A 72,089-nucleotide genomic window follows, 5' to 3' on the forward strand; every position below is an offset into this window, starting at 1 on the left:
ACAGTCCAGTATCAGCTCTTATCAGTATATTAACAACTGCTACTGTAAAAAAAGTATGTTGATTAATTTGAGCTATTCTGTGAATGCCTTGTGTTGACATATATCTATTCACCTAATTGACAAAAACAAAATCAGGAAGAGCTGTTGGTTGTGAAAGTATTTTTCCTCACTGCAACTTCACATTTAAAAGTTTTCTTTTTATCACATCCTCAATGTTCGAAACACTAAATAATCTACTGTAGGTATATGTTATGGTCATCAGTTCTGATGATCTCAGCTTGGTGCTAAGAAGTCATGTTTATTATAGCTCTAAACACCACAATACCCATGAGCCTCAGCTGCTGTTTCTTATGCGAGGAAACAAATCAGAGTTGTAAACTGGTGAATATTTGATCATGTTTCTACCTTTCATATCACCCGACACTGCAGTTCCCCTCAGCTCTATGGAGCATTTTCCACCTCCTTGTTCAACACATTCTCAGTCCCAACTCGTCAAATCAGGGACGGTGAGTCAATAAAGGCTCGTTATGTGCATAGTGTCCTTTCAAAAGAAACTTCCGTTTTCACGGGAAGTTAGGTTTAGGCAACACAAACACTTAGTTGGGGATAGGAAACGGTTGTGATTGATGTTAACTTCACTGACGACTCACGTGACTCACGGGATTGACGATATACCGACGAGTCACATGACTAAACACTGACGTGACAAAATAAGTCAACGTAACTTTTAGTTTCACACGGGACACGAACAGCGGTCTCCTGGGTTGAAAGTCTTGTGTTGGTTTGAGTTTTGAGTTTTGAGTTGTATTTGTAACAAACATAGTTATTTTTACCTAAACCACGATCTTTTCCTAAACCTAACCAAGTAGTTTTGTTGCTTAAACAGCAGGTTCTGCACTGCAGGGACTTGATCTGACAGGCGCACTGATCACTCGTGTTGCTGGACTTTTGCAAGAGAATGCACAGAAAATCAGAAATAACCTTTCTTAAGATATCTTACGAACTATTGTATGAGGATACGTTGAACATGTTAACAATCAGATTTTTAAGGCCATAATACGTCAGATGTGTGTGTGTAATGATCAGCTCGTTGTGGAGAAAAACTGATTAGTGCTGCTTTAAATGTAAAGCTGAGTGGATTTTACACATGAAGTCTGTTTACAGGTGTTGTGGAGTACGACTGCATATGTGAAAAAGTTGTACGAATCCTTTTGTGGCTCCAGAGGGAGTTGCCCGAAATCTGATAAATTGCCTCAACTGATATCACTTGAGTCAGTGTTGATTGGGGATGAAGACTAGAAGTCTGAAAATGAAAAAATTCCATTCTCCCACAAATGGAAAAAAAGTGGCGCTCGGGAACGCATTATTTCCAATGGCTAGCGCAGCACAACGGCTTTTCACTGCGCCGAGCAAAGCGCAAGCGGGAAAGGCTCATAAGAAAGAATTGAGCTTCCCAGACCGAACTGTCAGTAGTCGGGTTGCATTTTGGGTAATGTAGGTACCAGATTTTGACATGAAGAAGAATGTGTAGCATAAAAAAATCTTGTTCTGCTGCAACGATTTTTTATCTTTTTTTTTTTTTTTAAATCTGTCCATCGTGCGGCTGACAATCAATGTTATATGAATGCAATGTTAAATTGATGGAGTACTGTTATAAATAGATAACTAAATCTAAATCTAAATCTCAAAATGGTAACATAACTAGACTAGAAGTGCAGACCTCCGCCAAGGCAGGTTTCATGTACGTCCCCCCCGCCCCCCGCCATTCAGCTTACGCTTTCATCCACATGTGTTTTTGTTTATGTTGCGATGAGCTGTACATCGCTGCCGCCCCCGCTCAGTAACACTGCGCATGTTTTAAAGCATGTGGTGTTAATGCACAGGCTGAGCGGAGTTATTAAAAAAAATTCCCAAAGCCGGATCATGATCCGGATCACCACCAAAATCTCCAAAATCGAATGGATTGTTCATTGTGCCACACCCCACCCCTCCAAACAATTTCATTCAAATCCATAGCAGACTTTTGGAGTTATCGTCCAAACGGACAAACCAACAAACAAACCAACGCCGGTGAAAACATAACCTCTTTCCCAGGCCTTTGGCCTTGGCGGAGGTAATCATCGAAAAAGTTAAATTAATGTTTGTGGAGCTCACCAAACTGACAATTTACAGTTAATGAAAGAAAGTTTTGGAGACTTTTTGATCGCCCAAAGCTGTTTTTGGCAGTTCAATGTTCACACCTGCTTGATTCTTAGAAATAGTTTTTTAACGTTGATTTTATCTGGATTGTTTTCTTGAACGTGTGCATTGAACAAACCCCCCCGATTCAGATCCCCATCAGGTATCACGACATCTCAACACCGATTCAACTCAAAAAAAACATTTGCAACATCAGAAATGAACAGAAATGACAAAAGGATAAAGCTGTGGCGGTTACAAACATGCAGAGCAGGTTTGCGAGCCTCGCCGCTGTAGCTCGCTATTGTCCTGGATGAAGAGGTTTGTCTGAAGGTTTGGATACATGTGTTGTTGACTGTCTCGCCCCTCGGCTAAAACTACAGGGCCTCCTCTCCCCCCTGTGCAGGGCCCCTCAGCCTCTCTCTCTCTCTCTTTCTCTTATTCTCAGCCATTCACTCTATCCTCCCTGTCGATCTTCTGCTTTCTCGCTTTCCTTCTCTTCCCCTGCTCGTCCAAACACAGACACACAGACACACGCACGCACACGCACACGCACACGCACACGCACACGCACACACACACCCTCCTTCCATCCTTTTGCCTGTGCTCACTGCCCATATCTTTCTCCTTTCTCTCTTCACCCCCCCTCCTTCCTCTCGTTCCCTCCCCTCCCCCTCCGCCTTCCTTACACCCCCCCCCCCCCCCCCCCACTCCCTCCCCCAAACCCCCATCCTTCTGAAACAGAGTGTATGTTCTGCTACGCACACACACACACACACACACACACACTCACAATCACACGCACACTCACACTCACACTCACACAAACTGGTGCTTTACCTCCCCTAGGAGTTGTTCTTAACTCGCTGACTGAGGCACGCTCTGTGTTGCGTATTTGTGTGCATTTGTGTGTGTGTGCGTGCACATGCGTGTTAATGCGGACCGTGCATGGAGGGTGGGGGTTAGCATGTTTTTGTGTGTCTGCGCTGCTGACTCCACACATGATCCCCATTAGAGGCTGGCGGGAGTAGACACACACATTCATGCTCACACACACACACACACACACACTCTCATGGACGTGCACACATGTAGATGCAGGTATACATGCATCACACACTCACACATGCACAGTGGGGTTCTGTGGGGCCTGATCCCATTTCCCCCCTGAGGCTTTTCCACCGACAAGGGACCGGTGTTGAACTGGTTTCTTAACTAAAATTTTGAGCATTTTCATCGCAAAAAATACTGGTTCTCAGACGTTCAAATTGACCCTGTTCCGGCCACTTAAACCTGCTTTTCTAGAGCCGCGGCGAGAATCGGGGGTAGGGTGATGTCATCACCATGTAAAACCTAACATCATTCCTAGGCAACCACAAGTGTCCTAGGAAACCAGATGTGTCGAGAGCAAGACGGAGAGTTTCGAGGCTCGGTTTGGTGAAAAATGATCGTCAGTAGAGGAAGATGCTTTTACTCACAACATGTTGAGAAGACTGAAAAGTTTGAAAAGACATGCAAGCTTCATGTGCCAAGCCAAAATGTGGAAGGAGATAGACAAATCCAGATTCCCCAGAACAATGGGATAAATCAATCACAAAGGACTACAAAAAAGTCAACAAGTGGCCACAGAAATAACAATGGAGGGAATTTGTATTTGCTCAATTCTGTGGTCAGACTCATAGACTGGCAGATAAAGTGGAAATGAATGTAGCGGCGGCCATGTTTGAGACACTGTTGCCACTGACTACCTCAGATACATGTTGTTGGAACATGTTTTTTTTAAGTTGCTGTGTTTTTTTCTTCTCCAACCAGAGGAATCATACAGGTAAAACAAGTCTTGCCCTTGATTGCACTTGAATGGTTGACGTGTGACAAGAGCTGAAAATGAATGGTCATGTTTGGGGTGACGTTGAGGGTCAGATTCAGGGTCTGTCCAATCAGGTTCTTCGTGGGCGTCACAATATAACAACTGCCTTATTATCAGACTGGAAGTGTGTGGGGGAAAGATGGCTATAATGATTGCGTCAATTATGCTTGTATTTTGTGCATATTGCTGCATCGTGCAATGATTGTAATTCTACTCCAAAGAGATTTATCTATCTCAGTCGGTCAACAACAACTACTGGACAACCGCCTGACTTTTTATCCCAATCTGAATGCATACATGCATAGCTTGTCCAAAACGCAACACAAAGCTGCAGTGGGTAGAAATGGAACAAATATGATTAAAAAAGTAATTTTTATTAAACAGTCACTATATCCTGACAGTAGTGCATGAGACAGGCAATCTGAAAAAAAACATGTTCCTCTGAGGTGCTCCTAACGGCATATACAAGAATTCACAGAGCGGAGGAAAACAACCAATCAGAGCCGAGCTGGAGTCTGCCGTCACTGAGCAGCTGTCGATCACTTGCGAACTCTGATCAAATGTTCAAACTAGGCAGCTCTGATCAAATATGAATCAATATTCTGCTACTGTAATGCCTATTTCTCGCCTCAAATGTTTTCAGAAACATCTTGTAGTGTACTGTTTAGCTTTAAAATGAGAACGTTTGTGACCCAGCAGCCAAGTTGAGATCAGTTGAGGAAACACCAAGCACCGCCCACAAGTCGGAGCACAGCCAATAGGAACGCTCTCTCTCTGAAATGACCTGTGATTGGCCGAAGTCTCCCATCACGGGTAAAAAAATGTAAAGCCTGAAAACAGAGCCATGAGGAGGTGCAGAAGTCTAGTTTTCTCTCAGAACACCTGAATTACATATGCTGGAATGTTATTATGGATTTTTTGTCCAATGATGTCAAAAACGTTCTGCCTACTGCACGTTTAACTTGTCCAACATTTGTTGCAATTTATGCTTAAGGTACGATGACCAGACATTTCAATTCGTCCCGGTCTCAAGCTGGGTGTCCCGAGTCCCAACAAATAACTGTAAAACACTAATATGTCCCAGTTTTCAACATTCACTACCAAATTGTCCTGTTTTCACCACAATTAAAATAATAATGATAAAAAATATATTACTTGTTTTCAGCGCTTACAAAGACGTTTATCATGTTCTGTCCCTCTCATTGTTACCTAACCCAATATAAAAACATAAACAATGCACCACACGTCTGAATTCAACAGTGATTTGTCTGTATGTGTGTCAAACAATCAATGTGTCGTTGGGTTATTAGGGTTATTTTATTTTGTAATACTGTATGCACAGCAACATTTGAACCCAATAAGAAGATAGAGAACTGTCAAATTAATTCACTACAGTTTTCAGATTTTGGCTTTTTTAGGCCACAAAGTAACAAAAACAAAGGAAATGCATCAGTGGTAAAACTAAGTATCCAGTCAGATTAGTAGAGCACGTCGCCTTCTGTATGCCAAAGACATTGTTATCTTGTTGGCTGGGAGCGCCACTGTTTGACTGTCATTACTTCCTTAAACATTAATTTTATAGCATTTCTGCTTCATTGGGTTGTGGACAGTAACACCGAAGGAGGGAGGGACAGAGACGGAGCAGATAATGTGATTTCAGAAGCCAGATCCACACCCAAAGCATCACGACTACAGTGTGGGTGTGACTTCATTTATATACTGTTGTTGTCATTACTTTTGAAAACCTACTGTGATGCTCACTTAATACAACAACAGCCGACATGTGTGCAAGTGGAAAAAAGACTGGATCATTTAATTTGTTTCATTGGTTCCAAGCCTCATAAATCCTAATAAGATTATAGAGGTTATGAAGATCATACGGGGTCACACAAAGGGAAAACAACCACTGAATTCACAACAATATATTGCTTAACACAAACATTAGATGTCTGATGTATTGCATTTTCGAACTTAATCCTAATTATGGTATGCTAACTAGGGCTGTCAATCGATTAAAAGTATTTAATGGCGATTAATCACACATTTTTTTTATCTGTAACTATAACTTGAAGGGAGATTTAGCAAGTATTTAATACTCTTATCAACATGGGAGTGGACAAATATGCTGCTTTATGCAAATGTATGTATATATTTGTTACTGGAAATCAATTAACAACAAAAAACAATGGCAAATATTATCCAGAAACCCTCACAGGTACTGCATTTAGCATAAAAAATAAGCTCAAATCATAACATGGCAAACTGCAGCCCAACAGGCAACAACAGCTGTCAGTGTGTCAGTGTGCTGACTTGACTATGACTTGCCCCAAACTGCATGTGATTATCATAAAGTGGGCATGTCTGTAAAGGGGAGACTCGTGGGTACCCATAGAACCCATTTACATTCACATATCTTGAGGTCAGAGGTCAAGGAACCCCTTTGAAAATGGCCATGCCAGTTTTTCCTCGCCAAAATTTTGCGTAAGTTTGGAGCGTTATTTAGCCTCCTTTGCTACAAGCTAGTATGACATGATTGGCACCAAAGGATTCCTTAGGTTTTTCTAGTTTCACTTAATACCAACATCTTCACTGTGTGAAATTAGTGGCGTTAAAACAAATTTGTGTTAACGCGTTATTATCACGTTACATTTGACAGCCCTAATGCTAACCCAATGAACTCGGTCTTTTGGCTTTAAATGAGAAACATAATGAGTTAAACTTCTTATTTATACAAGACATTAGGGCAGCTTTAGACTAAAGTACGCCGGTTAATACGATTTTTGTAGTATGAGACATCGAAATCAGAAGTGGAATCAGTGTCAGAGTCAGACTTGCAACAACTGGAGCACAGAAATATTGACCTGGTTAATTGGTGCTGACACATTGCAAGAAGTATGGGAGTGACACACACTGGGTCCAGGGGAAACCATAACAGGAGCTCACATATTATAGCGTAGATAAGACAGGCTGCGTGACGGCAGACTAAACATAAACACTCTGCAGGTATACACATCCAGAGCGGAGGAATCTTTCCACTGCGACAAAGTTGGTAATGTTCAAAAGTGGAGCTGCTCGGCAAAAGATTCAACACAGATGGTAAAAAACTACACAAGCAATTTGCGGACTGACTAGCTAATACCTGTCTCTCTCTTAATATGTCCATGTAGAGTACAGTATTACCAATATACGCAACAGTAGCAGCAAAAACAAAGGCAGCATGAGAGATAATCAGTCTTAAGTCCTCATCTAAACTACACCCAGTCTGTCCAATGCCTGCTGGCCCTGGGGATTGTGCTGGAGTTTTAATCCACTTAAAAGCAGAGGACCTCTGCTGCTGTTTCCAAGGGGCTTGACCCGCGTTGCATGCGCACACGCATGCACAAAAAACAATCACGCATGCAGCACCATGCACAGATTCAGTCACTCCTCATAGACACGTTTTTTTTTTTAAGGTAAATGGATGCATTCCATACGTTTATCAATGCACAAATCAAAAGGGCGGTTCGTATTGATCATGGAATTTATAATAAGCAGGTTGAGTAGCCAAGTCCGGACAGATCTTTGATTTTATCACCTTTTATCACAGGGGCCAGGATGAAAATATAAACCTATATAGGAGGCGGGTGGATTGCCGAGGCACAAGCGAACGTTGACTGGATTTATTGAAGAGGGGTCAACTGTAATTCCACCATTGTTCAACTCCACTTTCTACTCTATGTGTGTGTGTGTATGTGAGAGTTTTCAATCTTTAATATCACAAGAATTTATTTATTCACAAAAATATAAACAACAGTGCTCATATTAATGTGTTGAAAAATCAACTGATAATTTAAGGTTTTTTTGTTTAAAATATTTTTTTTTGCATCATGTTTAAATGCTTTATATTGTGCCATGGACACAATGTCATATTTTTTTTTTTTTTTTTCTCTTCTTGCACCAACGTTTGTCGTTATCTAATTTGAAATGTACTAATTCCTTATTCTTGCAGAGGGAGGGCGAACCACTGACTTGAACAGCTGCTTCATGACCCAAAAAACTGTCAGTCTTTCCCTGGAATAAATTGTGGAATATACCATGTTTGGGTACAGGGGGGGAGCTGGAAACGTGCATTTCAAGGAAACCTGGGGGGGATAGCTAATGCATACGTTTTAGCTGCACCACAAATTGCATGCTAACATTTTAAACTTATATTCTTTAAACGTAGTGTGTTTAAAGTGTCAAAATAAGCACATGTAAGGGATAGTTTGAAACTGAGCTCACCCGTGTTTCTGCGCCGTGTTTCTGGAGGACCCATAGTAGAATCAATTCAGCGAGAGGGGAGCTTGAAACCGTCCACTCATGCTTTCCTCCGAGTCTGAGAGAAACACAGTTGAAGTGAACACACAGACCAGTCGGCCGCACTACATGCTCACAACAGGCAGGCTCCGATCACTAACGAAGAAACAGCAGAAAGTCTGCATATAATTACACAAAATAACCCTACAAGACACTATGCAAAGATGTCAGGAAACTATATGTCCCTGCAGGAATGATGCATAAGGATGCTAGATAATCATTAAAAGTAGAAGCCACCATGAACTCACCACAGAGTGCCACAAAACACATTGTAAATGCACCTAAGAAACATGACATTTTAAATATATATGTATTTTATATTTTTAATATAATATGTAAAAATATATTGCATGATTGTCCATAGTTAATTGCAAATAATCACACATTTTTTATCTGTTCAAAAATGTACCTTAAAGGGAGATTTGTCAAGTATTTAAACCTGCAGTAGGCAGAATATTTTTGGCATCATTGGGCAGAGATTCCATAATAACCTTTCAGCATGTTGTAATTCAAGTGTTCTGAGAGAAAACTAGACTTCTGCACGGCTTCATGGCTCTGTTTTCAGGCTTTAAAAAATCTAGCATGTGACGGGAGACTTTGACCAATCCCAGGTCATTTCAGAGAGACAGCGTTCCTATTGGCTGTGCTCCAGCTGGTGGGCGGTGCTTGCTATTTTCTCAACTGATCTCAACATGGCTGCCGGGTCACAAACTTTCTCATTTTACAGGCTCCGATCACTAACGAATAAACAACAGAAAGTCTGCATATAATTACAAAAAATAACCCTACTAAACACTATGCAAAGATGTCAGGAAACTATATGTCCCTGCAGGAATGATGCATAAGGATGCTAGATAATCATTAAAAGTAGAAGCCACCATGAACTCACCATAGAGTGCCACAAAGAAATATATATGTTATGAAAAGGGTTGTCAATCGATTAAAACATTTAATCGTGATTATTGCGTGATTGTCCATAGTTAAATGCGATTAATCGCAAATTAATCACATTGTTTTATCTGTTCAAAATGTACCTTAAAGGGAGAATTTGTCAAGTATTTAAATGTGCAGTAGGCAGTTTATGTTTTTATTTTGGGTTAGGTAACATGAGAGGAACATGATAAACGTCTATGTAAAAGCTGAAAACAGGTAAAATATTTTTTATCATTATTATTTAATTATGGTGAAAACCGGGACAGTTTGGTAGTGAATGTTGAAAGCTGGGACATTTTATTGTTTTACAGATATTTGTCGGGACTCTGGACACCCAGCTTGAAACTGGGACGAACCGGAACGTCTGGTCATCGTACCTTAAGCATAAATTGCAACAAATGTTGGACAAGTTAAAGCTGCAGTAGGCAGAACGTTTTTTACATCATTGGCGGAAAATTCAATAATAACCTTTAAGCATATTGTAATTCAGGTGGTCTGAGGGCAAACTATACTTCTGCTCCTCATCGTGGCTCTGTTTTAAGGCTTTAAAAAATTCTAGCCTGTGATGGGAGACTTTGACCAATCACAGGTCATTTCAGAGAGACAGCGTTCCTATTGGCTGTGCTCCAGCTGGTGGGCGGTGCTTGGTATTTCCTCAACTAATCTCAACATGGCTGCCGTGTCACAAACTTTCTCATTTAACTGTACACTACAAGATGTTTCTGAAGACATTTGAGGAGACAAATAGGCATTACAGTAACAGAATATTGATTCATATTTGATCAGCGCTGCCTAGTTTGACCGTTTGATCGGAGTTTGCGAGTGATTGACAGCTGCTCAGAGACGGCAAGGCTCCAGCTCGGCTCTGATTGGTTGTTTTCCTCCGGTCTGTGAAATCTTGCAGGTGCTTTTAGGAGCACCGGAGGACACAGAGGCACATGATTTTTTTCCAGATTACCTGTCTCATGCTCTACTGTCAGGATATAGTGACCGTTTTATAAAAATAACTTTTTTTAATCATATCTGCTCCAATTCTACCCACTGCAGGAAAAACTGGCATGGCCATTTTCAAAGGGGTCCCTTCACCTCTGACCTCAAGATATGTGAATGAAAATGGGTTCTATGGGTACCCACGAGTCTCCCCTTTACAGACATGCCCACTTTATGATAATCACATGCAATTTTGGGGCAAGTCATAGTCAAGTCAGAACACTGACACACTGACAGCTGTTGTTACCTGTTGGGCTGCAGTTTGCCATGTTATGATTTGAGCATATTTGTTTATGCTAAATGCAGTACCTGTGAGGGTTTCTGGACAATATCTGTCATTGTTTTGTGTTATTAATTGATTTCCAATAATAAACATATACATACATTTGCATAAAGCAAGCATATTTGCCCACTCCCATGTTGATAAGAGTATCAAATACTTGACAAATCTCCCTTAAAGGTACATTTTGAACAGATAAAGAATGTGCGACTAATTTGCATTAATCACGAGTAACTATGGACAATCATGAGATTAATTGTGATTAAATATTTGAATCGATTGACAGCCCTAAAATAAATAAATCAGGTGTAAACTCAGCCAATGTAACATAACTGTTTAGTTTAAATAGTGTGTAGGCTACAACTGCTTCTAAAACTTATGCAACTGGCTGAATATATGCACATTATGCTCTGCTTCCTACTCATTTTACTCACACCCGTCTGTCTCTTGCTGCTCTTCTTCACCGATCAGCTCCACTGCATCGGTTGGACGTGCCTTGCTCAAGGGCATCTGTTGACAGAGAGGAAGGCAAGGCTAGTCATGCACACACTATAAACTGAAACCACAAACACAAAACAATGATACATATTGTCCAGAAACCCTCACAGGTACTGTATTTAGCATGAAAAATATGCTCAAATCATAACATGACTTCTTCTTCTTCACTGATCGGCTCCCCTGCATCAGCTGGACGCGCCTTGCTCAAGGGCATCTGTTGACAGAGAGGAGGGCGAGGCATAGTCATGCAACACACTGTATAAACTGAAACCGTCATACACGTTAGCATCATTGGTAACAGTTAATCCAGGGCAGCAGCAACAGCTCTGAGGGGGAGCAAAGTCGTGTAACCCGCACCTGCTGGGTGCTGTGCAACATATACTGTATGAGTGAAACTAGTGCATATGGATGAGAAAGAAGAGAAGAAAGAAGTTCAACATTTCCTAGAAAATAAAAGGTAGAAAACGTGTGCCTCGTGTGTTGGCCACAGAGCAGAAATCCGGCATTATTTAGGGTCAGATTAGAGAAAGCAGTCTGACCTTTTAACCACCATCATGCTGCAACACCTGCTGCAGGCATCTGGGTGATCAGCTGATGTAAACCAAGGGGGTTTTACATAAAGTTTCATGTAGTTAGAGCGTGACAGTGTGCACGAATCTTTCTGTCAAATGACTAATATGGGCACATGTATTTGCATGCATGTACAGTACTCACATGCATCCTCATTTGAATGCCTCGTCGAGGGCTGCGCCTCCACGCCACCAGCCCCTCTCACCAATGTCACCTTCATGGGTGGCTCCATCGGTAGGAGCATCCTTCAGAATGTAACAGATTAGCTTTGCAGGCAGGGATGTTGATGAGGTCATCACTATCCCAAGGTCACACCTACACAAACCCAGCTATATAGGCCCAGTGGCGTTAAAGCCCCCCACCTCTTCATAGCCTATAGAGGCTCAACTCTACCTCCTGCTTGCTTGCAGATCTGAATAAGGGTGGAATAAGCCATATCCAACGGGATAAGCCTTATTGTAATATTCACGCTGCTTCGGCCCCTTTAGGCTTCCTTCGCCCTGCGAAGACGTGAAAAAGGCCGGACAGCTCCGTGTTGCAACACACCGCATGTGTCACTTATAGTATTTCTAAGCTCCTATAGACTTTTTAATCCCTATACAAGCACATTTCAGCAGGTTGCGAGCTCTGTTATGCAATGATTGATGATCAGATCAGCTCTTTTGGATTCTATCACTTCCTGTGTTAACACTAGGGCTGTCAATTGATTAAAATATTTAATCACGATTAATCCCATGATTGTCCATAGTTAATCGCGATTAATCAAACATTTTGTATCTGTTCAAAATGTACCTTTAAGGGAGATTTGTCAAGTATTTAATACTCTTATCAACGTGGGATTGGACAAACATGCTTGCTTTACGCAAATATGTCTATATATATTATTGTAAATCAATTAACAACACAAAACAATGACAGATATTGTCCAGAAACCCTCACAGGTACTGTATTTAGCATAAAAAATATGCTCAAATCATAACATGGCAAACTGCAGCCCAACAGGCAACAACAGCTGTCAGTGTGTCAGTGCGCTGACTTGACTATGACTTGCCCCAAACTGCATGTGATTATCATAAAGTGGGCATGTCTGTAAAGGGGAGACTCGTGGATACCCATAGAACCCATTTTCATTCACATATGTTGAGGTCAGAGGTCAAGGGACCCCTTTGAAAATGGCCATGACAGTTTTCCTTGCCAAAATTAAGCATAAGTTTGGAGCGTTATTTAACCTCCTTTGCGACAAACTATGACATGGTTGGTAACAATGGATTCATTAGGTTTTCTAGTTTCATATGATGCCAATATCTTCACTAGCTTTAAACCCGAGCCGGCAATAACCTCCGAAAGATCGAATAGCGGCCGGGCACAACGGCAGCCTGGGGGATTTATAAGAAGTTCATTAAAAATCGCAAGTTGCATTAACGTGTTAACTGTGACAGCCCTAGTTAATACATTTGAATATGACATCCAAGGAATAAAGTATGTAAGAAGAACACTTGCTGAGCTCGTATAGCACTTTCTGGTGCTGCTAACTGTACAAACACTATGCACAATAAATAATGACTTTGTTCACACTATAAACATGAAGAATTAGTGATTCCGGTTCTTATAGATGGCATCAGCCTTTCTCCGTCCCTCTATCAGAGGGAGACTCTCTCCTCCAACAGTTCCTCTTGGGGTTGTGCAACTGCTCAGCATTAGTGCAGCGAGCATGCAAAAGACGGACTTGTACCACGGTTACATCTGTATGTGTACTAATTTTACTCCTCAGATTCTCTACGGAAGGCCAACCTCCCTGCCGTACATCTCTTTCTGTATTCCTCTCCCCCTCACGAGACAATGAAAGCATTGAGGCAAATCTGTTTCCACAGCCTGTGAATAAGAGCCAGCCAGCTTTGTTTTGCACTCACACACATATGCGTGTGACAGATAAAGAACAAATGTGTTTGTGTACGGACATATTTGTGTATGCATGTGTGTGAGAGATGCCTGCGTCATGCCTTCGCCATGTGATTCACTTGCTCTTGTGCAGGGGCTTTAAGTAGTGAGTAAGAGCCCTCCGCTCCCTTGTCTGTCTCCGCTCTCGCTCTCCGGAGGCCCCGAATGCACCACCGGAGCTCTGCTGCTGCTGCCACTTCCTCCTCCTCCACCACTGCTTCATCTCTGCTCGTCGTCCAACAGGTTGCTCTGTCAATAAATGAATGCTCACAATGCAATGTTCAAGAGTTTGAAATTGGAGATGCAAATGGAGACAAACCACAATCACCATTATTCCAGAATAGCAATGAAACATACATGAACATTTTTTTTCTCTGTCAGAAATCTTGACATGTATTTGAATAATTGCTCCGTCCAGAACTGTCTTATTTGGTGGCCTGCTGGGATAATTGCAGGTGAGCCATGGAGGAGATGGAGAGCAGCAGCGCAGAGAGAGATAAGTAAACACACAAGTGACGTCTGCGGTTGATGACTAACGCCGGAGTGACTCCAGTACCCTTCGTCTTTCTCCAGGACGGCTGGAAAAAAGGTTACTGTGGAGGCTCTGCTGGCTAATTATTCTCTCTGAGCCATTTAACATGGACAAACACTCTTTATCCAAACAGGACATCACTGCTCATAAGTGTGCAAATATCATATTTATATTATTTTGGCAATGTGTCATTGTTTGTCAAGATGTGAACAGATTTGGAGCCCTTATTCTATTGCTTTATTTTTAAACTAGGTGCTTTTACATTGCAAAAAAACAAAGCAGAAACAACATATTTATGTTGCAGCTGTTTTTGGACTTAGCCCACCATCTAGTGGTAGTGCATATGTGGTGACATCTTTGGGCTACACACCTAATAATTGAGATCACAAGAGGTCAGTAAAAACACATTTGTCTTTACCAACATCAGTGAATTACAATGATGAGCATGTGGTGCAGAAATACACATTTGATTAGCTTTATTTTCAGAAATAAAATATGGTGAATGCGCACAAAATGGCAGTTTTGGGTGAGACAATATTGTCACAAAATAAAGAATAACACATAAGAAAAGTGCTCATTTAGACACAGACACAGGTAGAGATACAACACAAGAGTGAGGAATTAGAAATCAGGACACTGAAGGTCGTTTCACTTTGTAAATTTACAAATAAAATGTAACACTAAGAGATTAAAAACAGCCGAGGGGATACAAATAGTACCATTATTTGAGATTATCTCTAGCACCTTGTTCATTGCGAGGTCACCGTCATGCTACCAGTGTCTCTGTGTCACTTGTCCCCCCTAGCAGATGTAGAAACTTCCTCTTCAGCGTTTCCATACCTGCAGTACTCCACGGGGCGATAATAATGGGATCCATGAGAGCGGCGATGTACGAGGAGTTTTCATATTGGAATGTCTTTTTATTTATTGAACCCACTTAACCCCTCTCTTGAAAAGCAGCACCACTTGGAACCGTACTCAACGCTTGAGACTTAGTCCTCATCCTCATGGGACTCCATCCTCGTCCTCCTCTTGCTCTGGCAGGCTGCCGGGACAGGGCTCCATGGTAACGGCGACACCCATGCCGCTGCGTCCAACGGGCATGTCGGTGACGCACGTCCATTCGTTTCTGTCTGGACAGTAACACTCGACGCTGGACAGGAAGCCGTGCTGGTTGAAGCCTCCTGGATGGACACACAACATGTTCATTGGAGCTGTTAATAAACCAATTAGGGAGCTGTTCAATTATTCTTATCTACTTTTTTAATTCATAAATGTGTTAGTGAAATGATTTATAAAAAGGCCAATTTAACTTTTTGATTTTCAATTGATTTTATTTACTAATGCGGTTTGTTATTCCTTCCCGACCCGACATTTCATTTGCCTGCTGCTCATCTGTTTACTGTTAACATTTGAACCGTGCTTTACTCTATTTAATTAAACAACACTCAGTCACTGAGCCACAATGAGCCTCCTGACCCAACTGTCTACTAATTAATCAGAATTATCTAATTACTTAACAAGTCGGTATTATTATTGCTTCTACATGCATAAGCGTCTTCATGTACTCACCAGCAGCAGAACTGCAAGTCTTGTGACATATACCGGAGATATTAAAGTTTTTCTTGGGGTTGTCAGAGTTAACGTGATAATAATGCATTAACGCAAATTCTTTAACGCATTAACGCAACTTGCGATTTTTAGATTATAGCGGGCTCAGTTTTAAAGAGTGAAGATACTGGTATCATATGAAACTAGAAAACCTAAGGAATCCATGTCATACTTGCTTGTCGAGAAGGAGGTTAAATAACGCTCCAAAGTTACGCTACATTTTGGCGAGTAAAAACTGGCCATTTTTTAAAGGGGTCCCTTGACCTCTGACCTCAAGATCGAAATGAAAATGGGTTCTATGGGTACCAACGACTCTCCCCTTTACAGACATGCCCACTTTATGATAATCACATGCAGTTTGCGGCAAGTCATAGTCAAGTCAGCACACTGACACACTGACAGCTGTTGTTGCCTGTTGGGCTGCAGTTTGCCATGTTATGATATGAGCATATTTTTAATGCTGAATGTAGTACCTGTGAGGGTTTCTGGACAATATTTGTCATTGTTTTGTGTTGTTAATTGATTTCCAATAATAAATATATACAAACATTAGCATAAAGCAGCATATTTGTCCACTCACATGTTGATACGAGTATTAAATACTTGACAAATCTCCCTTTAAGGTACATTTTGAACAGATAAAATTTTTTTGCAATAAACGCGATTAACTATGGACATTCATGCGATTAATCTTGATTGAATATTTTAATCTAACGACAGCCCTAGTTTTTCTAGTATAGACTGATAACCAAGTGAAACTTCTTTTAAGGCGAGAAACCCCAGGTGAATAGGGTAAAAAATGTAACTAGATATTACCATGAAATTTCCCCAGTTGATTACTTATATTAAGAATTATTTTTTGTATTACAAGTTTTCTGAAATGTTATGCTTATACAGTATATGCTAATGAGGCATTATCTAATGCTAACTCTTTGTGAATTTAGGAGAAATCTTAAGACGCAAATAGACAAAGTAGTAAAATAAACACCTAAATGTATATTTTGGATGTTTTCTTTCCACTAGTATGAAAGAAGACATGTTATGAAACAAAACAGCCCCGAATCTCAAAATTGACCAGTGCATCAAAAACAATGTTTTTGCCTGGATTGTTTCCCCTTGATAAGAATAAAACATAAATGTTTGTGGTAGTGACTGCACACTCGGTCCACAAAAACGAGAAGGTACAATGGGCTTAGATACATGAAACAGTTTGTGTACTAATTAGTGATGGCACACAAAACAGGCCTGACTTCAGGCAATCAATAGTAATCAATACAAGCTTCATCAAGAAAGGTATACTAAAATACCCGGGAGCAACACACACAAAAAAGAAATAATTAGGAAAAAAGATAAAATAGTTAAAGAAATATTATAAAATTAAATAACATTTATAAAATAAAATTGAATAAGAAGAAAAAGAAAAAAATAGGAAAAAGTAAATAATAAAAAATATAAGATAAAAAAATTACATTGAAAAAAAAACACGATAAACCCATTGATACAAAACACGTTGACCTTATTAGTGTTAATAAAAGATCATTGATCATATGTTTTGTGAGTATGTGAACACTACCACAAACACTTTTTACCTGACCTCATGTCCGTTTCAAAACTTTCTTTTATAAATTTATATTTATCTCTGTGTGAATTTTATTTCATTGCAATTTATATACTTAAATTGAATTGAATTTATTTATTTATTATATTGTATTTTATTTGTATTTAATTATTATTGTTTTATTATATTACGTAACGTTGTTTAGAAAAGTGCTATACAAATAAAGTTTATTATTATTATTATTATTATTATTATTATTATCAGCTCTAGCCTCTAGCTCTGCAGTACATGCAGTGTGAAAAGCTCACTCATGTATGAACTTTCTTGTATTTTGATTAGTGATGTAACTGACCGAGGACAAAGATGCGTCCCTGGTGGACTGTGACTCCGTGTGCACTGCGGCAGTACTGCATGGAGGCCCTGGGCTCCCATTGGTTCCTGGCTATATTGTAACGCTCCACAGAACACAGCTGGCTCCGCCCATCGTACCCTCCTATTGCGTACAGGTGAGAGTTCAGACACACCAGTCCTGCAAAGACACACAGAGAGGGAACTTAAAGGAATAGTTGGTAAAAATGGCTTTTCCCGCTTTCTTGCTGAGAGTTAAATGAGAAGATCTATACCGCTCTGTACAATAAACATGCAGCTGGAACCAGCAGTATCAGACTCATAAAAACAGACACACTCACCCAGTCCGCTGCGTATAGTGTTCATGGGTGCCAGCTGCTGCCAGGTGTTGGTGTCAGGCTGGTATTTCTCAGCAGTGTTCCAGCGGTTGGTCCCATCATATCCCCCCACCACATACAGAACCCCCCCACACGCCGCCACTCCAGCGCCCAGACGAGCCACCGACATCGGGCAAACAAAGGACCAGCGATTAGACTCCGGATCCCACCTGCAAACCAAACAGCAGTTGTTCAGTGCATGCAGTCAGTGTGATAATCTGTTGACAATTCCTAATGTCGTTAGTCAATTACAATAATCAAATAAGTGTATCAGCGCTGCAGAACTTTAAATGTTTCGGAGGGCAGAAGCTGTGGGAAGCAACCTTCTCAATCTACATGAGCCAGTCAACTTTAAATGGATTAGGTTAAGCTGGCAGACATGTTTGGCGACTATTGACAAGCTTTACTTGAAGCCAAAGAGGATGTAACAGCACAGAGAGCAGACAGAGACAAGAAAGTCCACATGATTCTGTAATTCAACAGACGTCTCTCAATACATACATTTAGAGACAGCGTGATAGCATCACAACCGTGCAAGAAGCAGTCACAAAAACTTCACAGGTCTGTAGTAGAGATCAAAATGAAGGTTGAGTTTGAAGATGGGTGTGGTCCGAGCACGTAGGGGGGTAGGAAATGGGAAATGTTATGCCTCTGGTCCGATTTGGAGTTGTAGCTGGTGTGATCCCATCACAAGATGGTCTCTAGTTTAAAGGTCCAGTGTGTAGGGTCTGGCGGTATCTAGTGGCGAGGTGAGGAGACTGCAACCAACTGAAGCCTCTCCCGTGTGCAAAGCAGGTCGGAGAGCTACAGCGGCAGACGCAAAAATGCGAATGGCCCTCTCTAGAGTCAGTTGTTGTAAGAGTAGCGTAGGTCATTTGGAGCCGGTGCGTAGAATTTGTGTTTATGTGAGCAGTGAGGGGTGAAGCAAAAGAGAGAGAGGTGGCGACGGGAGCGAGTAACGTTATCGACTCTGGCCCAAGCAGGAAAAATTAACAGAGTTTGATTTGTCCGTTCTGAGCTATTGTAGAAACATGGTGGTGCAACGTGGCGGATGCGCTCCCTATGTAGATATAAAGGGCTCATTCTAAGGTAACGAAAAGACAATGATTCTTATCATCAGGTGAGTATACACTAAAGAAAACATACTCATGTTGTAATATTAATTCATTTAATTTTCCAAATACGCTTATTTGCTTTCTTGCTGAGAGTTAGATGAGAAGATTGATACCACATTCACATCTGTCTGTTACATACAGTCAGGAGACAGTTAGCTTAGCTTAGCATAAAGACTGGATGGAGGGGGAAACAGCTAGCTTGGCTATGTCCAAAGGCAAAAAAAAACCCCACCTCTAAAGCTCATGAATTAACACTACCGTACTTGTTAAATCCATACAAATACTGAACTGCAAAAATGATAAATTGTGGTTTTATGGGGGGTTATGTGCTGGACTATTTCTTATTGGCAGGGTTCAGTGACTTACCCGCTGTGAAACCACAACATGACATTTTTACTTAACACAAATAAACAAAATATAAGGTGCTAGCAGGTAAATTTTTCACCTTTGGACTGAGCCAGGTGAGCTGTTTTGGCTTTTGTTTTTATGCTGAGCTATACTAACCCCCCTCCCTAGCTGTAGCTTCATATTTAAACAGACAGATAAAACAGAGATAAGCCGTAAGCTTAAGCAAATAAGCCTATTTCCCACAATGTTGAACTATTCTCTAAATACTGGAAACGTTGCAAAAGCAAATAATGTGAGGTATAACAACGACAACAAATGACTGAGTCATGATGAGGCAGGTTGGACTGCATGTTAATGATTAAATCAGTTCTCGGCACTGGGTGTATTCCAGCTGTAAACGGCTGATTGGACGGTGGCTGATATTACATCACCTGCCCTCAAACATTGGCAAAGTGCCCTTGAGAAAAAGCACTAAATGCAAGTCACTTCTTGAGCTGACACTGACCCTGTGCTCTGAACCCTGAAATTACTACATGCAGCGAGGCAAATTTCAATGATAAATGTCGATGCAGAATCTCAATTTAGCACTCTTGAACAAGGAGGTATAGCTCCCTGTTGAATCTCTTACATGTTGCTTGGATTCACTTGGGAAGCATCCTCAAGAGCAGAGCCTTTACTGCCAACCATTGTTACTATAAATGCTCCTTTGATGCGTTTCACATTGAATTTTCATTTGAATAGTTTTATCAGCTTTCATTATATTTAGCAGCTTCTCATGAAAAGACTTCGGCGTCTGATGAGTTCTAATAATTCTCTTGTGACCAGCATCTTTTAGAAATATATACCCTTCGATATAAAAAAAGGGATCGAGGTTACATTTGAAGCACACTTTGCTAATAGTATCAAAAGAATCATTATCATTTGGCTTGACTTAAGTTTTTTTTTTTGCTGTTACTGCACTGTAATTGATTGAAAATGATTTATAACTGCATTAAAACTCCTCCCTGCTCGGCGGTGGCAGCAACAAAGATGTAAAGCATTCCCGACCAGATCGACATTCCTGGATAGTGTGTCTCAACTTGTTTTGAAAGAGCCCGTGCTGTAATTAGGCTAAGAGGAATACCTGCGAACTTCTCGACTGCTTTTTAGGTTGAATAGCAGCTATTCATTTCATCTCTCTCATGCCATTATCCATACTTACACTGGGCTAAATGCGCTAAGAATGTGTGCATAGGGGGGAGGAAATCCACGCTCATTACATTCATCTTAGTAAATAAGATGTCATTAAAAGCGAATTACTTCTCGAGTGCCTAGTTAAATAAATAAAGCCTCCTCACACACGTCTCACCTCTCCGCCGTGTTGTGATGCGTGGAGCCCTGGGAGCCTCCGACGGCATAGATGCAGCCGTCCACCACGCCCACCCCGACCCTGTTCCTGGGGATGTTGAGGGAGGCTCGCTGGCTCCACTGGTTGGTCATCGGGTTGTAGCAGCACAGGGCGCTGGACTCGGTGTTGTTTTGAAGCGACAGGTTCCTGCCTCCAACCTGAACAGAGATTATGTTGATGTCTTAAACTTGTCAAAACAAACATTAATCCGTTCATGACTCACAGACAGAGGAAGAGAAGTGAGAAAAAGAAAGTGGGTAAAATAATTACAGTATTAAATATCAAATGTACACAGACTAAAACTTTAGTTTCCCAGTTTTGTATTTTTCATATCATATTGTATCATAACTAGGGCTGTCAAAGCTAATGAGACAACACAAATTTGTTTTAATGGCACTAATTTCACACAACTTGCGAGTTTTGAAGCTAGAGTGAAGATACTGGCATCATATGAAACTAGAAAACCCTAAGGAATCCATTGGTACCAACCATGTCATACTACCTTGTCGTGAAGGAGGTTAAATAACACTCCAAACTGGCATGGCCATTTACAAAGGGGTCCCTTGACCTCTGACCTCAAGATATGTGAATGAAAATGTGTTCTATGGGTACCCACGAATCTCCCCTTTACAGACATGCCCACTTTATGATAATCAAATGCAGTTTGGGGCAAGTCATAGTCAAGTCAGCACACTGACACACTGACAGCTGTTGTTGCCTGTTGGGCTGCAGTTTGCCATGTTATGATTTAAGCATATTTTTTATGCTAAATGCAGTACCTGTGAGGGTTTCTGGACAATATTTGTCATTGTTTTGTGTTGTTAATTGATTTCCAATAATAAATATATATATATACATTTGCATAAAGCAAGCATGTTTGTCCACTCCCATGTTGATAAGTGTACTTGACAAATTTACACAGGTACATTTTGAACAGATAAAAAAATGTGTCATGTGATTAATTGTGATTAAATACTTTAATTGATTGCCAACCCTAAATCATAACATATAACGTGGCTTTGAGTGTCATTCAGAAACTAAAACTCAATGCTGAATGACATTTATGACACAACTGGTGCAACTTACAGTGTAGAGCAGTCCAAACAGCGCACAAGCCCCCAGACCACTACATGCAGCCCCCATGTCAGCCAGTTTTAGCCACACGTTCCTCCTGGGATCATAAGCCTCCATGGAGGCCAGTGAATGCTGCCGGTATCTGAAAAGAGACAAGGTCACTCAAAATGTTCTCTTGATTTTAGATGCATTCTTAAATATAAGTACACAGCAGAGAAATACCTACAAGAAAAGGCCAGTGGCTTCATATGGTGATACATGTATGCATGGTGGGGTTTGAAATTTAGTGGTGGTACTCAAAGAAACATATAAATTAAAAAAAAACATCTTAAATGGTAGTTTTAAGCTTATAGCTACTTGGGTTAAAACCCCAACTGTGCTTTATGACAGAGGAAAAATAGTTCAACATGCAGTTTGCCACTATAATGTATACTTTATGAAGGGTTTACAAACATAGGAGGGTGCATTCATAACCTCCAAATAGCCACTGGGTGGCAGACTGAGACACTTTCTGGATCCATATTTTGCATCTAACATTAAAAAAACACACATGGCCTGCTACTGCCAAATGTTTGTTTTGAGGAAAGTGCACACGAGTTGTGTATTATAAACTGACATCTATGCTGTGAACACAGCTCACTCATTAACATATATGGTATGATATAAAGTGCGAGCAATAAACACAAACTGTTGTCTCAATCAGTCTCTGATGATCAGAAATATGTCCCAAAATGTGTGTTATGGCCCACAGAGTGTCTTACAATAAGTGTTCAACCAAAGCAATGCTGTTGAGGAAACTATATGAGATAAGTACCCGCCAGCCACGTAGATGAGTTGAGTTCCCCGGTTCGGTGCAGGAGGCAGCTTCCTCAATGTCATATCCTGGAAGATTTTAGACAGGAAGTCCTTACAGGAATTGGCCTGGAGATAAAAGAAAAAGGAGATGGTAACGGAGTGAAAATTCTCATCGGTCATGCCAAGGAAACATAAAGCAAGGCTGTAGTTTACCTTGCTGAGGATGGGGCAGGACAGGAGCTGGTTCTTTAGGAACTTAGGTGGCAGGGCGTAGATATGAACCGCATTCAGGAGGGCATGCAGGTACTGGGCTCTGCCCTCCATATCCCAGCGGACCCAGTCTGTGCAGGCCTTATACACCTGACAGGGATTTATTTAGACATGTCAGTATGTGGTTTATGTACATCAAGATACACTCTTGTCAGAACTTGGACTAAAAGCATTTGTGCTATGTTTAACCTTTTTAGCATGATATGACTCTTGACTCTGACTTTACAGACCAAATTTACAATTTGAATGTCAATTACTGTAAGTTTCCTTGACTTCTAGGTTTTCTGTGGCTGTGGTAAAACCTCATGTAGGTCAAAAAACTAGACCATGGTGTCTCTAATTAATGGTTCCGATGTTGATCACAACAACAGGCATGCACAATCAAATTATCTTACAATATACAGCACTGTTCTTACGCTTTGATCCAAATTATACTTTTGTAGGTGAAAAAATAAGACTCTGGAGAAGAAGACTGTTGAAGCTGCAAAAGACAAAGTTTTTACCGTAAGTTAACAAACTTTTCCATATATGGCGAATTTTCTGGTGTAATACAGATAACAAGATATCTAGTTGCAATTACTGGATACACCGTGGTTCAACATCCCGTGGAACGATGGCTGTTCCTTCACTATCTAGTCGGTCAGGTCATTGACGCAATTTCAGAATGTTTTGATATCAACCCTTCAACCCTTTGATATCAAGACTTCGGAGAAGCCTCGAACCAATACAATTCAACAATCAATAGAAACATTAATAAAAGTAACATAAGAAATGAGTTGAAAACAGGGTTATAGGAAAGGCAGAACAATACAATGATTGCAATGTGTTCCTTAAATGCCAGTCAATTTATAATTAGTTCTTTTAATGCCACACACCTCAGACTCACAGAGCACCTTCAGACTGTCCTGACTGATGAGCTCCAGCAGCTGGCAGTGAGACAGGCTGAAGAACTCCTCTTCTTTAGTCACCTAAGACACAAGAGCACGGTCAGATAAAAGGCATTCAACTACCGAATATGCACACTTTAGTGCTTTTTCAGATTTTATTTTTTCATGTGGAGTAGGTATTATTCAGTGATTAATGTGGGAGTTGGTAGGTGGGTGTTAGAGCCAGGAATTATAGATACAGACACAGAGGGAGCATTCACACACTTACAAAAGCAGTTTCGATCATTTAAAAAAAAAAAAAAAAAGCGTCTGGGAAAGAAAACATGTGCAATGTACTGGCAAAAAGTAAGCATACTGGTGCCAAACTGACAGACCTTGGTCCGGTAATCATTAAACACTGCAGCTGTACTCACCAATGAGATGTGCTGATGTTAAGGCATGACTAATTAGCTATGCATAAAAAAAAATGCATATAAACTGGAATGTTCTGTAGCTTCTTTACTGACTTACTGCCTGTGCAGTCTGTATAAAGTCAATCAGCATCTACAAGATCTAATATAAGACAGAATGAAAAGTGCTACAGCTTTACTGCTGACCCTATGCCTGTCAGGGGCTTTGGAGACGGCCTCACAGTCTGACTTCTCTGCAGAGCTGGGAAACCTGAAAACCACGGTGGAAGCTCAAGCGCAGGCAATTGCGGGTCTAACAGCAGACCTGGATGCGACCAAGACGGATCTAATTAACTACAAAGGTAAGGCAGAGGAGAAGGAAAAAAAGTTGGCAGGTAACAACGGGAAATAATATGAAATTACTAAACTTAAATAGTTGAACATTCTATTGTTAAGGGGCCTTTACTACAGAGCGAGTTCAACATACCCAGGGAATCTTCTCGTTATCTGGCTTAACTAAGCCTAACAAACGAGATCTCGCTAAGCGGTCCTACGGCGGTGGTTATCAACTCGGTGAATCAACCCAGGGTTTCTCAATTTGGCTATGAGCACGTTCACATACAGTAGAAGGGGTGGTGTTTGAAGCATATGACCAATCACAAACATGGACAAGTCTACTGTCAGAAGAGCGGCACATTTTACAAACCAAGAGCGATCTAGGCTATAATATTAGACAAATACGAAGAAGTTAAACACATAATCCCGACTAAAATGTACACAGTTGAAGCTGGCAAATGCAGGAAGGACAGCTGGCAAAAGAAATAACTGTCGATGTGTGAATGCGTAAATTAGCAGACCTTATTAATTTAACGGAATACTCAAAAGTCAGACATAGTTGTCTAGATGGGGCAGTGATATATAGCTTTCAAAATAAAATGGATGAATAGATTACGCTTCATTATACCCCTTTGATAATGATGTGGCCGTATGACTATTTCGGCCTTCTTTCAGCTGCGTCCACGACTCCTGCGGTGTGAAACGGACTCAAGACCAAGTAAAAAAAATAAATCTGAAAACATAATTCAGAGTGCTAAACACCCACAGCATACAGCCAGCTCTCCTTCCTGCATTCGTGAGTTTAAACTGTGTTGCTTTTATCCTGGATTATGACTTTAAATTCTTTGTATTTGTGTAATATTATCATACGATCTGCGCAGCCTTGATTGGTCAGTAGGCGGTGCTTTTATACAAGTTGATCTGTTATCTCATACATAACCTGCTGTGGATATGTGTTCAGCATAAGTTACCATGGTGATCTAGCCCGGTAAGAAGCGAACCACCGTCGCATGACTGTAAAAACCCAGGGTTAAACCTGGCGTTACCTCACTAACCCCAACAAAGAACATGTACTTTTCATGCCCTATTTTCACAGCTGCATCCAAAGTGGCCTTCTCTGTGGCTCTGACTGTAGGACTGGGACCCTTTAATGTTGAAACTACACTGATCTACCCAAAAGTCATCACAAACATCGGCACGGGTTACAACGTCTTAACAGGTATGTGTTTGTACATGTCAACGGCTCGCTGTACATTATCCCTTACATGACATGCAGAAGAAACAAATAGATTATTACGATTATTGTGAGACCATGATAACTGGAAAATTTAACTAAGCTCTCTGTCTGTTTCTTTGCACTTTAATGCAGGTATCTTCACAGCCCCTGTCAGTGGCGTCTACTTCTTCAGGTTTAATACCATGGATGGCCGGAAAAGCGTTCACATGGGTGCAGCATTGTACAAGAACAACCAACGAGTAATTCTGAACTATTCCTGGAATCACCATGATGACCATGAGCATGTTTCTAATGGAGTAGTCCTGGAGCTAGTCCAGAGCGATATAGTGTACATGCGTCTTCCTGTAGGGTACACTGTCCTAGATTTTGGTGAACACAGTTTCAACATTTTCAGCGGTTTCCTTCTTTTTCCCATGTGAGAACAACATGGCAGGAGTGTGTTAGAGGCTGAACAACACCTCCACTTTGCTCAATAAATACACCGAGTGTCACATGTTTGCCTAACATAAAGTAAAGCACAAATGACAATAAAAAAAGCTTCCCTAAAACCCTGACTTGTGTTTGCGTTTTCTGTATGTGCACCTCACCTCACTGAAGTGTGTATTGATATACTCTCGACTCCGCTGGTGCAGCTCCGTGCAGCCGATCTCCTCTGCGAAGCGGGCGATGCCGATGACATTAGCAGGCTCCAGGTGCTTAGTGAGGAAATCGCAGCATGCCTTGGCAACGTCATCCATCTGATACCTTGTAGAAAAGAACAGAATACGTAGGAAAAATTCAATTACGTCCTGTCTATTCTCCACCTAAATGTATAATTCAAATGTCATTTTGATGCATTTAACCAGTAAATCCTGAAAGAGTGTCAGAATAACTCTGTGTTGCTGTGTAAGTACTGCATGTTTACCTCATAGCAGCCATAAGAACGTGCAACACACACTTCTCTCCCACTGTGATGTGGGAGGTGTAGGCAAAGTCAATAAGTCTTCCCACCACCTGGGGGCAAACATCACGAAGAGTCACCTCGGAGGCGCGACACTCTTTGAAGCTGCTGGTGAACATGGCTCTGAAGTACGGGCTGCAGGAGGCCAGCACCACCTTGTGCACCTGAAAAAAAAAACATGTATTGACTGGAATGACTGGATTGGACTGGATACTGTATGTATCGATCAAGTGGTATTCTTCAATACAGCATGATGTTCATTTAGTAAATTATGGTCATATTTAGAGTCAAATAGACCATAAAGCAGGGTATGCTTTAGGACACAGCTACCTTGTGATTGACAGGTCGTTACCACGGTGTTGTCTGTGTTTTCGTCTTAGAACTTTAACCTTTTCACAGTGCGTTTTCAGTTCATTAAAGCTATTATTAACATTTTGGTCACCTAAAAATGTCTTACTCAGAGTGACCCTCTCGTCGAAGAGTACAGAAGCAAAGAGACGAAACTTCTGTGTTTTTTTTTAAGCCATTGTGGGCTGAAAATGTTAATTATATTCATAATATTTTATTGTTCAACACAGGCCATTTCGATAGAATATGACAATAGAGTAGAAATAATTTAGTTTGACTTATGTACTGCACTTTTTAGGCGGACGTTTTACTTGCTTTCAGTCCAAAATGGCAGAAGCATAGCTTTGCTACTGGGCGCTGATGTTGCAAATGGAACAAACAATTGGCTTTCACTTCTTGGCAATATACGGTCTTTGCTCTCGTGTCACTTCTGGTTGCAAAAAAAACAAGATGGCGATGGTACAAAACCAAGATGGTGACAGCCAAAATGCCAAACTCAAGGCTTAAAAACTGTAGTCCGCAAACCAATGGGTGACGTCACAGTGACTATATCCACTTCTTATATACAGTCTGTGGTATCAGAACATACTGCACACGGTTAGTACAAAAAAATGACACTAGATTTTGAAGAATTATGCTTTATGTTGCGCACTGTAATCTAAAGAGTTACCACAATAATATTTATTGATATATTCAGTCAGATTTTTGATTTGTCTGACAACCTTTTACTACATTTAGTCAGTGTCCGGGTTCCATACTGTGCGAGTACTTTACCGCAGGGGTTCTCAACCTTTCATAACTTGAGGCCCACTTCTGATTGTTAAAAAAATTCTGGGGACTACCTTCTTAAATAAATGACAAACTGGGCTATAAAAATGTCTTATGCCACCGTCAGGTGTAATGACCCACATAGATATTCAGCTTACCCTCACCCATCACTCCCTGCCATTATGAATCCAAAGTATTCAGGGTCATATTTCCTCACCACACACTTTTACTGGTTTCAAAAATTGCTCAACTTTGTGTCCATGCATCTGTTACATATATGTCTGTAAAGGGAAGACTCGTGGGTACCCATAGAACCTATTTCCATTCACATATCTTGAGGTCAGAGGTCAAGGGACCCCTTTGAAAATGGCCATGGCAGTTTTTCCTCGCCAAAATTTAGCGTAATTTTGGAGCATTATTTAGTCTCCTTCCCGACAAGCTAGCATGACATGGTTGGTACCAATGGATTCATTAGGGTTTTCTAGTTTCATATAATGGCAGTACCTTCACTCTAGCTTTAAAAGTGAGCCCGCTACAACCTCTGAAATACAGAATAGCAGGTTAATCTAACCATTTGGCAGCACCTTTGCGGCCCACTAGGTGGCGCTCTGAGGCCCACCAGTGGGCCGCAGCCCAGTGGTTGAGTATAGCTGCTTTACTGCATTTAATTTCGAGGGTGCCTCACCTTGAAGTCCACCGTCCTTTCCTTGTTTGTGACATGTAGCACCAGGTCACACAACATCTCCTGCCGTCTGAATTCCTCCATGACCTCGAGGGATCTGGAAGCGTGGGTCTCGACTGCGTAGTCCAGATACCCGGACCCGTGCATTGAGGGAACCGCGATAGCTGAGAAATCAGGGTCGCGTGTGGTCCGTTTCTTCCTCATATGGCAATGCATTGTGGGAGAGGGGTACTCCAGATTGCTTTTGAGTAATTACCTGTAAAGTCTTACAGTCTTGTACAGTTCAGTGTTTTTAGTTCTTATCCCATTGGGCTCAGACTTCCAACAGAGGAAATTCCTTTGGTCTTTGACTCCGGTGAGCCAGATGCCCTTAGTTCCTCCATTTGGCCTCAGATTTAACACAAAAGTCTATTCAGAAAGTAGACATTTCCCAAGTAATTAGGGATGTGGAGAGTGTAATGGTACTATCCATTGGTGATCCCGGCCACAGCCAGCAGGCAGAGCAAGCAGTCCAGAGAAAAAGCCAGTTGCCACATAAAATACGTTCAGCTCATATGTTTCTCTGAACAAATACGGCGGGTAAACAAACTTGCAGACTGATGGTGAACCACATAATACTCCCTCGTCCACAGATCCAGGCTCCAACATGACTGGCAGCCTTTGAATCAGGATCAGACAGTTCCCAAAGTCAAACCATGATCATTAAAATCGCTGCTGGTCCAGATTTGACAGGTTTCAGGGTTTTGAACGTGATCCATTCTGACATTTCAGAGAGACTTCTGCAATTTAGTGTTCCACAGGAAAAAAAGGGGAAGTGGTTGGCAAATGTGTGTAACTGCACAATCGGATGTATGCTGGCAGGGATTTCTTGTTGTGATGCTTATCCTGCAAAAAAAGAAGAAAAAAACTGATTAAGTTAAAGATGAGAGACTTTCAGTGGTTTGAAAAAAAAGCTAATGGAATCAAAATCTCATGTGAATGTGACGTTTTCCCTCGTGTATGAATGTGTGTGTGGGTGTGTGAGCGTCACACACTCAAGGTTTCACTTCCTTGCAGCTGAAACAGAAAAGATGTATTCTGTTGAACTGCTGCACACCACAGCTTTTTGCCCAAGGAAATGGTTTCTGTGTTTTTAGTTTGGTTTACTTCGGAAAATACTTTCTTCAACGACTAGTATAATATTCTCATATACAATCTGTAAATGGGTAATCTGGAATTAATTCTCTACCATTTTTATGTCATTTCATTTTTAATGATAAGATACAAGATATAGGAAGGCTGTCCCTTATAGGCTGAACTCTGGCAAAATGGTATCTCTTCATATATATTTTGACACTTTAAAATTTTGAATGGCATTTTTAACATGCTCATTTGTTTATAGGATTTATTCCGATAGACCAGAAACCTTTTATCAACACAAGATCACAGTAGAGCTGCGACAATTAGTCAACTGATTGAAAGAAAATTAATCTGCAACTATTTTGATAATCAAATAACCGTTTAAGTCATCTTTAAAAGTGCTAAATGCGAGATTGGGAGCATTTCTATAGCCTCCGCATGGCTCTTACCTTATGGCTCTGACCTTATTCCAGGCATCTAACTAAAAACCCATTCAAAAAACACATTGACTTCCAGATGAGGGAACCGGATGTGCTAAAATGCCAACTCATTTCCAGGTTTTAGGACTCATTCCTGTAGCCCTCTATAATAATGTATAAATCCCCAAATAGCCCATTAAATAAGGAATAATCCCAAAACATTATTCATTATTCATATTCAACATTAATTAACAGCAGTGTGGCAGCAGTACTGCCCAAAAAAAATGGTCAGCCCTACTTTCTTTAACATTTGCGAGATAGAGCATTTAGCCTTGGCGGAGGTCATCTAGTTTTGTCATATAATCAGGACTAGTTAAAAGTCTTTTCCTTCCTCGCTTCTTCAAAGAGCTCAGCTAAACAGACAACTGTTTATAGCCACAGCCAAAGTGTTGAGTCACAGAGGAGTGACTGAGACTGCAGGCAGTAGCCGGCTGATAACCATATCCAGAAGACACATTCACGCTATTTAAAGCAACACAAGGTATGAATGAATTCCTACCAGACACCAGAAGCAGTCGCTGACCAATCACTCCATTGTTTCCTTAAACAACTTCCACTTCTATTCTTTTCTTATTCTCTGAAGTAAAGAAGTAAATACATAAAACCACTCCCTCATGTCAGCGCAGACCGGTGTCATCTGACTGGAACCTGTTTGACCGTCTATCTTAACTTAGTGAATGTCACGAAAAGAACACGCTCACAACAATGATCTACCTCTGACGTAACAGGAGAACACTGTGACTTAAAAGTACACAAACACTTTGAGGTTTTCAAACACCTCTTATCTTGGCATTTCTGATTAAATCTCAAGGATTGTATTTCTACATTCGTCGTCGATAATCCTGAAAAAGAAAATGTAAACAAAGAACAGGTGTAAGGGAGAAGTTGAGATATGCTTTTGACAGCTTCAATGAAAGATCTTTATCATTCCGCTCTGTGGAAGACATGATGTAATTACTGTATGTGGGTATAAATGGTGCACTTGTCTCTAATAAAGCACAAATTAGAAGCCTTATTAGCGTCTTGTTGATTAAAAAGCCTCCTCCGTACAAGTGGAACACTCCATAGATTACACTATAGATTTTGAGGCAACACTTGTAAGTAATGCTTAACTGATTCATGACTCATGATGATTTAAAGCGTGCATTAATGCAGGATGTTTCAGGGATTCCTGTTGATTACCATTAACAAATGATTAAGTCACTTCATGTGACTAGTTCGCACTCAATAGATCATCAGTTAAGGAGTGTCAATTCATATTTACTTCATACGTTAATTGATATGCGACCAAGTTAGGTAACAGTTTATAATAAGGGTACAATTCATATACTTAAGTAATGCTTAACTAATGCATGACATGATACATCCCGTCGTCCAGTCATGTATAAGTTCATGACTACCTTGTGATTGACAGGTCGCTACCACGGCGTTGGATGTTGTCCGTGTTTTCGTCTTACAACTTACAACCCTTTCACAGTGTGTTTTCAGGTCATGAAAGTTAATTGTAACATTTTGGTCAACCAAAAATTTCTTATTCCGCGCAAAAAACGAAGATGGTGACGACCAAAAAGTCGAACTCGAGGTTCCAAATCCGTAGTCCACAAACCAATGTGTAAGTGACTATGTCCACTTCTTATATACGGTGTATGTTTACCCAACACAGCAAACCCAGAGCATATCCGGCAAACATGAAATATCTGCATTCCACAGAGTCACTTGCTGCTACGGCTTGAGGCAGAACAAATCAGCTCTCAAGTTGGAGAACAAGAAAACACTTCTGCTATGCTGCCTGTTCGCTCCAGTTCACAGTCCCTTAGAATCAATAACAGTAGAATATTTAGCATGAAAGAGACAAACTTTGATCCTACTAGCGACGAAACTACTCCGACCCCCTTTGAGAACCACAGCAATACTCACAGCAACTGATTTTGTTTTTCTGTGCCACCAGCATCTATCAGATGCTGTGTTTTACCGAGCAAAGCACACGGAGGTTATTACACAATCAAATCTGTTCCCTCACCTCTCACCCTACAGCCAGTCGGCCTGTTTGCTGGTCATATGACCACAAGTGTGAGACGGAAAGGGAGGGAGAGTGATGCAGATGGGAGAGAGAGATTTTGAGGGCAGCGTACAGTGAGCGAGGGAGAGAAAAACAAAGAGAGATGGCAGGAGTGAAATGATCTTAGATTTAACAGAAGGAAGACTTCAAAGAGAGAGAGGGAGAGTCATTTATACAGTACAGAGCTCAGTTTTCCATAAAGGGCCATTGTGCCTGGATATATCAGCCTGTCCTACTCTCCTGATCAGGCTTTAAGGGGGTTAACAATGCATTACTGTGTAAACACAGTGCGCAGAGCTTGACTACTATATAAAGCATTGCTCAAGCCTGCAGGAGCACTGAGAGAACACAAGTTGTGACCAGTTCATTGATTTCAACTATCAATGCTTGTTTGACCGAGCTCCTGGCTGTTGGCATCGCATGGTGGTGATACTGTTTGGTTTTGTCTTAATTTGTTTCTCAAATGGCTGTTTTGGAGGCGGGAAGACCAAATGCAGATTACTGGGGATTCATTGATAAAAATAGCATCTTGGATTCAGTTGTTGAATGATTTCAGGGAGGAGATCTGTGGTATTCATCGGATGAAATTTGTACTTTTGAGACACTAAAACAGAGAATAATAGTTTGTTTTTCATAAATGTACAGGTCTGGCTTGGTGCAGAATTTATAAGTAGAAACAAGAGAGGCAGAGAGGGGGAAGTTAACCATTTACAGGCTTCTTCTGGGAACACGTCAGCATGTGCAGTCAGCTTTGACCTAAATGTACAACATACAGGACTTTGTATGAGGAGTGATGATACTCTGACTTAACCTTTGACAATATGTTGTCTAAGACTGCTGACTGTAATGACCACACGTCTTTAGCAATGTTTCGTAACAGCAGCTGCACAAGCTCTTCTTGCCTTGTCATCTTCCAGCGGCCCTGATGGCTGACTGGGGTCAAAGGTTTCTGATGACGTGTGCTGTTTCTTTTGCTCGGATTTTCTCATATTTTAGGAATATGAAATGATACAGCTGTTGATATTTGGAGAATTTAAGAGTTAAAAAGCCTCCTCTGAAGACATTTGATGGTCAGAAACATAAATACTAAAATAACACTTGAAAACAAAAGAATTAAAAGTGCCCAATGCTTCCTCCGGACCACAAACTCACCATATACAAACATACAAACACTAAATATACAGTCACTGAACAAAGAAAATTCCTTTCTTATCTGTGGTAAAAAAAAACGTGTGCACACACAAACGTTTGGGAACAGATACGCACTGAACAGATATGTTGGTGTACACATGCAATGCAACAAAAGAAATGTTCTAATATTGTTATTGCAGTGTTTGCTGTATTTAACATGGCCGCAAATTATTATTTTCATTTTTGATTCATCTGCCACTTATTTTTTTGATTAATCAATGAATTGTTTGGTCTATAAAATGTCAAAAAAATTCCCATAACCTCAGTTGAAATATTTATATTACTTGTTTGCTCAGACCAACAGTCTAAAACCCAATTATATTAAGTTTATTAGCATAGAAGAAGCAAGAAATGGTTAATTTATGCCTTTTTTATATAAAAAAAATTATTGATGATGAGAGATGTTATATTTCTCAGCAGGGAGTTACTGCGTATTTGTATTGCATCTAGAGCTGAAACAATAATTTGATTATCCAAAGAGTTGATATTTTAACTGTTATTGGTTGACTTAAAATGGTTGTAAACTGAATGTCTTTGGGGTTTGGATTGTTGGTCAGACAAAACAAAGACATTTGAAGGTGTCACCTCGGGCTCTAGGAAATTATTATAGACATCTTCACTACTATTTTTATGTTTTAAAGTGTCAATCTCGACTGATTTTCATTTAAACAAATGTTTGTTAAGTGACTATCTATCACCAAATGAGGTAACACAATGGAGATTGAGCCTAGGCCCACTGATGACAGTATTACAATATCTATATATTTGCAGTATTATGAACTGGGTGTCTGTGGTGATATTCCCCCCCAAAAATGCTGTTGTATACACACATAAAATGTAACTATGCACAAAATTCTGAAAACTTGAAGCTCATGTACATAAAAATTGAATTTTTCTACTCTATTTCTATGCTCTTGTATCAACAAAAAGACTCCAGACTGCTAAACTCTAAGCACAATAATAGTTAATAATAGTTCTGTGTGTAGAAAAAAACAAACCCTTGTTACTGTGGAAGTACTGATCTGCCTCAGAGCTTTTCAGACTGTTCATCGCTTCAACGTCTGTAGCAACGGAGTCAACAAAGCAGCTAAATATGCTAGTGTAGGTTATCTGAGGCCACTTCTTCAGGTCGTCCTCCCATCCCTTGATAGTAGAAGGCAGAGCTATGATCACATTATCCCGTTTGAGCTGTAATAGCTGGTGTTCCCACATGATTTACTAGATTTTTTTTAAAGGTCCAATATCGTTCTTATTTTCAGGTTCATACTTGTATTTTGTGTTTCTACTAGAACATGTTTACATGCTGTAATGTTAAAAAAAAAACTTGTTTTCCCTCGTACTGTCTGCCTGAATATACCTGTATTCACCCTCTGTCTGAAACACTCCGTTTCAGTGCATTTCAATTGAATTGCAACGGAATTACGCTGCTAGGCAACAGCTTGGTCCATGTTTACTTCCTGTCAGCTGATGTTATTTAAATACACTGCAACAGGAAATAAACTGGGACACATTTAGAATGTTTATGTTTAAAACTGTGTAATGGTCTAAATATTGTATATTTGTGACATCACAAATGGACAGAAATCCTAACGGCTTGTTTCAAACGCACAATTTCTGAATACGGGCTATGTGTATTTCTCCGTATATTGAGCGTTTTGATAGTTTACCAGTATTTATGAAGCACTTAAACCTGCTTTATAATATAAAAGACATGAAAATCTCACTTTTTACAATATAGGACCTTTAATACAATCGCTTTAGGAGAGAGGATTAGCGTACCGTTACCATGGAAAACGCCGGTTGTGGTTCAGTGACAAGACATGCCGGAAGTTGTGCCAATAATTCACGCAAGGCATCATGGGGGCTAGGAATAAGGTGGATAGATGAACATGCCATTTTTTTTTTCCAATTATGTGATTAATAGTTTTGTTTATAAAATGCCAGAAAATAGTTTCCCAAAGCATCTTCAAGTTTTTTTTTTTTTTCAACACTCAAAAAAAATCCCTAGATTTAACTTACAATGATATAAGGAAGGAGAAAAAACAGAGAATGATTTTAACTTTAAAGGTCCCATATTATAAAAAAGGGAGATTTTTATGTTTTTTTATGCTAAAGCAGGCTTAAGTCCTATATAAATACTGTGAAAGTATCAAAACACTCAATCCACAGAGAAATACACACAGCCCTTATTCAGAAACTCTGCATTTGAAACAAGCTGTCAGGATTTCTGTATATTTAGACCCTTTACACAGATTTAAACATTAACATTCTAAATGTATCCCAGTTTATTTCCTGGTTGCAGTGTATGTGAATGTCATCAACTGACAGGACATACACATGGACCCAAGCTGTTGCCTAGCAACGCAATTCTGTTGCAATTTCGTCGCAATTCCGTCGAAATGCGCCAAAACGGAGCGTTTATGACAGAGGGTAAATACAGGCTGACAGTATGAGGAAAATAACATGTTTTTTTTAACATTACAGCATGTAAACATGTTCAAGTAGAAACACAAAATACAAGTATGATCCTGAAAATGAGCATGATATGGGACCTTTAATACAATCGCTCTAGGAGATAGGATTAGCTACCATTACCATGGAAAACGCCGGTTGTGGTTCAGTGACAAGACGCGCTGGAAGTTTTGCCAATAATTCACGAAAGGCATCATGGGGTCTAGGAATAAGGCGGATAGATGAACATTCAATTTTTCAATTAGTTGATTAAGTATTGTTTATAAAATGCCATAAAATAGTTTCCCAAAGGATCTTCAAGTTGCAAAAAAAAAAAATCCCTAGATTTAACTTACAATGATGTAAGGAAGGGAAAAAAAACCCAGAATGGTTTTAACTTTAAATTGCATATTTTTAAGTTGTCTGTGATGGTTGTTTCAGCTCTCTGAAGCTCTTTATTTTTTCATGAGGATGTTTGTAACAAATGAACTGAGAACATTTGACTCTCATTATATGAATGACACAATGAGCAAAAGTTTCAATTCCCCCTTTAACGAGTCTGCGCACTACTGAACTGAGGAAACAAACTGAATGCTTGACAACTAAAGTAAAAAAACAAACACTACCGGATATCTCTAGTATCCTGTACAGAAACACACTGATGTTACTGCGACGACGTGGTATGAAGTAACACAACAAATGTCACCATAGTGCTGCAGTAAGATCACACAATAACAACATCAATGTGTGAATATTACAGTGATTTCTGCTCCAAAGGGCGCGTCCACTCAGCACATGAAACCCACACTTTTACTTTAAAAGCAGCTGCAGATTCACTCACCAAACAGCAGCTGTTGACTCCGTAGATCACATGAGAACAACACGGGGAGTTTCCTCAACAACTCGACCGCAGGAGGTGTTCCCTGCCCGGGTGTCTGCTCGGTTGAAGCTCTCCGTCCTGTCAGAGAAGCAGCAGATATCTGAACATTAACAGGAGAAACTGTGCGGAGCTGTGAGCTGTGCGAGTGTCGCTGCTGCTGCTGCTGCTCTGCGTCGCCGCGGGCGGACTTCCAAAAGCTGCTGTGGTGGTGGGGAGGAATTTATGCATCAACATGACTCTGCAACTCTGGAGTATAGTAGGCTGCACTGCAAACACAGTACGAGCAGTATACGGGCATGCACACAGATCTGTATACATCAGTGGTTATCATCACATCACATCATGTTATTTTGCACTAGATGGCTACTGATCTCTACTTTCTTTCTTTATTAAACAAAAGAACATAATTCACATTCAGTATAACAATAACACAAGAGAGCAAGGGGTATATCACACTAAGCAATAATATTAAAACCATACATAGTTTAGGCCTATTGAGTGTCTTAATAGCCTTTTTTCTTTGTCAAATTTGAAAGTGGTTTCACATATTGCTCAACATCCTTAAAGGGACTATTTGTAACTTTCAGAAATGCTTGTTAACAGCGACACCTGTGGCCGTAAAGTCAACGAAAGTCAGCATCGGGCTCACGCTCGCTCGCTCTAAATAGACATGAACGAGCATCGCTCAAAACAGTGAGGCGACACACGTCAGCTAAAACCACAATATCACTCTATATTTCAGCTGCTTGGCAGTAATGTTAGCTGACCAGACGAAGGTCTCTCCATGAATCACTGCTGGTCCTAGTGTTGACTTTTCCTGCTTCAGCCCCGGAGGCTGAAGCAGGAAGAGAAACGTTATCGCCTCCCGACCGCGGCCGGAGTGAACAGGGAGACACCGGCACCCGGCTGGAGACGATAACGTTTCTCGTTGCGGAGCCCCGTTACTTCACAAGACACGGGAAACCTCTGTTGGTCTGGAGGAGCTGCTGCATTTATTTCTGCACAAACGCCCACTACTAGTACATTTACTAGATATTCTCAGAGCTACGAAGTCTTCTGCAGTGTGTAGTGTGCGCGCATGAACGTGAGGTGGAGCAAGAACGTGCACGTTGTGTGAGTGAAGGCAAGCAGGCAGCGGAGCAGAGGAGCGGTCTGAACAGCGTAGCCACAAGCGAGCGCGCATATGCGAGCGCGAATGGGATCCCGACCCGGTAGATTTAAACCTGTAAAAAGTTACAAACAGTCCCTTTAAGTGCTTTATAAATACTGTTAAACTATCAAAATGCTCAATATACAGAGAAATACACACAGCCCGTATTCAGAAATTGTGCGTTTGAAACAAGCCGTTAGGATTTCTGTCCATTTGTGATGTCACAAATATACAATATTTAGACCATTACACGGTTTTAAATATAAACATTCCAAATGTTTCACCAGTTTATTCCTGGTTGCAGTGTATGTGAATGTCATCAGCTGACAGGAAGTACACATGGACCCAAACTGTCGCCTAGCAACGCAATTCCGTTGCAATTCCGTCAAAATGCGCTAAAATGGAGCGTTTCAGACAGACGGTAAATACAGGTATATTCAGGCAGACAGTATGAGGAAAATAAAGGTTATTTTGAACATTACAGCATGTTAATATGTTCTAGTAGAAACACAAAATACAAGTATGAACCTGAAAATGAGCACGATATGGGACCTTTAAAGAAAAGAACAAAAGAAAGTATTTATTTATAAGAAAAATATTGTTTTGGTGTTTTTGAAGGAACCAAACACCACATTTTCCCATGATAATAATGTCTTTAAAGATATTATCAATGACAAATCTGCAAAGGTCCTTATGTCTTTTTTTAATTTCTGCATGTAGTGATTGACAAGGTAATGGTAAATCGTAAATGGATTGCAATCATATAGCGCTTCTCTAATCTTCCGACCACTCAAAGCACTTTACACTACATGTCAGCATTCACCCAAGGATAAGCCTTCGGAAGCAATTTGGGGTTAAGTGTTTTGCTCAAGGACACATCGACACGTGACCGGAGAAGCCGGGGATCGAACCACCAACCTTCTAATTGGTGGAGGACCTGCTCTACCCTCTGAGCCACACAGCCGCCCATATCCATGAATAATTTTGAAGGACCCTTTTTGTAAAGCATTTTAATTAGAATTAGTTAAATAATGGATTTTTCTCCAAAGAAGAGAGAAAAATGTTATATAAATGATTCTGAGATTTGGTAATGGTTTATTTCAGCTAAGTACTCTTAATACTTAATACTTAGTACTTAATATTTTGATCTCCCCCTGGCCTCTCAAAAATGGAGGAGGACCAACCTCCTCTGCTCTCTACGGACCAGCTTCCACTGGTATACATAGACGGCAACAAGTCAAGAGCAGCATTCCTCAGACTGAAACTGAACCTGGATCAGCCAGAGCAGGACAGATTATATAACTGAAAACACACTACAGCAGGATCATACACCCACACAGGACACCACAGAGGAAATCCACAGCAGTTCCTATGAAGTTTCATTGATGATTCATGGAGTAAAATAAAACAGCTTTGCATTTCTGCCGTGATGAATCATCTTGACTGATGAGTAAATCCTATTATAACATGGGGGATTTATATAAAGGGCACTTTATGAGTTTAAAGTTATGAGTTCAGACCCATTATAGGAAAATTATACAACACAATTGAGTGTAAGTACCAAATCAGTATTTACTCTTTTTTAAAATGTTATTATCCTTTCCAACGTAATACCATAATGTAGGAGACAATACAGTAAATCAGGGGTTCTCAACCTTCCGAGGACCACCTTCCAAAAGAAATGACAAACTGGGCTATAAATTCACGTTATGCCACTTATGTCAGGTGTTATATATTCAGCTTACCGGTAACAATCACTGCCTGCCATAATCAATCCAAAGTATTCACAGTCATATTTTCTCACCACACGCTTTGGAGCGTTTACTGGTGCAGGGTTGTCTCCAACATCCCTTTTTTGTTTAAAAAACGCTCCATTTTGCGTCACTGTATCCAAGACCTATATGTCTGTAAAGGGGAGACTCGTGGGTACCCATTTTCATTCAGATATCTTGAGGTCAGAGGTCAAGGGAACCCTTTGAAAATGGCCATGCCAGTTTTTCCTCGCCAAAATTAAGCATAACTTTGGGGGCATTATTTAGCTTCCTTCCCACCTACAAATGGATTCCTTGGTTATTTAGTTCACTAGCTTTAAAACTGAGCCCGCTACAACCTCTGAAACACAGAATAGCGTCCGTCAGATTTTGAAGAGGTTAATCTAACCACTTGGCAGTACCTCCGCGGCCCACTAGGAGACGCTCTGAGGGCCCACCAGAGGTTGAGAATAGTTGCAGTAAATTATTGATAATAGGTAACAAAAAATAAATAAAACAGAGCCAATCATAAATGTATGCAGATAAAATAACACAAACCAGTAAAGAGAAAATGAGACCAAACATTCTTTGGTAAATATTCATCCTTTTGATCAGGCCCCTTTTGACATAAACCTGACGTAAACAGCTGTTTGTCAAGGCGCCTACCACTGCTGATTTTGAGTGATTATTGTGAATGTTCTGATTAATAAATGTATAAATAATTCTTTGTTTGTGATGACAGTCTTTAGTTAGTGTAGTTTTAACAGCTAGCGCCTGGGCGTTGTCCAATGTGCTCTAGGCACTGTTGGGTTTTTGATGCGTTATGTGATTTTTTCTCTCCCCCTGACCCGCCGGAAATCCCCCGTCGGAAACTCATGTGCACTCTCACACACACACACACTCCATGAAATCTATTATAAGGCAAATTATATCACTGGTACAGCCAATTTAATGTAAAAAAAAACATTCCCCAGTCTAAAATATGTTATTTTTTCTCCACAACCATCTGGCGACCCCATTGGAGGACTCGACCCCCAGCTTGAGAACCACTGACCTAATAAATACAGTTGGGGAGATTTTGGCAGCGGTTTATGTAACCACTCTCCAATACTTGAGTACTTGTTTAAAAAAAGGAGAAACAAAAGAACAATCTAACATTGAAGGAAGGAAAGACCTTGGTTCATTTTAACACTCCCAACAGTAATTATCATCTATATTTTTGAAGTTTAGCTAATAATACGTTTATTTTTGTTGTGTGACATTTATCAACTGCACCTGCAAATTAGCATTCATCAATTTTCAACCCACTTGTCGTGGTCGCTCTTATTCTTTCCTCCAGCTCCTCCTGCATGGGGGATCTCCAGGTTTTACCAGACCAGCTGGGTAATCCTTCTATAGGCCTCCACAGGGTCTCCTCCTGCACAGTCCTGCCTGGAAATCCCCCAAAGGGAGTCGGCTAGGGAGGGCAGACTAGATGGCAAAACCTCCTCCAGCGGCATCTCTGAAGAACTCTATAAGGTCCTCTCAAATGGTTTTGGTCTCTAAAAAGCTTTAGTGAGGTTTGTAGTAAACACTGGTGAATTGTTTGAACTCAAGTTTGTTTCAAGTTTCAGTTAAATTTGTCATGTGCAGGTTAACACAGGCTCAACGGTACAATGAAATGTAAAGGAGGAGCGAACGGGCCAACTCAGCACTAAAAGCAATATCTAAGACAAGATAACACTATATACATATGAAAATGAGGATTGTGTGTGAAGGTCCAAGGTCCTCTTTTCTTGTCTCTTATTTTTCTTGTCTTCATCAGTGGATGGAGTTTGCTTACTCATGCAGTTAGCTGATTGGACCTCTTGTCCACGTTGGCTTAGAACTTGACTGTGAAAGTTCATTCTCAACCTTGAAAATATAAGTTTGAAAAAAACAACCCCTTAAACTCCACCCATTGATGAAGACCATGAGATTGCACTTGAAAACATAGCGGGACCTAGTAAGTGGACCTTTAGTTAAGATAATTTGGTCTAACCTCTATTTCCAAGCTCAAGAATAACTTCTAATACTCATTTTTGTTGTCCAATGAAAATAATGCATCTCCAAATTGGAGATTTTGAATTTTTCAGATAAACTAACGGATTAGGTGTCCTTTTATGTGCCGTAAAAAAATATCCTACTTCATAAGATAAATAAACTATTTAAAGACCAATTGGATAATCTGAAAAAATAAACAGAGCTGGTTTTCTAAGGACATGAGAAGTATGTGTTTTGGAGATAAATGGTTTTCACGGGACAGCGACGTCAAGATAAACTGTTCATCTCTATGGTCTACTGCAAAATCTGAATGAGTTCCCTAACTGTTGACTTGTCTGATGATTAATGAGTTTGTTTAACACCCTGTCAGTGTACAGACAGAACTCCCTGAAGAAAAACATGAATTTAAAAAAAGCTTAAGGGCTTATTTCCATTGTGTGCCCCTGTATGAACTTTGGGATACATAAATCCCTCCTCTTGTCGTAACTCCCCTCACCTGGTCTCTTGTTGGGACCACAACATGTAAGTGCTCATCCTGACCACATCAAACGCATCCAGACCTCAGACGTACCTTGATATCCGCTCCATGGACATGTCAAACAACAGGCGAAGTGAAACCACGCCCTTGGCAGACGGCCACACTGAACGCGCTTTGCCCCAGTTCTTAATAAAAACCCACGCAGACATGTTCAGCAGCTTCTCACGATCACTTGATTACCTGTAATAGAGAAAGACAAGCTAATTATATTTGTACTACATCATCCTCAGACACATAATGCCATTTTCACAAGTGATAATGATGGATATTAAAGCGAACAGACGGTGATTAGAGTCTGGGTTAGTGTTTGAGTTCATGTCAGGAGGTAACTTCTTGAGGTATCTTTCTGACATATATGGTTAATTAATTCAGGACATGATACAAATCCTCATCTGAACATTCTGTAATTACCGTATGCGTCCTAAGCCACTCTGGCTGACAGGACACATGGGTGCGTTTCTTGGCACGAAGGTGACAAGAATGTGACACTGATGTTGTAAGGCAACATAAATATCTACACGTCTCACACCACACTCACTAACACCAAGAGCATGGAAACAAAAATGACAGGCAGATATGACACCAAAACAGGTTGTATCATATTATGATAGTGAGGTGGCTGCACACTCTTTTCCTGCATATAGTTTAATGCTTGGAGATTGTTGAACCCTTATCTGACCAACTGGCCCCAGAGGTATACTTTATGTCATATCTCACAGGTGTTTTATCCTATCTTTCCAAGTTTTCATGACTTTGTCAAACCATTTTTTCCCCGAATGATTCTGTTTTAATTAGTGCTTTTTAAAAATAGCAATGTATTGGGATCCTAAGAGATACAAGTCAAAAGTACCCAGTTGCAGCCTATGCAGTTTAAATAGATGGGATAGAATAGATAGATAACATGTTTGTCATGGGTCCTAATTTAAAGTAAGAAGATTAATTATATGCACATCACGTAGGTGCGAGGCTATGCACACTGCACACTGCTCCATGCCATATTTTTGTGTTGACCTGACACTTTGACCTGACGAAGATCCAAACAGGATTGAAACGTATAGACAATAAAAGATATTGTGGTTACCTTTTCCTAACGCTTATGTCTATTTTCGTTTTACACAATATGCAAATTAACTGTAACTTTACTAAAATAATAATCCGTTGAGTTGTTTTGAGAAGTTAACATTTTGCTATGATGGTTGTTTCTTACAGTGGTTTATTCTTGCCAGTCAGTAGTCCTTGTATGTTAAATATGTTAGTAGGATGAGAGTTCAAAATACAGCAGCAAGTCCATGATGTTGTGAAAGAGTTTGCTGATCATACTGGAGATAATGACCAGTGTGAAGCAATTAATTAAGCTGCTAGTTCACTGTGTAATTTATGAACATATCTCTTTCATTTTGATGCAATTTAATATTTGTGGCTCAATTCATTCACTTATATTTGTCTCCTATTTTGACTTTTCTCAGCTTTTATCTTTTGTTTTGTCTCTTTTTCTGTATAGGTTATTTTATCATATGCAAATACTCTTAACTAACACAAACCTAATCTTAATCCTGGCGCAATAAACATATAAATGACTCAAATTGTGAACAATAGAGGTCAAACATCACTCCCATTTACAGTAAGATGATTATGTTAACAAGGAACATAATTTGGAAGGTGATTCACATCTGATGATTCATTCTGATTCTGTGACACAGAATATGCAGGTAAAGGTGTGGTTCATTTAAGCACATGTACAAGAATGTGCCTGCACGTGTGTGCCCATCTGTAAATGTTTCATATTTATTTATTTTTCTATTTATGCTATTGTGACTGCTTGCTTAAGATGGAAACCACAGTGATTCAGTCCCAATGAAGGATGTTTTCTCTGAACATTAACTTTGATTGTTCTTTATTTAGTCAGGAATTTTTAATGTTAGAGAAAAATACATCTCTTACATGTACTATTTTACTGTTGTATTTTGTTATACTAATGTTCTACACTGTTAGGTAGTTTACTCATTAACACGGTATCATATGTTATGAACTGATCATATGTTTTTAATGTAAAATCATAATTTGTAGTGGAGTAAAAAGTACATATTGTCCCTCTGAGTTGTAGTGAAGAAGAAGTATAAAGCGGCATGAAATGGGAATAATAATAATAAATGCAGGGGCGAAAGAAGTATTCGGATCCTATAGCACAAAATTGAAATACTCAAGTAAAGTGCAAATACTTCAAAATTGTACTTAAGTGCAGTACTTGTGTACTTTATGTTCCACCACTGGAAATATTTCTCACTCAACATAACAGAGAGGCATATTTTTGTGACAAAAAACAAGAACACAATAGCTCTGTTTTATAAGCAGCAATGCTAGAATTACTACTTTGGTATGTGTTTCATAAATGTAAGGAAACACTTTTATTCAGCTAGGTTTATCTTTGTTCTTTGCAGATGAACACCTGTGTGTTTACCTCTTCCACAGGCATTGTGCTTAAGTCCAGTCACTGCTACGAGGAAGTAATAAAACAAAGTACAACAGCACGGTGACACAGCACATTGCTTGACACAGCACATTGCTGGGCACATCTCAGTTCTGTGAGAGTGATCACTCTTCTTGGATCGACCTCTGTGCTTCCTCCTTTCCTCAGCTGCAACCAAAGCCTCTACTTCATTTCTCTCTTTACACAGCACAAGAGCAGTAATAAGAGAGAACCATAGCTTAGATGGTTCTTGGCATCAGATTTTACTTCACTACATAAAACAACTCATGCACGTCTAACTCTGAGAGAAAGACCTTGTTTGTTTGAGAACACACTTTTTAAATTAAGGGGTGAAAGATGTGAAAATGCTGCTTGGTTTCCATTAAGGTCGGTTTTGTCTGGTGGAAGAACCGCAAGGATTTTTATTGACCTTTGTGTTAGTGTGATAATGAGAGGGGGGTAAATATGACAGCATGCACTGTGAATGTGCCGCCCTCTGCTGTTTGAACACAGAAACACAAGCAAATGTGAAAAACACTGTAGTTAAAGGGGTACTCTGTTGAGTTTACTCATGACAGGAGTACAACACAGCATTCAGTGGGTCTGGATGGAGATGTCCAAAGTTTAAAAAAATATATAAAAACTCAGCTTGGTCTTGAGACTTTATATTTTTTACCAGGAACAGACAAGCAGATTCATAGAAATACATATCAAATGCTTGCCAAGTATGCAAAATACTTCTTATTAAATGGTGGAAAAAATAAAATAAAGCATCTTAGACTTGAATAATTTACTTATATAAATCAAACATATAGGAACAGGAGGATTCATAATATATTGTATGCAGTGTGTTCATCAAGACTGAGAATCGTTTTATTAAAGGTCCCATATTGTAAAAGTGAGATTTTCATGTCTGTTATATCATAAAGCAGGTTTAAGTGCTTTATAAATACTGTTAAACTATCAAAACGCTCAATATACAGAGAAATACACACAGCCCGGATTCAGAAAGCTGTGCGTTTGAAACAAGCCGTTAGGATTTCTGTCCATTTGTGATGTCACAAATATACAATATTTAGACCATTTCACAGTTTTAAACGTAAACATTCTAAATGTGTCCCAGTTTATTTCCTGTTGTGAATAACATCAGCTGACATATATATATATATTATATATATATATACTGTATATATATATATATACATATATATATATAAATATTTTTAACTACATAATTTAAAATGTTACAATATAACAAGCTGCAGGGAAACAATAATATACAGTAAAAGTATGCAAAATAATAATAATAATAACAATAATAATAATAATAATAATAATAATAATAATAATAATAATAATAATAATAATAATGATAATAATGATAATAATAATAATAATAATAATAATAATAATAATAATAATAATAATAATAATAAAAAAAAAAAAAGGTATCTTCATCATTTTGCCTCTGTCAAATACAGGTGGCCATGCCTGTAATTGTGCACAATCCACATACGTATAAAGAAGATGAAAGGCAGTGTAGGAGCCCACATCAACACCATGCCAGCTCTAATAAACATTCACTGCCTGTAGAGTCACTATTCAACCACCAGAACGGGAGGATTCCTCAGACGAGACCGTAATCCTCTCTTTCTCAGTTTTACAGCGGTTTATGCCTTAATGCGTGATGCCCATCACCAACAACACATTGGGTCCAGATGGGAGGAGGCAGAAAAGGAAGGAAAGAGAGAGGGAGAGATAGAGAGGGAGCACGGTTGATGTACATCTGTCATGCATTATTGCAGCGAATGCCAGCGCTGCTATCCTGACTCTAGAAACTATGTGAGGAGGGGGTTGATGGGGTCCTCCTTAAATCACAATCTGATTCCTCCTCCTCCTCTTCTCTGCTGCCGCTCCTTTTTAGTGACTATATCAACACACAAACACACTTTCTCTCTTCCACACACACACACACACAAACATTGTCTCTCTCTCTGTCAACCATCGGGTGCTTTCTTTCTGTCTTCCTCACACACCAACATGCACACACACACACACACCACACACTATCCCCCTATGAATTCCTCAGGAAGGAGTCAGCCTTCTTCATTCCTCTGGACACAACTTTTCCTTAACAAGGTACTGATGGTCTTGACCTCCTCTTCAAACAAACCCTTCCCTCCAATCAGGGAGGATTGTGGAGCTGGGGCTCAGTCGAGGCCTGTGGGTATTACAGAGGAAACGTCCTGATTCTCCTTGATTACTCGCTCTCTCTTTCTCTAACTGTCTCCCCCCCCACCCCTCTTTCTGCCCCCGCTTTCTCTCTCTCTCCAAATATCTCTGTCTCAGTGGCTTCTGGCTCTCCTGATGTCTCTAACCCAATCTCGAACTTTTCTTTCCTGTCTCTGTCTGTCTACTCACTGTCTCGTCTCGTCTGCATCCATCCCTCTGATTACTCCCTGCTTTGCCGCTCAGAGTTTTCCAGTCTTAAGCTGTTTGTTAGCAGAAATTCAACAAATCCTTTCAATCAAGACTTTGAGGAGACTGTTGCGATACTGTATTGTACCTAAATATATGTTATTATTAAAACCCTATGACTATTAAGATGAATTAAAATAGGACCTGCCTTAAGTTTCACCAAACTTTGTCACGAACAACATTTTCAAGACGTATTTGTTTTTAATTTTTTCCTTTCCTCTCTAAAATCTTGCAGAACCAGAGGTTGCTGAAAACAAAGTGTTTCAAATAATTCATATTTTTCTAGTATATATTCTTCACGACAACCTCATTCTTTCCCGTCATTAACTACAGTACATACATGTTATTCCAAAAACTATAAGGGGTCCAAATATGTCTTTCTTATCGAAGCCAATTAGATGTATTTCTTATGTTTGTGAGACCTTTTGTTTCAAATTCTACTTCTACAGATAACATTAGAAGACAATGGAAGACAGATATAGAATGACATATATTAACGTGAACACATGCATCATTATGGTAATTTAAAATATTATTTAAGTGAAGGAAAACCTCCTAAAACATTGAAGAGGAAGTTTGTCTGTAAGATGAAGAGAGGTCTGTGTTTCTTTAGAACATAAATATTGGGATTTTATTATATATATAAGTGCATGTTTATTAAACGTGGAGTCAAATTCAGTCAATTTTTACCTCAACAGTCCCTACTTTACTGAATATGACTTCCCTTTTAATTAATAGTTTATATATGGCTATTAAAAAAGTGACATGATTGTGCATCAAATGGTTTTTGTTCCAGAGTGCTTTGCAAAATAATAAAAGTGATAATGTACAGATTGTAACATCTATAATATGTGGAGTTGCTGCTTTTGTCTTCTTTAGGATTTTCTTCTTTATTTAAATTTTTTTTCCTCAGAGGAAATAAATATTGTGAATCAAGCTTTAAGAAATATAAAATGAAAACTCACACTCAAAGCGCCAGAATGATACCTGTGAGCCATAATTATTGCAGCCTGTTCTCATCACCAGGGCGTCAAATACAGATGCGTTTTCATGGCCGTTGGCGTTCGATACCGACGCAAAAGGCACGCTTAAGCGCCGGTATGAGACGCACCGAACTTTCCATGAGAAAGTGCTGTGGTGACCCAAGTGTTTTTGTTTAATTCACAACAGTAAGCACGTGTTTACTGCGACCGAAAAGTGATGACGAGGGGTCGGATAAAACATCAGTGTATGACGAGGTGGGATGAGAACGTGTTGGTTATTGAGACATTTCACATAAAGCCACAAACCTCATGGTGGTGCTAAAGGAAGAGTCAGGGGGTCACCAAAGACATTAGGAATTATCATCTGGGAACCATGAATGATTGCACAAAACTAGCGTGGCGATCTATCCAATAGTTGGTGAGATATTTCATTCTGGTGTTAGATGGACATTGCCCTCCGTAGAGCCGCGCTGCTAGCATGGCAAAAAGAGCTGCATTTAAGATGGAGCCTCATCAGCTCTCCATCCTGTCCAACATGTGCCATTGGTTTACACCGAGCCTGCAGTGTTCTCATGCTGTGGTTCCAGCTAAAGACATGTAAAGCATATTGTCCTCACATGACTGCCATCATTACAGAGCTAACTTCCTCACTGAACTTCAGCACCACTTTAACGGCTCTCTTGATCTTTCTGACTGTCCCCGTCTCACTCTTTGTCTCCATCTTTACTGCGTTTCACTGCCTCTCAACACTTTGTCTCCTGCTCTCTCCGTCTGTGGTGTTTTGGATTAAGGACTGTCTGGTTGGATGATGTGGTATTTAAATGGCACTGCGTGTTTGAACTGTATGGCACGCATTTCTGCAAGGGCATAAAAAATAGGACAATAGCAGCAATAAAGCACACAAGCCGAGACGGTGACACAACATTTTCACAGACGGGGCGAAGACGGTGACGGCTGTCCGTCATAAATCAACTATTCTAACTACGACAATGACCGGGAAGTGACACAGCAGCCGCAACGGTGTCACGAAATTCTTTTCACATTTCCTGGACAGTAACGGCAGGACACGAGCGGGAACTGACCCTCGAACAAGAGTCCCCTCTGAGTGAGGAGAAAGGGGGACATTGTAGGCCGGGACCCAAAGGTCACCACGGCTGTTAGGCTCATGCTCTGCCTGGACGCCTGCTGACTCAGCGCTGGTCCAACCAGAGGAGGACGACCGGGACTAACGTGTGTATGTTTTGGGCCACTATTAGTCAAATATTAGTCACAGCGCCCATTTAGGTGATGGATATGAAGAGAGTTTCTGTTCTCCAGACACACTCTAGGTGGATTTCTCAATCCCAAGGTGACCTGATGTCATAGTATTTCCTCTCCCTGCTCTCTGCGCTCCTCCAGAATCTGTTAAAGACGCTTACAGTGACAAACTTCCTGCGTCAGAGGACTCCCACTGAGACGCTGACTGGCTTCCACTGAGCTGATGCCCGAGGGCAACGCTTTGTCTTCCGCGGAAAAAAAAAAGTTGCCCTTCTTCTTCTGTATAATACTATTTACTAGATGCTATGATCTTTCATATTTCTGAGGAAAAGGTGGTTGTTTCACATGTAATCATGTCTTTACTCAGACAGGAAGTGCCTGAATTGGACCAAAAAAGGTGCCAGTACTCTAATTCTGCAGTTGCATGACATGATCATCGCGTGTGTCTTGGATATATATGACATTTATACATATCTTGGTGATATATCCCACTTCAAATGTATTTTTGTTTGTATATAAATGTATATTTGGTTAATAAACACTTCTTATGTAGCTATTTATACAAATCAAATTGTACAGAAATAAAATATTACATACGCTAATAACTTAAGATGTGATATCTGTTGGCCTACAGATTAAATTGGATAATGAGAAAGAACACCAAAGGACACAGTTACGTGGGTGTTTAGGTGCACACATCACCAGGATGTGGCGGTACGCAATAAGAAGTAAGAGCTCTCTGCGGCAAACCACTTTTTTCTCATAATCAATGTACTTTACTTGCATTTTGATTGCTGCATTTACCTTTTGTCTCCTTCATTGCTTTTAAAAATGTGATGTTTTATAGATTTTTAAAGGAAAAGATGCCTTTATGATCAATTATTTGCATGTTTCCTCAAGATGTTTCATTTTCAACAGTTTTTTTTTGCATGGAATACATATTGACTTGTCATAGTATGAAAAGCTCACGTATAAATAATGAAATTAATAATGGCTGAATTCCATTTAGTTGCTTCAGTGCCCTTTTATTGTGCATCTCGGCTCACTGTCATACTGGGACACTAGAATAGAGCTATGACAAGTCAAAATGTCTGCTGTGAAAACGGCCCGTTGATCCAACTTTGTGCTTCTCCGGTTGGATAATCTATGCAGCATCTTTGTGTATAAATGGGACTGTTTTGTACATATTTGATGAAGATCCTCTAGACTGAAAGTTCATGTTGAATAAATATGAAATAAATCAGCAGTTTGTGGGCGTTTTGAGGTTTCATGTTTTGACTCATGCTTAGTCAATGTCTATTTAGCAATAGTGACATTTTCCCTACAATAGGACCGAAACCCTGACATCATTGTTTATTGTTTGTAAAGAAAGAGTAACCTGTTTTTCTTATTTCCTTAACATCGATGCCCTTTAGAATAAACCACGGGGTCATGTTTCATGTTAAATATGACAGAAAAAGAGGTTAACTTTTCTCTAAATTTCCACTTTGAAGCTAGACTGTGTAACTTTTGTTGAACAGCAGTCATGTTGTAAGGCTGGTCTTAATTTTGCTCTTAGATTAATGCAAGTTAAGATTGACTTATTGTACGTCTAAAAAAGTTAGCCGCCTGACCCCCGGGCTGAACTAAGAACCATGTTCCCATGGTAACAGTCTGTGAAACCTGCTGACCGCTGGCACCAAATGGCACAAAAAAACAGGAAAACATATCTCATTGTGTAGCGAGTAATAAGAAGGGAAAGAGTTTTTAGAGACGGTAGTAACCAGTTTGAAATATACAGCAGTGAGGACATGTCCTTGTAGCCGTTGAATTCTTACAGAAGCCAAAACATTTTCTGCTGGACTGAAAGGAGATGAGCAGCTTGATGCGGTTGCTCTCGGTCAGCCATGTTTTTGATTGTGAAAAAAGTCCCAAGAATTCATGGGAAGTCACTAGGGCTTTCCTCGACCAAACAAATTCTCAGTCGACGAACACTGATGCGATTTTGTCGACTAATGGATTTGTTGATTTAATCAAGTTTCTCCACAAAGAATCACACAAAAGCACCAATTTAAATATTGTGTTTACCAGAGATGTGCTCACAAGTTTCTTGGAAATAAATCATTCAGCATTAAAAAAAAAAGTTAATTCGTCTAAAGAAATCTTGGTCGACTAAGACCAAAACGACAGATTAGTCGACTAATCGAAGAGGGGGCAGCCCTAACAGATTAGTCCTACTCTATAGTCCAGAACTAAACAGCTTTGTGCAATAGATGAATGTAGACGTCTATCTGAAGTCTGACTATCATCTGTTTTTGTGCAGCCCCAAGATAATGCTGAATGCTAAAAAGTAGCGTACTATAGTAGCACAAGTAGCACAAGCGTCATAAAGACCAAACATTAGCCACCAGAAGCTACTGGTCATACCAGACCAAGTAAGGCTGTATAGCTGCAAAGCTCCAGACTGTTAAGAATGTATTTTATTGCTCCTGTATTCACCTTTTCATTTGTAAGAGGAGGGATATGTTATTTCTATAAAAAGTTACATTAAACGTTTGTAAATCGTCCTACAGTTAACGGAATCCCACTTAAACTTTGGTGGATTGTAAAAACCAAAAGGTCAGAAAAGATATCAGAAGGCTCTATTCAGATTAAACATGTTTAAAGGTCCCATATCATGCTCATTTTGAGGTTCATACTTTGTATTTTGTGTTTCTACTAGAACATGTTTACATGCTTTAATGTTCAAAAAAACTTTATTTTTCTTGTACTGTCTGCTTGAATATACCTGTATTTACCCTCTGTCTGAAACGCTCCATTTTAGCTCATTTCAACGGAATTGTGTTGCTAGGTAACAGCTTGGGTCCACTTTGTTTCCTGTCAGCTGATGTCATTTACGCTTTGTCCGAACTCACATACTATACACTACATTCTCAATAGGTGTATTATCGTTCAACATATTTTTGTGTGAATAAACAGTAAAAGGTATGTTATCGGACGCACTGAGCAGTAATTTACGTTGTCACTTCCTGAGAACCTCCTTGCCGGTTGGACACGTGTAACCATGATAACCCGAGCCAACCTCATGTGACCAAAACGACGGTTTGTGAGAACCAAAGTCTGAATTAATTAAAATATTACCTCTAGCAAAGTGAAATCTTATACTTACAGTTAAGTTGAAGCTTTATTGATGTGACAGAGCTGTCCTTCAACGTCTGTTATGAACATTGTCGTCACTACCAAGCTGCATTGTGGGATATTTATGCTGCCCAGGTGTCCAGTGGTTGTATACTGTAATATTTCACCGTAATATAGTATGCAATTTGCGTACTATTAGTTTCACATTAAGGTTTCGGACATACTTAAATATCTCACATACGTTTTTAACGTAATAAATAGCATTTTAGTATGTGAATTACGGACGCAACCAGAAATAAACTGGGACACATTTAGAATATTTACTTTTAAAACTGTGTAATGGTCTAAATATTGTATATTTGTGACATCACAAAGTTACAGAAATCCTGAGGGCTCGTTTAAAGGCACCGTTTCTGAATACGGGCTGTGTGTATTTCTCCATGGATTGAACGTTTCAATATTTTCACAGTATTTAAATAGCACTTAAACCTGCATTATAATAATAAATAAAAAAAATATGTGAAAATCTAACTTTTTATAATATTTTTTTATTGGAAACTATGGGTCAACTGAGGGCCACCAGATTCTTTCAATCCAACACACAACGTGTGGACATAAAGAGATATTTAGCCAGCTGTTTCCGATGTTATTTGACCATTATAATACAGTTCTGTCGTGTCTGAGTCAAAACTGACAATTCAAAGAGAAAACATCATAATCAAGTGGGTACAAAGAGTTATTTTGTGTGTTTGTGTGTCACTCTCTCCATGGACAAATAGATAAAATTACACAAAAAGACACTTTGCTTTCCTGTAACTTGTCAATGAGTCAACAGGCTGCTATGGTGAAAGCTGTGAAACAGCGACCTGAGGCATGGAAACTAACACAGTGACTCAGTGATTCAGTGATTCAGTGAAAGTGAATGGACTCGGACTCCCCTGCGGTAGTAACCTGTTGTAAATATACAGCAGTGAGGACATGTCTTTGTAGCCGTTGAATTCTTCCAGAAGCCAAAACATTTGTCTGCTGGACTGAAGAGAGACGAGCAGCTTGATGCGGTTGCTCTCGGTCAGCCATGTTTTTGAGTCTTAATTTCCTCAGAAGTCATGGCAAATCACTAAAGGGCTGTCCTCGACCGAACAAATTCTTAGTCGACTAACACTGATGCGATTTTGTCGACTAATCGATTAGTTGATTTAATCAAGTTTCTCGACAAAGAATCACACAAAAGCACCACGTGTTTACCAGAGATGTGCTCACAAGTTTCTTGGAAATAATTCATTCATGGTTTTGATTTGGAAACAGGCACATCTGGCTGCAGATGTTTTGAATGTTGATGAATGTTTTTTTTGATACTTTATGATTTTAAAATTTGCATTTTCAATTGTTATGTTTGTTTTATGTCTGCAACTGTGTAAAAAAATATACAGTTTTAGTCATTGTAAACATCAAAAGCCCTGATTAGACTATTATAGTGATATCATATGGGTTATAAGTACTATTTTAGAAGGATATTAGTCAATGCAAACAGAAAACTACAACCCCTGATATGGATATTATAGGAATATAATAGTGATATCAATGTAGGATAAAGAAAATATATTGTTTAGTCAATGCAAACGTTTGTTTTATGTCTGCAACTGTGTAGCTGTGCTGCTGCCTATCTTGGCTAGGACACTCTTGGAAAAGAGATTTTTAATCTCAATGAGTTTTTTTTACTCCTGGTTAAATAAAGGTTAAATAAAAAAAAAATTCAGCATTAAAAAAAAAAAGCATTCAATCGTCTAAAGAAATATTGGTCGACTAAGACCAAAACGACCAATTAGTCGACTAATTAACTAAGAGGAAGCAACCCTAGCAGAAAGTGAATGGACTCCCCTACCCATCAGTGAAGAGAGGGAGAGGTTGAAGAGGAAAAAAAAGAGCAGTGAAAGGACGGAAAGAGGGGGAAATGACTGGCGACTGTGTGGGAAGAGAAAGAGAGAGAGAGAGAAGAGAGAGGAGGGGCTTATAAAGTATGAACTTGTGTATGATTTGAGCTGCAGGAAGCATTAAGAAGAGGAAAGAGTGCAACCAGGACGAGCTATACTCACTCTTTTGAGCCTTTTCCTGAGGACGTGTTGCTTCATGGCTTCACACAGGGCCACTTTTTCCAGCTGGTCACACTTTGTCTAGTTGCTCTCCTTCTCTCCTTCTCTCCTTCTGTCCTCTCAGTTGTCTTCTTGTAGCTTTTTGTTTTTCCTCTCTCCACACTGTGCGTAATTTCTATCCAGGATCGAGAGGAAAAAAGGCGACATCACAACAACACGAGGACTCAAGAGGAATCAAGACAGAGATTTATATATATTTATATAAAAAAGGAGCTGTGAGGTGGAAAATGAGAGCCTTGTTGGATATCTGCTGTCTTTTCCTCCTGCTGCTGCTGCACACTCCCGGCGTGCTGTCCTTGTCCACACGTAAGTAGCACACAGATGTCCATCGATGCGCAAAAGTCGTGGCTTTGCATGGGGAAGGGTTCTGGTTCTGGTTCTGGTTCTGGTTTGGGTACAGTACAGTACATGGCCACTAAAGATCAAGTTGAATCTCTTATGTGTCACCTCAGAGATCTCACTGTAAACAGCTCTCTGTGTGTGACAGTATGGGCTGCATGCTTTTAAAGATAAAACAGATGCAAAAAGTGGATTTCACAACAGTGCAACACATTATACAAGTGTGTTTTAGTCAATACAAACATTAAACTACAACCACTTGATATGGATATTATAGGAATATAATCGTGATATCAATGTGGGATAGAGAAAATATACTGTTTAGTCAATGCAAACATTACAAGCCCTGATAAGACTATTATAGTGATATCATATGGGTTATAAGTACTATTTTAGAAGGATATTAGTCAATGCAAACATTAAACTACAACCCTTGATATGGATATTATAGGAATATAATAGTGATATCAATGTGGGATAAAGAAGATTTATTGTTTTAGTCATTGCAAACTACTACTACAAGCCCTGAAAAGACTATTATAGTGATATTATATGGGATATAATTACTATTTGAGAAGGATATAAGTCAGTGAGAACACTGCATAAAAACTGCAAGCCCTGATAATAACATTATAGGAATCTTATTGTAGGTTATTATTATATTATTATATATGTTATAGTAGGTACATTTCATCACAATACGATATTTTGAACAACGATACGATATTTGCTGATATCACAAAGTCTGCTACAATACGATTAAATCATATGTCCATTTAACACAATCAGTTACATTTATATATCAACTCACAAAAAGCAACTAAAATACAACTACGTTTGACAATTTTATTACCGGCTTTATTACTATGACATTGAAATGACAAAAAAAACCTTTTTAATAAAAAGAATAAATAGAAAGGGGCAATTTCAAAATAAAGACATAAAGATGATGATATGTATGTTTTCACTTTACATCAATGATATTGCATCTAGTGTTGTAAAAAATGCCGTAGTATCGATGCATACTAATATGCTGAATATTTGAAATGTTTTCAATACTCATTTTCTGCAGTATCGATACACGGGTACCAGCTATGAGTGAGTTGACACCTAAAACCTGTTATTTATCCTTTAATAACAATCTAAAATTGTATGCCCTCAATGTTGTGTCAATTTTTCCTAGTGGTATTGAAAATGGTATTAAATATCAATATTTTTCAAGGTATTGGATCAAAGTTAGAAATTCCAGTATCGTGACAACACTAAACTAGAGATGTTCCGATACCATTTTTTCCTTCCCGATACCGATTTCGACACCTGAGGTTGCGGTATATATCGGCCGATATCGTCAGCTGTTTGCTTCTGACCATGTATGGATAGTGGACAGTAGTTACCAGCGGCAGCGATCAGGGCGACAGCACAGTGAAGGTTACTGTTTTGGAGCTGCGAAGAAGAATTGATTTCCAGTTAAACAAATAGATTTTTTTCTGGGTTAATAAATTATGGTATCGCATCGGTGTGTAGACTGACGTAATCGGCGATACAAAATTTTGGGCAGTATCGGATGCATTTCTGATACTATCGGTATCGGTATCGAAACAACTCTACACTAAATCGTTGAATCAATATATCAATTGAGATGTATCGTTACACCCCTGTAACTTATAGTGATTAAAAGAGAATAAACACTAAAAGGTCACTTTAACTCCACTAAGAGTAAAGATATGGGGCTTCCGTAGGAGGGTAAAATATGTAAATCCCAAACAGGAACACATAAAGTGATGTTTCATTGGGTAACACGGTATTTGAAGTATGTTCCCAGTGCAAAATAACTCTTGCATAATGAGGGCTCACAGGATCCACTCTGGCTGATTTCTGGGACACGTTCAAAAAAAGGACAAATGCCACTTTGTCCACTTGACACCTCCTGTTATTGATGTGCTCCTGCTCAAGTGTATCTGTTGTATCCCAGCAGAGAGAGCTCATCTCCCAGGAGGCTGAATTTCAACAAGTCCAGGCCATAATTCGTTTAACACATGGAGGGAGAGCAAGGGGTGGGGGGGGTTTACTGACCGCAACAAAACAGTGACATCATTTGCTCGGGGTTTGGAGAATGTTAACCGGCAGCTTAATGCACAGTAACGTAAATAAATCAAAGTTATGTCCGCTTCCCCCGTTAAGTGGCTGGATTAGTTTTTATGGTGAGCTCACTGGCAGAGAGCAGCTCCCTCGGAGAGGATCTCCTGTTATTCATCCTGTTTGAAAGGTGCTAATAAAAGAAAGTATAGTTTCAGGGGCTTACCGAAGACAATGGGACCTGATTATAAGCTGCCCTGCTGTTTATTACAGGGCCTAATTGGTCATTACTGTTTTATTCACTGTAATAATGGAGGGCGCTTCCCTTTTACTCGGTGTGCTGTGGTTTACAGATGCCACTGATATAAAACAGTTTAAATGTTGAATTTTCTTACCAACATATAATTAGTTTTTAGTGCAGCTCATAATCCCATAACGGTTTGAGTTTAAATGTTCTGTTAGCAAATAAAGAGGTTGGATATGATCATTTAATACCAAATAGTCGATTCTGAAACACACAAAAACCTTAAAAAATCAGCTTTTTTCAACCTGAAATTAACTTCTCATATCCTCCGGTACATGTCCCATTTCTCCTGTTTGTTCTTGGCCTAATTTGATTTGATGTTAAAAAGATAATCTTCCATCTCTCCCGATATGAGCATCATTATCTGTTCAAAATGTACCTTAAAGGGAGATTTGTCATGTATTTAATACTCTTATCAACATGGGAGTGGGCAAATATGCTTGCTTTATACAAATGTATGTATATATTTAATATATATGAATCAATTAAGAACACAAAACAATGACAAATATTGTGCAGAAACCCTCACAGGTACTCTATTTAGCATAAAGGAAATATGCTCAAATCATAACATGGCAAGCTCAAGCCCAACAGGCAACAACAGCTGTCAGTGTGTCAGTGTGCTGACTTGACTATGACTTGCCCCAAACTGCATGTGATCATCATAAAGTGGGCATGTCTGTAAAGGGGAGACTCGTGGGTACCCATAGAACCCATTTTCATTCACATATCTTGAGGTCAGAGGTCAAGGGACCCCTTTGAAAATGGCCATGCCAGTTTTTACTCGCCAAAATATAGTGTAACTTTGCAGCGTTATTTATCCTTCTTTGCGACTAGCTAGTATGACATGGTTGGTACCAATGGATTCCTCTGTTTTTCTAGTTTCATATGATGCCAGTATCTTCACTGGTGGCTTCACTAGCTTTAAAACTGAGTCCGCTACAACCTCTGAAAGATCGATTGCTTTAATGCATTATCGTGTTAACTTTGACAGCCTTGCTATACACTGTATAAACTTTATATAAAAAACTAAAATCTGCCGCTGTCTCCTCCGTCTCCCTTCAGATGGTGTTGCACGGCTCATTGTCACTAAATGTTGCGTGACTTCTTCCACTTGGCTCGTCCGCACTGGCCCCTCAAAATGTTCCACATGTACGTCTATTGAACAGCACACAGAGGAAAGCTTTCCTTGAACTGTTGCATGGAAGAGTGGAGAGTAAATAGTTCTTTAGAAAGAGGAGAGGATGTCATAAAGAAACATGTTTTCAGTCCACCAAAGACATAAAATCAGCCATAAATGTCAGTGGAGACCCCCATATGCCCAATATCTCCATCCTCCTCTCTCGCAGGGTTAAACTCATCCCCTGCCCTGATCAGAGCTGTGCTCCAAGCACCCTCAGCCTCTCCAAACAAATAATATTTTACAAGCCATTTCCTCCAGTGAGCGTGTCGAGTAGAGACAATAAACAGCAGTAATTGTGTCTATCACTGTAACGTTTGAACTGCGGAGGGAAGGGGTGTTCACACCCCGCTCTGGGGCACCGTCCCGTCCTCAGCGCCAGGAATACATAAACACTGATTGTTATTCAGCCGGATCAGCATATTATTGGCTAATCACGGTCCCCCTTTATGTCCGCCGTATCCGGTGACAAAGACAGCCTCCATCTGTGAGGGTGTTTGTTTGTGTTCATGTGTGTGCATAAATGTGTGGAGGTGTTGGAGCTGGGGTCGTGATATTGATATTAGTGGGGATTTACAGTTGAGTTAAAGGGTAACTTCAGTGTTTTCTCATGTTTTTGTGTCTAGCTAACGCAGACAACAATGTTTGAACTTTGTCCAGCATTGAGGGATAACGCTGTAACTGGCAACCGGGAGACATCAATGTAGCATTACGTCCACTAAAAGTGCTGTTTTTTGCTACTGAGCAGGCTCAGATTGTTATCATAAGTGTCTGACTACATTATGGAAAGGACCCTACGTAGGAATAAAACGTTTTTCTTATCTTTCTCTTGATCCGGTCGGTTTGTTTTTGTGTCCAAGTCCTGCTCAAAGAGAAGTCTCGTTGCGAATACTGGATATCCGTGTACTCTGGTTCAAATAAATTAACTTCAAAGATCTCATCCACTTTGTCAAAATCATCTAAATATTCATCCATGTCGTTGAAAATCTTTTGGATAACAGTAAGCTATGCTTTCTGTACTCCAACACAACAAACTCTGCCCGGCTGGCACTCGCATTTCCACTGTGGATGTATTCCACTATTCCACCGTCACGTCACCTCGCCAGATTTCAGAACGAGACTTTTCCTTGAGCGAGACTCTTTCCATAATGTCAGAGACTTATAATTACAATCAGAGTCTGTCATGGCCAAAACAAGCACTTTTAGTGGATTTAAATGACGGTGCCAGCTTGCCCCAATAGCACCATATTGCAGGCCGCGAGCAGCTGCCCTCTACAGCGCTCTCCCTCAATACTGGACCAATTTAGAAAATTGTTGTGTCAGTAGTTAGACACAAAAAACATGGGAAAATAAGATCCAGGTTTAACTTCTTCAAAGGCGGCTCCCACATAAAAGACCACACAAAGTCTGTCAGCGTAAGGTGGCTGGCATCTGAATAGATGTGGCCCCCAGGCGCAGATTTGTTGTGGTCTGACAAAGTGTTGACTCTCACTGCGCAGTCATTTCTGCATAGAACTCGTCTGACTTAACTTGTTTTCATAAAGCCGTCTACTTAGGTCAACTCTCTAAATCTCTTTGGTTCTCTCGTGAGCTGAAACCTGAGAACAAAATATACAACATCAAAACAACACGATTCGGTCACTCAAAGCCGGCGTCACACACAGACACAGTAATTAAAACACTCACAAATATTATTTAAAAATATCTTTTAAGTGCTATAGAGTGTTAAAGTCCTTCAGAGAAAAGAGTTTCTCTAACTATAATTTATTTTGCAGTTTGCCACTTGTTTGGTTGTAAATTAACATTCAGCTGTAACAAATGATAAATAGCAAAAGTATTTATTTATTTGGCAACGTTCCTATAGAGATTACCAACATGTTTTACAGGATTAAAAACCCAAGACCACACAGACAAATAAGCAAACATCAGTACCCAAGTACTGTAAGCCAAGTGAGAGAAACAAACGTAGGCAAGAGTGATGAAAAACAGCAGAAATTATCAAACAATTAAAACAAATGCATAAAAGTAAGAAACTGAAAACAGTGTTTAAACAGCTGCTCTTTAAAAAAACTAAACTTTCACATGTTTTATCCCCCAAATAGTGCTTGCTTTACATTATTGACAACCATTTGTCCCAAGTTTTTAAACCTTTTCCCACTTTTTAGCATGAAAATCAACCCGCAGAAACATAGCACTTGCTTCAGATAGGTAATTCATCCCAGTGAATATTTCCTTAACTTTATTTTTTTTTGCCATAGTTTCGTCACAGTTTCATCAAGCTAGGGACTGTTTTTCTGTACCACCATCTGAGAGTCAGCTGCCACCAGTCACCTTTTAACTGTAAGGCAACAAATCACAAAATTCACATTATTACCACATTGCTGTCATCAGCAGGGTTGTTATAAGACTTTAGAAAGGTCCATCAGAGCCACAGACGACGTTATACAGTTGCTCTCACATGCTGAGTAGAAGTGGCGAGTAAACTGACCTTAACGTGTCTGTCTCCTCCAGATGTAGCAGTAATCTACCCCCAGGACCCCGTCCTCCGCATGGGGTCCAACCTGACCGCCAGCTGCTGGGTCCACCCCGACCTCGGCGTCCACGCCAGCTCTCTGTTCTGGACGCTCAACGGTCAGCAGCTGCCCAGCTCGCTGTACAAAGTGCTGAGCCCGACCAACCTCAGCGTGACGCTGGCCGGACTCAACGCCTCCCGGCAGACGTCCGGCGACAACTTGGTCTGTCACAACCACAAGGGACACATCCTGGCCGGCTCCTGCCTCTACGTCGGCAGTAAGTTCAACTTTGTCAGTTGTTATAGGTCCATATTTTTTAGTTTGTCATTATATTAGTATATTTATTGTGTGTATGTTTTTTTGGCCAACATTTCTCTGAGGAATATGTCTCTGCTTCACGGTCAGTTAATGAAAAATGGTAAATAAAGGGTAGAAGAGTGAGAGGAGTGAGAAGGAAATGGGAATAAAGGGAAACAACAAGGAAGCAGTGGGCAGATTTTAACGTGTCTCTGTGGCTGTATTTTATGTTTAGTATTCCTGAGAGGCCTCAGTGACCTGTGTGGTCCATTACTCGCACAATCACTCACACAGCACACGGTCATAGGACATTCTACACACACACGTGTTTGTATTTCTACCAGGACCAGCATTTACATAATGCATTGCCTGGCTCCTAAATTACTTTATTTTTTACAGTGAACGTTATTGGGCGATCTTATCAATGTAGTCCCTTATAACAGTGGTTCCCAACCTTTTTTCCTTGAAGCCCCCCTACTTGTATCTAAGAAAATATTTAAATAAACATATTTTCTGACATCATAACCCTAAAAAAAAATTTAAATCCTCAAACAAAATCCTCGATTTGAATAATGTGATTCATTGTATTAAATTAGTCTTTTTCTAAATAAATCAGCTGTGTTTAATGAATATAACTCGTCCGTGCGGGCCTTCCTTTGTGTGTGGCGAGCGGGAGAGCAAACAGTTTTTGTACCGCAGTGAAAATGTTGTTTTTGAAGGGCTAAACACCAACAAATACGGATTGAAGCAGAATATTTTGTTAGATAAACACATGTTGTGATTTTTGGAAATGATTACATCTATCTTTTTTCCCAATCATTTTTTACTTTTGGACTTTACAACACCCTGGAGTTATTAGAAATGTGATCACACAAGTTGGAAACAATCCTACGCAGCCACCGCTGGGCTCTTCTACAAATAGTATAATGCTAATAAGATTAGTGTAGCCTGATCTTTAGCTGCAACTGTGCACAAATACAGGGTTTAAACAGAATGTGGCCTACTAAGTAGCACAAAATATATGTTTTTAAATAGTTTAATATACAGACTTTTTTATAAATGATCCAGTAAGTGTGTTATTATGATTGTAGTTATCTAATTTCGACAACCTCAGAGCAGACTTATCCTGGCCCTGTGATCTTTGATGCCCCCAGGTTGGGAACCACTGCCTTATAATAACCTTTAAATAACCTTATTTTCTCCAGGGTCAATCCTTACCTTCAAGAAATAGTTTGACATTTTGGGAAATACTCTTATTCGCTTCCTTGCGTAGAGTTAGTTGCTTATTATCACCGATGGAAATGATGGCTGAAGCTACGCACATTGTAATAAACTGGACGCATCCTTAAACTCTCAAAGAGCCCTTTGAAGAAGTAAGGAGTAGCCTCACTCTAAAAATGTTCCTCTTAAAGATAGAAGTACATGAACACACACACACACACACACACACACACACACACACACACACACACACACACACACACACACACACACACACACACACACACACACACACACACACACACACACACACACACACACACAGCTTTATCTTTGTTACTCCTTTTCTTACAGTTCCCATACACAGAAAAAAACCTGGCATTTCTAAGACTGCGAAAGGTGATGAGATGAAAAATGACAAAAACTTAAACCATGAAGAAACACGTGCTTGCCTTTTGTCAGATACACACACACGCACACACACACACGCACACACACATGGAGGAGATGCAGTCGGGATCCTAATCTCTGTGCGACGCTGGTGTTGAGCACCCGGTGTCCTGAGAGACGAGGAATGTTGGCAGGGATCCCGAGTCTGACCAAATCAGACAGCACACCGACACACACACCGACACACACACCGACACACACACCACCACCAATTAAGAGAAACACACACCAATTTCTGAGGAACATCACCAGTGGGTGAATTACACTCAGAGGTAACTTGCTACTCTCCTCTCTCCTCACCCATGTCTCTCACTCTCCTTTCTCCCCCGTCTTCCCACCTGTCCCTCTTTCTGTCCCAGTGCCTCCAGAGAAGCCGGTCAATCTGACCTGCTGGTCCAGGAACACCAAAGACCTGACATGCAGCTGGGCCCCGGGAGGAAGAGGAGAGACTAACATCAGCACACAGTACACGCTCAAGTACAAACTCAGGTAAATACGCACAGACACTACAGCTACACTACATCGTGACAAGTCACTCAGTTCACTAGGGTATCTGAAAATCAGCTCATATACACACCACTTCAATTGGTTCAATTAGTACAACACACCCTTTCTAATAGTAAAGTGACTATGCCATATAGATGAATGGAGTGAAAACCAAGCAAAACCAGCCTCAAGTTCAAATAGGCTAAACATCCAACTTAGTTAGTAGTCCAGCAATAATGTAACTTGACCTCACAGAAATTGCAGCAAAAGCTATTTTACTTGTATCGTACCCCTAAAGGTATCCTCTTTGACATATAAAAAGTTTTAGTGGATAATCTGAAGGGAAAATCCGGTTGTGTCTAGAAGGTAACACGCAAATTGCGAAACACTCGCGAGATGGTTTTTAAGTTGGGCGTTGACCTTGATTTGGTTAAGGTTAAGATAGGTCGTTGGGCAGTGAGAGTTTTTGCACGTTTTTGCAAGTTTTCTCACTTTGCGGGTTACCTTCTAGACAGGACCAGAAAACCCTGAAAACTGGGAAATTCAAAACGGCCAACATCCGCCCTATTGACAATAATAATGTCATGTTTAAAGGGTTAAAATCTGACATGGGCCATATTTCTGTTACTTGTTTTTGAAATACAATTACGTTTTAAGTATTTTGTAATTGGTATTTGACAGGGCTGAAAAAACAAGTTACTTTAGAGTGGAGTATTTTCAAAATACTCTCAATACTTTCTCCATGATTCATAAAACTTAAAAAATAAGTTAATGTAAACACACCTTAAAATGAAGAACGATACACTGAGACACACTCACACACAGTGATTTTGTAAGGCCACTCAGTATTTCCGTTATCAAGTTCATCTTCTAGATCTGGGTAGAATAGGACCAGTACAGAATAGGACCAGATCTGGGTAGAATAGGACCAGTACAGAATAGGACCAGATCTGGGTAGAATAAAACCAGATTTAGGTAGAATAAGACCAGATCTGAGAAGAATAAGACCAGATCTGAGAAGAATAAGACCACATTTGCGTAGAATAAGACCATATTTGCGTAAAATCAGACCAGATCAGAATAGGACCAGATCTGGGTGGAATGAGACCAGACCAATGATTCTTCAAGGAAAAATACAGTATGGTCAAATCACAACAATGTTGGCTTGTATGGTCACCGAAATCTGGCTAAAAAGTCGTTATTGGTCGGATTATATTTAGGCGAAACTTTCCGTTGATACAATTCCTCAGGACTATTTGTTCTCTCATTCAGAACATTTTGAGGACACAAAATCCGTTGAGTTTGTTTTTGTTGCAATTTGAATGAGGTTGAGCCCACAGTTTTGCCTATTGCCAATGTTCCCAGTCCAAATCAACATATTTCAGGAGATGTTTTTATGATGCTGACGTGCATCAAAAAACAAGCTGGAAACAGAGAAAACACCTTATCTGTTTGGCAGATCTTGTTTTAAGAGAAATAACAGCGGTAGCTGCCAGAGGGTGGAAACCCTTCGTTCGTAGAAAAGTCACATCTCATGAGAATTAGGAAAACGGGTTTTCATCTGGGAACGATACAGTTCCGAAAATGAGTTTCAGATGGGTTGTAAGCTCTGGTCACATTTTTAAATAATTAAATCAGCAATTTAAAAGCAGAAAAAGGGGAAATGGTTTGACATGGAGTGCCTGCATTCGTGCCAACTGCAGGGAGATCTCTTACTGCAGCCAGATTAGTGTAAATAAGGACCTTATAAAACTACTTGTGACTGATAAACTGGCTACACATTATACAATAACTTCTATATCGCATGCATTATTCATGGATATTAATGCTGTCAAGAGTTATTTGAGTATTTTCTGTTTTGCTCCCAGGTGGTACGGCAAAGAGAAGGAGTGTGAGGATTACACTCATACGCAGCCTTACTACTGCAGCATCACACGGGACCTGCACCTCTTCACGCCCTACGAGATCTGGGTGGAGGCCTCCAACCAGCTGGGCCGGGCCACCTCCGACGTCATCACCCTCGACATCCTAGACGTGGGTGAGTGTGAACTTTGACCCTCTTTCTTCAACTGTTTTTCAGAGCTTTAGATCTCAGTGACAATGAGCCCTCAGGCTAGAATACAGGACAGTGGATACCAGGCTTTTAGACCTGCGACGCCTCATCACAGGTTGTACACGTCTACGACTTGTGAGCAGTTCAATCAGTGACGGATTTAGTGATATTCCCCTCTCCCTGTTGTCATAGTCGTCTATGGTTCCACATAAAATAATAAAAAGTTCAAAATCGCACAATATATATATTGTTTTTATTATTTATTCAAGCTTTATTTAACCAGGAGTAAAAACTCATTGAGATTAAAAATCTGTTTTTCAAGAGTGTACTGGCCAAGGTAGGCAGCAGCACAGTTACACGGTTGCAGAGATAAAACAAAACATAACAATTTAAAACAAAGACAAAAAGCAAATTACAGAATCATAAGGTATCGAAAAAAACATTCATCAGCATTCAAAACATCTGTTGCAGCTGTCATCTCATTGATTGCGCTTTGAAAGGTCAGCGGCACACAAGGTCAAAATTGAAATAATCTGAACTTCTGAAGTGAACTGAAGCGCTCGATGGCGATTTCGAGCAGTGCGCCACGCCGAGCTTCCGCCTAGTCGGGAGGCACCGCGCTCCCCAGAGGACAACGATGGCACAGCCAGTGCAGAGTGATTTCACCGCTGATCATGTGTGGGCGGCGATATGTTAGTGAGTTATGTATTCCTGACAGAAGAAGCTCTTTAACTCTTTGAACATGTTTGAAGGATTGATTAGTTTATCTTAGTATCCGTTGATTAAAAGGAATAGTTAGACATTTTGCTTTTGAGTTAGATGAGAACATTGATACCACTCTCATGTCTCAGAGCAAGGAGGCAGTTATCTTAGTTTAGCATTGAGACTGTAAGCGGGGGCAAAGATCTAGACGAAACATAAAAAAATATGCCCTCCAGCACATCTAAAGCGGATTAATTAACACGTCGTGTCTTGCTTCTTTAATCAGGTGGAACATTTTGCTGTAATGACAACAATTTGTGGTTGTAAAGGGGGTTATGTGCCAGACATTTTCTTGGCTAGAAGCAGTGACTTCATGTTTGCATAGCAACACCTACAGTATAGAGCTAGTAGGGATCCCAAAGTTTCTAAAGATGTGTGGAATAAAATTATGTAATAACCTTAAAGGTGCTTTATACAATATTCAGAGCATTAATATAGCAGCAAACAACTATTGTCTAAGTAAAGATATAGAGGAGTAATGTCTACCTGAGCAGAGAATGAAGTCACTCTCCCTCTGTGTGTGTTGAAATCTGAGCTTCTTCATGTTTTGTTGACATAGCCGGGGCGTGCGTGCATGCTTTTAGTGCATGTTTGTGCATGTGAGCGTGCCCCACTGACTAGCTCACGGCCGTTGCTCTCATACGGCGGTTACAGCTGTTAATGCTGCCGCGGAAGCGTAGCACCCACCCTCCGGTTCCCCTCCAGATTAACACTGTTACGGTACGTTCAAACCAAGCGCGAAGCGAACTTTTCACGCGGCACGATTACAAAAAAAGTCAATACAAAGAGACGCAAATTTACGCCGGGTGACACGAATGTCAAATTTGCGGGAGTTGAAATATTTCAACTCGAGTGAGAACTAGAGTGTGACCACGTTGAGAGCCGTGCGGAGGCAATAGAGATGCTTCCAATCTTGCATTTAGCACCTTTAAAGCTACTTAAAAGGGAAACGAGGAGGGCAACTGCTAGTTAAGCGGTTCATTCCTGCCCCTATTTATCATCTCATGACCCCTCAGATTTATCTTGTGACCCACAGGTTGACTTCCGCTTTAGCTTTAAATTGGCTTTTATTCCCACAGACAGGACATTGGCTTGAGTTCTGTGGCTTTTTGGAGAAAGTACTCATCCAGCTTTACACTGATAGGAACTGAGCGGTGTTTCCTTTTAAAGCTTTGTTATGTGGTCCGTTGCCTAGCTTAGTGCGGTTTAAGCAAGTGGACCACAAGATCAAAATTCTTCTTTCTCTCATTATCCTCTCAAAACACACACACAATGATACACACATGCACGCACACACCTGGATGACGAATGGAAACGCCCTCGCTTTTGATGAGCTCATTTTCTCTTTACTCATGCTCACTGGACACACATACAGAAAACACGCACAGAAAACACTCGCTAACCCCCTTTTATGTAGCGTTGGAATGTGCCAGACTGATCCTCGAACCTAATCCCGTCTCCGAGCCGGCCGCAGACCCCCCGAGGCCTGAGGAGATTCAGGGCTTTGAGGCTTTAAGACTTGGACCTGAAATAATACAACCTGATTAGCTCGAAGCTCTTCACCTGGTTCAACACGCTGCTAACGGTGTCGGTGAAATGTACCGAGAGGAAGGCCATATAGAGTTTCGGGGTTGAACACGTCATCGGCACGGAAACAAGTGTCCGTCAAACTGTAATCCCTTTTCCGTTCCCTAATGTATGCACGCACACACACCTGTTTACACACCCCGAGGGCAGGGCAGGGCCTAGTAACAGTATAGAAACAGAGGCAGGCAGAGTGTAGGCGGATTCTGGACTTGTGTGAGCGTGGGGGTTTTTGTTTCACTCAGGTTGCCCCGGCCATTCTTTTCATGCAGTTTCCACAACAGTAGCGGGTCATAAAACACAGCAACCACACCTACGTGGTGCTGCTGTGAGTCACTCGCGTCTACGGTCATGTCCAATCAGTTATGAAGGCGAGGCGGAAACACCTACAGTTTTCTCTGCATTCCTCAGTCACGGGGAGCCCTCAGAACCGAGAGACGAGAGGCAACTTGTATCGCCGTCTGACTCTGAGACGAGGATATGTTAAGGGATGGCATAATATATATGTTAACAGTGATTCATCTGTAATTTGACATGTCTCACTGACTTTTATTGCCAAATGCACATAATGTATAATGGAAAAACACATTTCCTCAGCAGACAAAAATAATTATTAAAAGTACCATTTAAACCATTTTCTCTTCTAATTATACTACAGAAGGTTGCAATTATTTTAATTATATTGTTATCCAAAGATATCTTGGATTTTATTGTGATTACAGAACAATTGTCTTGAAAAAAACAAACAAGAATGACGTCATAGAATATCTTCAAAATCTCTCAGAATAAATATCTGAATGGCATTTATTATCAGGCTCTGCGAATTAAAGGTAGTCAAATAGGACATGTTGAAATGCCATGTATGTTATGAGACCTCATACTTTATGTGAAATAATATTAGTATATTGGATCTTTATTACAGAGAGCACTGTCATTTACTGTCTAATCTTTTAATGATGTTCAATTCCAGCAACTTTACTGATTGTAAACAAAAATACAGATTAACTGGCATCATCATTTTTTAAACGATGCCCAGCCCTAACGACAAAGCACTAAAACGCGGCCGGCCCGAATATGTCAACAAAGCACAGAGAAGCTCAGATTACATCTCACACACACAGAGAGAGAGAGAGAGACTTCATTCTCTGCTCAGGTAGACAATACTGGTCTATATCTTTACATAGACAATAGTTGATTGATGCTATATTAATGCTCTGAATATCAAATAGAGCACCTTTAAATACTATTTATTTTTATTTGAAAAAAAGTGCAGAAGATTTTTAAGTAGTTTCTCCAGACCTGAGTCTTGCCGGCAGTCCTGGTCTCATCTCTCTTCGTCCAAACATCCACCAATCAGAGGGGGTATGGCTGTAGCCTCTTTGTAGCCTGAGAGGCAAAAATATGGAGCAAAGAAAGTCCATAAAACACTTGTAAAGAAGCTTGTAAAGCTTAATTGCTGTGAGCGCAGGAATAACTGAAACCATATTAGCATTTTTATAAACTCCTCTCTTCTCTCATCTGAAACATGGACAGTTATTATTATTATTGCATTTGTCCTAAACGTGTCATTGGTTTGGACTATTAATGTCTCCAGAGGCTTTAAAACTTTAGTTTTCTTAGTTTTACTCTCCTCTTTTGTGTTAAAAATAAACATTTTTCTAATATGGATGACTTTTGCGTGCCACTGTTGGGTTTATACTTTTAAAATCACCCATGAGGACGAACTGACACGCCTGAAGTATAACACATAGAGAGTCTCCGGTTCCTCCGAACACTGGGGACCAGAAACAAAGTCCTCTGAAACTCTCGTGTCAACTCCCACTTTTTCCCCTCCGCTGAATCTTTCCCATCTTCGTCTTCTTTCCCCTGGGTTCGTCTTGTTTGTTTATTGGTAAGGGATGACATTATGAAAAGGAACTGCAGTATATATTGAAACGATCTCGAAAGCCCAAAACGAAAAAACGCGAGCAAAGTTAAAATAATGGTCTGTCAGCACATGTTTGTTTGTCGAAAAGATAATCGTTGTCAGATGAAAAAGCCTCTTCCAGCTCACACAAGTCAAGTCTTCAGAAACTATAAGGCACTCAGAGACCACAAACCCCCGCCAACGCTGAACAATCCTTCAATGAGCTGTTACACATAAAGACATCACTCCTACCGCTTTAAATTTGAATTGAGTGGATTTCTTGACCCTGCAAACATAACCCCTAAAATGTAGAAAGAAGCCCCTCAAGCAATGAATTCTTGGCTAAAAATGATAATCTGGGCCATCTGGCCACCAGAAGTGTATCATTAAGTTCTTAGGATAGAAATATACTTGTTAATCGATGTAATAAATTAAAAAAGGTACCTCAGTATGTGCTTCTCATGAAATCGTTTGTGCATTTGAGAGTTTGCACTGTTTATGACATTATAGTCACGCACTGTTTTTCTCAAAACATAAATAGAAATCCAGCAGGTCACACACATAAAACACTCTTTTTACGATATTTCTGAAATCCTTTAAGCTGCTCTAATGTCTACATGTAATGTGAACTGAGTCGCTTGTCGTGACGAACCAGCAGAGAATTATAAACAGTTCCCCTCAGCTCTACCGAGCTTTAGCATCTTTCAGCTCATTATTTTTGTTTTCCGGCCCATAACTCTACTGTTTTGGTTTATTCTCACCGCTGTCATCAACCTCATTTCCAGCAGCAGGGAGCTGTTTTTAGTGAAACATCTCTGTTAAAAATCAGTACACTCCTGCTCAGCACCAAACAACTGACAAAACTAGGAACTAGATGGTGAAAACAGTGAAGCATTTAGCGGCTAAAGAGCCACTTATTGTTGGTGGAGACCAAAACTGAGCTAAAACAGTCAAAATTGGACTTACATTTGTCAGATGGCCAAAGACAAAACTCCTAATGAATGATAATGTTGCTCTGTGTGTAAATAAGTTTGCCAACATGTTCACTATAACAACTTTAAATGGTCACAATATGTCAATGTTGTGTTTTTATTTTGTTTCGCTGCCCCCAAGTGGCCAAAAAAAAAGCAAGTAATGCTGCTTTAAGATCCCTCTTCTCCTGTCTGTATGCAAAAATATACCAGTTTGGTGTAGTAGACAATTAGATGCAACAATTAGTCGATTAATCAATTAGTCAATTGACATTTGTCTGTTTGTAAAATGTACTATTTTACTACTATTACAATTTTTTTGACATGCTTTATTTTATAATTTTTATAACGTGGCATGCTATCTTTATACATTTTATAGACTAAACAAATTAATTGATTAATTGGGAAAAAATATTTTCCGGGTTGTCAGATTTCATCAGAGACCCATTTTTTTCATTCTTTAATTTTTGTCCTTGTTTTTATCTCTGTTATTACTTTCTTTATTCCTTTATTGTTTTTCAAATTTTCAATATATTTTTACTTTTTCACTATAAAATATATAAACATTGTAGGAATTATATAAGTTTGAACAACATCAGATGTTAGCAAATTTGGGCTGATAAAGTTAACGCATTGACGCAAATTACAATTTCTCTAACACATTAACGCAACTTTCAATTTTTAATTAATCTCTTAAAAATCTGACGGGCAGCCGATCTTTTGGAGGTTATACTGGGCTCAGTTTTAAAGCTAGAGTGAAGATACTGGCAACATATGAAACTAGAAAACCTAAGGAATCCATTGGCACCAACCATGCCATACCAGCTTGTTGTGAACGAGGCTAAATAACACTCCTAACTTGCGCTAAATTTTGGCGAGGAAAGGGGGTCCCTTGACCTCTGACCTCAGGATATGTGAATGAAATTGGTCTCCCCTTTACAGGGCTACAACTAACAATTATTTTCTTGATTAATCGATTAATTTTTGACATATTTTCATCTTCGATGAGATCTTCTTACTTAATAACCTTCTCCGTCTCCTCTTCCTCCAGTGACCACGGACCCTCCAGCAGGGGTGACAGTCAGTCGCGTCGGGCAGCTGGAGGACCAGCTGAGTGTTCGCTGGGAGGCGCCGCCTGCTCTCAAAGACTTCCTGTTTCAGGCCAAATACCAGATCCGCTACAGACTGGAGGACAGCCAAGACTGGAAGGTATAGGACAAGGACACCCAGTTATGAAGACATAAATCTGTCCTCTTTGTCTCTC

The 72,089-nt window shown here is 40.0% G+C and overlaps 2 protein-coding genes and 1 long non-coding RNA gene across 5 annotated transcripts in view; 2 read left to right on the top strand and 1 right to left on the bottom strand.

Annotated features, from left to right (window-relative positions):
• Positions 1–14,572: 14,572 nt before the first annotated feature.
• Positions 14,573–37,003, bottom strand: keap1a (kelch-like ECH-associated protein 1a). Of its 2 annotated transcripts, none has more exons than XM_074661464.1 (12): positions 36,732–37,003; positions 28,595–29,476; positions 26,758–26,957; positions 26,441–26,597; positions 23,880–23,972; positions 22,948–23,094; positions 22,754–22,860; positions 21,952–22,081; positions 20,827–21,023; positions 17,980–18,185; positions 17,643–17,819; positions 14,573–15,305 (listed from the first exon to the last, which is right to left on the bottom strand). In XM_074661464.1, the coding sequence occupies exons 2-12, from the start codon at positions 28,805–28,807 to the stop codon at positions 15,127–15,129; spliced, it is 1,806 nt and encodes a 601-aa protein (XP_074517565.1). In that variant the 5' UTR covers positions 28,808–29,476; positions 36,732–37,003; the 3' UTR covers positions 14,573–15,126. The 2 variants fall into 2 exon arrangements, with proteins under 2 accessions (XP_074517565.1, XP_074517564.1); XM_074661463.1 differs by lacking the exon at positions 36,732–37,003 and adding an exon at positions 32,107–32,128.
• On the top strand, positions 25,705–26,407 carry LOC141783871 (uncharacterized). The gene is made up of 2 exons (XR_012597374.1): positions 25,705–25,835; positions 25,986–26,407. It is a non-coding gene; the product is annotated as an uncharacterized LOC141783871 (long non-coding RNA).
• Positions 37,004–54,533: 17,530 nt separating the features above from the next.
• crlf1a (cytokine receptor-like factor 1a) overlaps positions 54,534–72,089 on the top strand; it is a 21,562-nt gene continuing 4,006 nt past the window's right edge. Inside the window, exons 1-5 of one of the 2 annotated variants that reach the window (XM_074661467.1) lie at positions 54,534–54,989; positions 61,094–61,372; positions 63,423–63,552; positions 65,418–65,587; positions 71,877–72,034. In XM_074661467.1, the coding sequence (XP_074517568.1) occupies positions 54,911–54,989; positions 61,094–61,372; positions 63,423–63,552; positions 65,418–65,587; positions 71,877–72,034 (816 nt within the window). In that variant the 5' untranslated portion in view covers positions 54,534–54,910. The remainder of the gene's footprint in view (positions 54,990–61,093; positions 61,373–63,422; positions 63,553–65,417; positions 65,588–71,876; positions 72,035–72,089) is intronic. The other variant, XM_074661465.1, reaches the window with a different exon arrangement.

Source organism: Sebastes fasciatus, chromosome 15 (assembly GCF_043250625.1).
Source record: "Sebastes fasciatus isolate fSebFas1 chromosome 15, fSebFas1.pri, whole genome shotgun sequence".
NCBI lineage: Eukaryota > Metazoa > Chordata > Actinopteri > Perciformes > Sebastidae > Sebastes > Sebastes fasciatus.

Bases quoted from the DNA above. Each gene is read 5' to 3' on its own strand.
- keap1a (XM_074661464.1), bottom strand. From the start codon at position 28,807: ATGCATTGCCATATGAGGAAGAAACGGACCACACGCGACCCTGATTTC. The intron at 26,958-28,594 runs GTGAGGCACCCT...TTTTTTTTTCAG, and splicing joins AAAGGACGGTGGACTTCAAG to GTGCACAAGGTGGTGCTGGC. The intron at 26,598-26,757 runs GTAAACATGCAG...CTTTTCTACAAG, and splicing joins GTTCTTATGGCTGCTATGAG to GTATCAGATGGATGACGTTG.